General features: G+C 34.8%; 8 protein-coding genes across 9 annotated transcripts; 6 read left to right on the top strand and 2 right to left on the bottom strand.

The window, feature by feature from the left end:
* Positions 1 to 2,629: 2,629 nt before the first annotated feature.
* LOC112459991 lies at positions 2,630 to 6,097 on the top strand. The gene is made up of 6 exons (XM_025024393.1): positions 2,630 to 2,719; positions 4,571 to 4,828; positions 4,942 to 5,062; positions 5,164 to 5,626; positions 5,801 to 5,985; positions 6,093 to 6,097. The coding sequence occupies exons 2-6, from the start codon at positions 4,580 to 4,582 to the stop codon at positions 6,095 to 6,097; spliced, it is 1,023 nt and encodes a 340-aa protein (XP_024880161.1). The 5' UTR covers positions 2,630 to 2,719; positions 4,571 to 4,579.
* A 10,711-nt stretch (positions 6,098 to 16,808) lies between these two features.
* Positions 16,809 to 22,540, top strand: LOC112460001 (F-box/LRR-repeat protein 4-like). Its single transcript, XM_025024403.1, has 5 exons — positions 16,809 to 16,837; positions 16,926 to 17,274; positions 17,357 to 17,687; positions 17,855 to 18,008; positions 22,454 to 22,540. The coding sequence occupies exons 2-5, from the start codon at positions 16,965 to 16,967 to the stop codon at positions 22,457 to 22,459; spliced, it is 801 nt and encodes a 266-aa protein (XP_024880171.1). The 5' UTR covers positions 16,809 to 16,837; positions 16,926 to 16,964; the 3' UTR covers positions 22,460 to 22,540.
* A 529-nt stretch (positions 22,541 to 23,069) lies between these two features.
* On the top strand, positions 23,070 to 24,769 carry LOC112459990. The gene is made up of 3 exons (XM_025024392.1): positions 23,070 to 23,475; positions 23,560 to 23,737; positions 24,746 to 24,769. Exons 1-3 carry the CDS (start codon positions 23,219 to 23,221, stop codon positions 24,767 to 24,769), a joined length of 459 nt encoding a protein of 152 aa, XP_024880160.1. The 5' UTR covers positions 23,070 to 23,218.
* A 640-nt stretch (positions 24,770 to 25,409) lies between these two features.
* LOC112460009 lies at positions 25,410 to 42,341 on the bottom strand. The gene is made up of 19 exons (XM_025024415.1): positions 42,252 to 42,341; positions 33,241 to 33,393; positions 32,689 to 32,927; positions 32,371 to 32,480; positions 32,183 to 32,288; positions 31,681 to 31,910; positions 31,139 to 31,523; positions 30,621 to 31,062; positions 29,393 to 29,601; positions 29,077 to 29,325; positions 28,176 to 28,782; positions 27,433 to 27,562; positions 27,230 to 27,323; positions 27,005 to 27,125; positions 26,869 to 26,924; positions 26,171 to 26,369; positions 25,860 to 26,007; positions 25,575 to 25,677; positions 25,410 to 25,492 (listed from the first exon to the last, which is right to left on the bottom strand). Exons 2-19 carry the CDS (start codon positions 33,314 to 33,316, stop codon positions 25,439 to 25,441), a joined length of 3,558 nt encoding a protein of 1,185 aa, XP_024880183.1. The 5' UTR covers positions 33,317 to 33,393; positions 42,252 to 42,341; the 3' UTR covers positions 25,410 to 25,438.
* LOC112460007 (F-actin-capping protein subunit alpha) lies at positions 35,542 to 40,089 on the top strand. Its single transcript, XM_025024414.1, has 3 exons — positions 35,542 to 35,831; positions 36,674 to 36,923; positions 37,004 to 40,089. Exons 1-3 carry the CDS (start codon positions 35,631 to 35,633, stop codon positions 37,420 to 37,422), a joined length of 870 nt encoding a protein of 289 aa, XP_024880182.1. The 5' UTR covers positions 35,542 to 35,630; the 3' UTR covers positions 37,423 to 40,089.
* Positions 42,342 to 42,733: 392 nt separating the features above from the next.
* On the top strand, positions 42,734 to 48,572 carry LOC112460006 (ecto-NOX disulfide-thiol exchanger 2). Its single transcript, XM_025024413.1, has 10 exons — positions 42,734 to 43,038; positions 43,182 to 43,449; positions 43,576 to 44,168; positions 44,238 to 44,455; positions 44,551 to 44,745; positions 44,841 to 45,024; positions 46,375 to 46,481; positions 47,328 to 47,525; positions 47,608 to 47,917; positions 48,005 to 48,572. Exons 1-10 carry the CDS (start codon positions 42,990 to 42,992, stop codon positions 48,220 to 48,222), a joined length of 2,340 nt encoding a protein of 779 aa, XP_024880181.1. The 5' UTR covers positions 42,734 to 42,989; the 3' UTR covers positions 48,223 to 48,572.
* A 558-nt stretch (positions 48,573 to 49,130) lies between these two features.
* On the top strand, positions 49,131 to 51,161 carry LOC112459984 (dnaJ homolog subfamily C member 24-like). Of its 2 annotated transcripts, none has more exons than XM_025024380.1 (2): positions 49,131 to 49,548; positions 50,417 to 51,161. In XM_025024380.1, the coding sequence occupies exon 2, from the start codon at positions 50,435 to 50,437 to the stop codon at positions 50,849 to 50,851; it is 417 nt and encodes a 138-aa protein (XP_024880148.1). In that variant the 5' UTR covers positions 49,131 to 49,548; positions 50,417 to 50,434; the 3' UTR covers positions 50,852 to 51,161. The 2 variants fall into 2 exon arrangements, with proteins under 2 accessions (XP_024880148.1, XP_024880149.1); XM_025024381.1 differs by lacking the exon at positions 49,131 to 49,548 and adding an exon at positions 49,989 to 49,999.
* Positions 51,162 to 54,443, bottom strand: LOC112459980 (F-box/WD repeat-containing protein 7; the record flags this gene model as incomplete). The annotated part of the gene is made up of 5 exons (XM_025024372.1): positions 51,162 to 52,196; positions 52,721 to 52,875; positions 52,979 to 53,294; positions 53,389 to 53,796; positions 53,900 to 54,443. Coding segments are annotated over 5 exons (1,474 nt in total), but the record flags the coding sequence as incomplete, so codon positions are not given.
* Between the last annotated feature and the right edge of the window lie 351 nt (positions 54,444 to 54,794).

Raw genomic sequence — 54,794 nt, 5'->3', positions numbered from 1 at the left:
TCTATTCTAAACCCAAGTGATAATAGCTTCTTAAAGACGTTCTCTCGTCCTTATACTAGAGAAAATCGATTTTTTTAGGATTTTCTTGAAACTGTGAATATACGTTAATTTAGGTGTGCTTTATGCGTGGTATAAATTTCAGTACCTCTTCCGGTATAAAAAATAAAGATACTAAGCTTCAAAGTTTCAAAAAAAAATTTAATTTTTTTTAGTTTTGGCATTTTTTCCTTATAGAACTCGACAAGAGGAACAACTTTGGTCCTCTTAGCCAACCTCGTATCTCTTACCGTTTGGCCTGGAAAACTTTTTCATTAGTAAAAGTTGAAACTTTGAGGCTCAGTATCTTGATTTTTTATACCGGAAGAGGTACTGAAATTTATACCACGCATAAAGCACACCTAAATTAACATATATTCACAGTTTTAAGAAAATCCTAAGAAAATCGATTTTCTCTAGTATAAGGACGAGAGAACATCCTTAATTCTCTTTAACAAATTTTTAATATTACAAAGAATCATTTTAATTACAAAGAATTAAAGAAGTAACAGTACAAAATAAAAATATTTAATTAAAACAAAATAAATACATTTTTCTTGTAAAAAAACTTGGCGCTGCTTTTTTACACCTGTCGCATTTTTCCCTAAATTATGTTTATTGTTTTTTATTCAATCAAAAATCTTAGTACTAATGTTTAAATTTCAAAGTCTAGCAGCGACAAGTTTTTTTACAAGAAAAATTTATTTATTTTGTTTTAATTAAATATTTTTATTTTGTACTGTTACTTCTTTAATTCTTTGTAATTAAAATGATTCTTTGTAACATTAAAAATTTGTTAAAAAGGATTAAGAAGCTATTATCACTAGGGTTTAGAATAGGAAGACCCTTGAATAGGAATACGAAGATACCACTTGGGTTTTATTTCTTTAAAGTAGTTGATAACAATTATCTTTCAAAGCAATATACATATTCTCTTTACAATTGGCGCAATTTAATTTAAAGATTTCACATCCTTTTTGAAATATTATGTACACGTACAATTTACGTACTATATTTATTCTTCGCCTACTATATGTGTGTATTAAGCAGGGATGAACTGTAATATTGATTTTCAATAATCCGTACATAAAACGAATGATAAACAAAAATTTCAACGATTTTTTTCATTACGGATTACTTTTTAAATAATTAATGCGTGTTTTTTTTCATTACGCATTACTTTTCAAATAATCAATGCGATTTTTTTCATTACGGATTACTTTTTAAATAATTAATGCGATTTTTTTCATTACGCATTACTTTTTAAATAATCAATGCAATTTTGTTTATTACGCATTACTTTTTAAATAATCAATGCAATTTTTTTCATTACGCATTACTTTTTAAATAATTAATGCGACTTTTTTCATTACGCATTACTTTTTAAATAATCAATGCGATTTTTTTCATTACGCATAACTTTTTAAATAATTAATGCAATTATTTTCATTACGCATTACTTTTTAAATAATTAATCCGATTTTTTTCATTACGCATTACTTTTTAAATAATCAATCCGATTTTGTTTATCACGCATTACTTTTTAAATAATCAATGCGATTTTTTTCATTACGCATTACTTTTTAAATAATTAATGCGATTTTGTTTATTACGCATTACTTTTTAAATAATCAATGCGATTTTTTTTATTACGTATTATTTTTTAAATAATCAATGCGGTTTTTCCATTTCGGATTACTTTTTTAATAATTAATAAGTAAAGAAATAATTATTTTTTTTTTAATTAATAAGTAATGCATTATTTTTTAATTTGAATTTTCATTACTTTGATTGGTCCATATGCATTGTGTGCATAAAGAAATAGACCAATCCGTTTCTTTATGCATATGGTTATGCACCTATGCAAGTTTGTCTGGATAGACCTTAAAAGTGACTATAAGCATACTAAAGGTCTATCCAGACAAACTTGCATAGGTGCATAACCATATGCATAAAGAAACGGATTGGTCTATTTCCTTATGCACATGCATATGGACCAATCAATTCTCTTATGCTTATGTTTATGCGCTATGCAAGTTTGTCTGGATTGACCTTAACAGGCTACGAACGGATTATCCAACCAATGTACTTACTACATAAAACAGTTTTTACTTTTTTGATCGATATATTGAGTTTTGATGTTTAATATAAATGTAAAATAATAGCTATTTTTAATTGGTCGGAAAAATTTTTAACACTTCAACACTTTTAACACTTTTTCTAAACATCATAAAAGAAACAACAAAACGGTATTTTATTTATGATGACTTTTTCGATAAGATCAAAAAGTATCTTTTATACATATATATTTTTGCCTTGTCAAATAGATAACTTAAGAAAGACATCTTTCTCGTTATTTTTTGTGCTATATATTGTCTGGGTAATTTTCCCAGTAGAAAACGCTATCTGCATCTGCTTGCGTCCTTCCATATTCCCCCTCCCCTCTAGCTAGTCTTTTCCTTTGCTTTCCAGTAATTTACCTGAATCTCTAGGTTTGGATGTAACACTATTTCACATGTAGGTCCTTGTATTTCGTGGGAGTTGGCAATCTAGTATATAATATAGATGTGGACTCACATAGCCATAGAAGTGTGCGCTCACTAACCGCATGTTCCAACATTTTTTCTCTTTCATGATTTTTTGTGTTATACGGAAAAAATAAAATCTGCTTTCTTGATAAACAGTAAGTAGTATGAAAATCGACAGAAATTAGTTTTTCTGATTAATTTTTCGGTTCAGTTCCGAGTTAAATTTCCGCTAATTCTCTTTATTCTATGTGATCCTTAGTGTTAGTGTTAGATCGCTATATATCCTAGCTATCAAACAATGAGATATAAGATACATTAAATAAGTAAAAAAATACAATTTGAAAAATTTTAGTCAAAAGTGTAATTGTAAATGTAGCGAACGTAAGCAACTTAAATTTTGCAATTTTTTTTTGTATTGATGCACGTGCACGCGTGTATGTTCTACTACCACGAATGTTCTACTACCACGTGGTGGAAAACACTATGACGTGTATCGGAAAGTAAGATAAAAGATATTTTCAAAGAAAGATAAACACGATTCGGAAAATCTTAAGCCCGTTCTATAACAGCCGTAAGGCTATGCGGTAATAAGATGCAAGCAGTAAAAAATTGACCAACTACAATCGATTATTCTTGGATTGTAAGAATCTTATTAGTCAATAGCTTACTGCTTACGTCTTACATATACTCTTACGGTTATTGTAAAATGGACCTTAGCCATTTAGAATTAAGCGTTAAGTGTGGCAAATGTGAACAATCTAAATTTTGCAATTTTTTGTTTTTTTTCGTGCTCTTGTACGTGTGTGCCACGTGGTGGTAGAAGAACACAGAGCTCCCGGTACTTTAAATTTAAATAAAAACATTTTTCTATATTAACAAAATTTAAGAAAACGTTATTTTCTTTAAAATAATTAGTTATTAATAATAATATACAACACACATATGCAGACTATGTAATAATGTCAGTACTAGCAATATAAATGGAAGCAAGATAAACTTAGATTATGTAACCTTTACGCTATAATTATAAATATATTATATTATAATGTATTTTAGCATAGGGGAGACAGAAGCCAATTCGATTTTTTCAAAGGCAATTTTCAACAATTAATTAAAATTTTCAAGCAAATTCAATGGTACACATTTAAAGAGTGTTCCTTCAGGTACAAAATTGTTTAAGGAAGTTTTACTATATGTCACTTAGTTTTGCCCCCAGGAAAGAGAAAGTGATGCAAAGACAAATTTTTAAATTGAAAAATGCCGGAGCAAACTCGACACTTTGCCTGATCGACACAATTTGATCTGAAACTTATTTTTTATTGTCTAAAACTGAAAATACATTGCATGTTTATCATGTATTTGAAAAGTACAAAAATTCGGAATTAAGTAAAACAGTCATTGGGAATAATAAGAACAAAATTTGTTGAACTGTCATTATTTTCATCTAAACTCATGTCTGAAAAACAATTTATGCAAGTAAATTCGCGATCGGACGTGCACACACATTTGTCATGAGCCATATGGCTGCATGACAAGCATCGTTTGTTATTGGGAGCCAATAAAACGGCATGGTGTCGACTTTACCCCGAACCTCGTTTTTCACTTTTGTCACTCCAAAAACATGAAGATTTTGAAAATATGCAAAAACTATTATCGGATTCGTATAGAGCATCAAATTTCTCATCAAAATCACTTACATATAGGTTCGCAAGAGTAAGCTTCGATAAAAAAGTAGAAATTTTAGAAAGATCAGAAAAATTACTTTTCACCATCAAAAACGCTTATATCGCGCTAAAAATTACACCATAACTCAGAATTTCACCAAATTCTATTGATAATACTGGCACATAAAGACGCATTTAGAGTAAGAAAGGCAAGTTTCTACGATAGATTTAAATAGGCAAAAAGCCTATAGTGTCAAGTTTACCTTGGTGTCGAGTTTACCCCGGTCTCCCCTATACTAAAAAAAAAAATTATTATTCTCTATATATCTGGTCTCCTTTTAGAGAGAAAATATGACAACCCACAATCAATCTTCATATTGCGAAAGTTGTAGTCGATATCCCTATGTCGGCAGAGTATCCATAGGAGAAAAGGAAAGTGTTGACTTCATCTATCAATTTGTGACGAAAAGATTTGTTACCACGAACTACCGGAATCTTAGCGTATTCCATACTGCCCCTGACATAATTGGGCCACCAAAATTTTTAAACTATGGAGAACTGTTTCATCCATCATGTTCTTTTGGAGGAAAATATGTCGAAGTATGTGTATTTCCTGGTATTAACTATTATTGTCCTGCACAAAATAATCGCTATCTACAAATTTATGTTACAAGATTTTCTGCTATTTGACACATTTCGATTTTCTATTATAGAGGAAAGATGGTATCGATATTTCAATATCTCCGTGGCAATACATAGATTCCGTGAGAAGTGTTATTAATCGTTATGCCGCATCCTGTTATTCAAGGCAGGGGAATGATGATGAGTATATTGGTATATAATACTTTTGAATTGACAAATACCTCTATAAGATATTGTTAAAGAAGTTATATATCTGTTGAAAAGAGAGTATAATTATATTTTATATTTTGAAGATATCGAGTTTCATGAAGCCGTATATCCAATCAGAGTCTGTATTTCCGAAATATATAATCCTGGAGGAGTAACTGAAATTTGGGCTCAAGATTCTATAAATAATCAGTGGTTTCAATTGTGGGAAAAGTCGCCTCAGATTGTACCCCCGACAGCAAGATTATTCTCTCCGCCCTTATCACACCCATGTAACTTTAAAACCAAAATGCTCAGGCTAATATTTAAACAGTGTAGTTCACCTGCCTCTTATTCAAAGCTAGATGCTGTGTTGCTTATTGGTTCATCAGATTTGATCCTTTCTAAAAATCCTAACGAGAGTTTAAGTAATCTGTTAAAAAGAATTAACAGCATGTACACTCCACAATATAAGGAAGTTTATAATTTAACAGCAGATTTAAAAAGTGCACACTTGGATATAGTTCATCTGCAAAGAAATTTTTCTGAATATTGTGTTATTTATAAAAGGTATAATAATCGTTGATGTTAAGTATAATATTTAATATTTATTTTTTTAATAGTAAAAATTAATTTGTTCTGATGTTATTTATAAAAGGTATTACTATCGTACATTTTAGGGTATATTTAAATTCTTTTTTTCTGTTAATAATAAAAATCAATTTGTTCCGATGATATTTGTAGCGAAATAAGAAGGATTAATTATAAAAGTAATTTGAAGCACAAAAAGGCATCTCAGGAGGTAATCCCAGGTTATGTGCAACTTTTTGGACAGAAATACTCGCGTCATATTTTACTAAAAAGTTATTCAAATTATGCCAAGCGTATGAAACTTTTTTCGGATGAACCCAAGGAGCTATCACGTTGCAGTTTGTCTGTTCTTCCTGTAAAGTATTATAATAAAAGTCTATTTTTCATAATAATATTTATTGTGATATCATTTCGTGTATTAAAGTTTTATATTTTGTCTTTGCAGAATGAAATACTACTAAAGATATTAAAAAACATGGATTTGATGACGTTATGCTTCATGAAATATGTAAATAAACGCTTCAATAATTTAATACAAGACCCTGAACTCTATACGTGTTTAAACATGCAACTTATAACTCGCAACGAGAGTATGCACACTATATTTCGTTACTTTTCAACTAAATGTAATTATTTGCGACAGTTAGATCTTACAGAATGCAACTTTCGTGTGCATGATTTCATAAACTTTCTTGATAATTGCGGCAGACGTTTAACGCACTTGAGATTAAGTAACTGCAAATCTGTTAACAGTCCTGTTTTATTTAAAATTTCAGAGATATGCAAAAATTTAAAAGGTATATATCTATATGTATGTATACTATATATGTATAATTGTCAAAATTACGGGTATAAATTGCATATATCAAAACATATTTTTTTTTTTTTTTTAGAATTGGATCTAAGTCGTTGTTCTCGTATAGACGACAAAGCATTTTCGTATCTTGAGAGACTAAATGGTTTGGAGCATTTAAGGCTTTGTAAAACACATATAAAAACTCAATATCTTTGCAAAATACTGCAAAAAAATCAACGGATGCGTGAATTACATTTCTCAACTAGAGGTGCGCTTATAAACATAGACACAGTTTTAATGGAGTTAAGAAATTCGTGTCACAACTTAGAAGTAATATTTTTACCGGCTCTTTATCATCTTACATCGCAGGGTTTGAACGCCCTCGCTGACTGTAAAAATTTACGAAAAGTGACATTTCCCCAGTAAGTATGTCTTTTAATTTTCTTGTAAAATACATGTTACTGTTATTTTTATCGAAATTTGTGTGTTTGCTTTTCTTGCATCTCAAATATCTTGAAAAAGTTGCATTAATTTTCTCTTTGCGATTGAAATATTGTGATAATTATATGATTTTTGTTGCAGATTCCCACGCTCAATCACTGATAATAGCTTGGACAGATTACTTTCTTCCTGTCAATGTCTGGAAGAAATTTGTCTGCAGATTATTGTCCTTACTGACCGCATTTTGAAATTGCTAGCGCAGTGCAAAAATTTGAAAAAGTTATATTTTTTAAAGGTAAATTATGAAGAACCTGACAAATATTCCGTCATTTTCGAACAATGTCCTAAACTGCAAGAATTTTACTTTGTATTGTGTAAAATTAGCGATGACTTAGTTAATGAATGGAAGGAAAGATATCCGCATGTGTCCGTCTATACGTATTATTAAGATCACTCGTTATTGAGATCTCAAAATCTCGGGTACTCGCAACTCGTGCGTTCGCATAAATGAGTCACGGTGCGTCTCGCTCTGCGCGTATACTTGGCGCGAGACACTGCCGTGTCTCTTGATCTCAAAATTTCAGGTACTTATATATATATATTATTATACAACTCGTCCGTTCGCGTAAAGATACACGGGGCGGTCTCGCGCTGCGCCTGTACTTGGTGCGAGACACTACCGTGTCACTTAATATTAAAAAATATTAAAACAATTTTGAACAAAATTTTATATATAAAAAAACAAAGCTCAAAGGATTAAAAATTAATTAAAATATTAGGAGCGTAAAGTCATAACAAGATGTCCGTGTTAATAGTTATATATTATAGTTAAAATTTACAGACGTTTCAATCCTTTATGGGACCATCTTCAGTGTTTAATACATTTTTGGTAAATTCGATTGCAGAGTTACAATATTAACGTATAAGTTATGTTGTGAGTGTACGGCACTGTAAAAAGTATATAAAAATTTTGGGCCTATTTATAGTCAAACAAAGTAAAAATATATAAAGGTATAAAAATATATAAAAATTTTAAGTCTATTTATTATAGTCAAACAAAGATATAAATCTATATCTATAAAGGAAGATGTCCTGACTTATTCACTCACTGACTCATCAACGCCCAGCCCAAACCCCTGAACCGAATTTTTACCAAAAGTATATGAAATAGGGGTAGAATTTTCCGGGGAGTGCCACTATGTGTATAGTTTTTTGTTACCGATTTTCTGGAAACCGATTTTTTTAATTATTCCTATTTTTCGGGAAATAATTGATTAAATCTCAAAGAATTATAGATCAAACAGGGGTAGAATTTTCCGAGGAGTGCTATAAAATGTATAAATTTTCGTTACCGATCTTTTTGGAAGCTGGTACCGAAATTTTTTTAATTTTTCGGGAATTTATTGACCGAATTTTAAAAAATTGTACATGAAGTAGGGGTAGAATATATTTTACGGGGAGCGCTATGATGTGTATAGTTTTTGTTACCAATCTTTTTGGAAACCGGTTTTTTTAATTTTTCTAATTTTTCGGGACATAATTGATTTAATCTCAAAGAATTATACATGAAGTAGGGGTAGAATTTCCCGGGAAATGCTATAAAGTGTACTATTTTTTGTTACCAATTTGTTTGGAAACCGGTTCCGAATGATCGCATCTCAAAGAATTGTACATACAAAGTAGGGGTAGAATTTCCCGGGGAGTGCTATAAAGTACATAATTTTTCGTTACCGATCTTTTTGGGAATCGGTATCAGAAGTTTTTCGAATTTTTCGGAAAATAATTGATCGAATTATAAAGAATTGTATATAAAACAGGGGTAGAATTTTCCGGGAAGTGCTTAAACTGTATAGTTTTTCGTTACCGATCTTTTTGGGAACCGGTATCTTTTTGGAAATTGGTTACGAAATTTTTCCAATTTTTTAGGAAATAATTGAGTGAATCTCAAATTGTATGCGACAGAATTGAACTTCAGTCGATAAAAAAGTAATATTTTTCAATTTATAGTATTTGAGAAAGAGAGAGAGAGACTATTTGCGTGTCTTATTACATATGTCCTCCGGGTAACCAGCTAGTATATATATATAAAGATTTTAAGTCTATTTATAGTCAAACGAAGCAAGAGATCAACCTAAGTACGTACGTGTATGTATTTTTCTTATGCCGTGAGCCATAGCAAACATTTATAGATAAAATATGTGACAAACTATTCAACCACGAGAGCACGTTACCACATATTATATAGACAGAAGGGAAATGAAAGGGGGAATGGAGAAAGGTGGGGACAAAATAGAACTAAAGGGGAGGGAACAAATTCAGGACAATCTCTCATGTAACGAGTTAAATACATCTAAGATAAGATCGACATTCTGGTGGAGCGGGCATGATAAAGGTACATGGAATGGTAATATTTGGATCGCTTTTTTTTTCGATGTCATGCAACGTCACGTCGGCAATGATTAGTGATGGGGGAGATCTACACCTTTCTTCATTCCCCCTTTCATTTCCCTTCTATCTATACAATATACGGTACCGTTCTCTCGTGGTCGAACAGAGTGTCATATATTTTATCTATAAATGTTCGCTATGGCTCACGGCATAATTAAGAAAAATACATATACGTACGTACTTAGGTTAATCGCTTACTTCGTCTAACTATAAATAGATTTAAAATCTTTATATATTTTTTTATATCTTTGTTTGACTATAAATAGACTTAAAATATTTATATACTTTTTACAGTGCCGTCCACTCACAACATAACTTATGCGTTAATATTGTAACTCTGCGATCGAATTTACCGACAAATGTATTAGACACTGAATGGTCCCATAAAGAACTGAAACGTCTGTAGATTTTAACTATAATATATTAATACGGACATTATGTTATTGCTCTACGCTCCTAATATTTTAATTGAAAATTTTATATATAATTAAAAGTTTAATTTTCTTTTTGATTCAGAGCATTGATCTGTCGACTTCTATTCGATCATCTTCTAATATAATCTAAATGCTCATGTAACATTTACCTCACACATTGCTATCATCTATCGCAATTCATCTATCTTAATCCCGATAAACATTGTCGAATGGCATTCAAATCGGACACAGCAATCTACAGTTAAATTTAATAATCAACACAAATTTTTTTTTAATTTTAATGAAAAGATTAATTATATGTATATATATGTATATATATATATACATATATATATATATATACATATAATATATATGGGGCATTCCACGCCAATTCGCAAGGAGTCAAACTTCGACCTTTTTATTTTTGATGGCCGCTCGTTTTTTAACAGGTCTTTACGAGTGTTAGACCCCTGTTAAATCGTTTCTATAATAAATGTAGCGTTTCCGAAATAGAGCCTGCGCAAAATGAGGACTGCAAAATTTTCAATGAATTTTTTCGCCTATTAGACAACGTCTAAGAAAAAAATTCATTGAACATAAAATACGCTATTTAGATCATAGTTTAAAAAAAAAATTATCCCAAATTTTTATAATAATGATGTTAAACTAATAAAGTAAAAAAACACACAAAAATTTGAATATCTCAAAAACCCCATTTTTTATTTTTTTGAAATTTATAGGGAATATTCTAGGGAGTATTAGAAGAATTTTAAGACTAGTTGGAAGTTGCGCAGAATTTTTGGGATTTTTAAATAAATTTTTTTGTGAGGCAGTAGTAATATTTGACTCACAAAAGTGTAGTTAAAAACGCGTTTCAGACAATTCTGAATCAATTTAGATATACTTTTTTACTAAAGCATGATGAAGATCTCGGCATAGCACACGACAATTGCGATGAACAGTGTGGGAAAGACGAAAAAAATAGATTTATGAGGAAGTTTAATTCAATAAGTACATTTGTTTAAGAACATTTGTTTATTATTTTGTGCTCAGTATAATCATTCGAAAAGGAGTAATCTTTAACAATTAATTTATAATTTTTGGTATGACTTGGTATGACGCAGTGGACACATTGAGTCTGAGGTATTCTTTTTGTTTGATCGTACCGACCTGTCAAAAATTCGCGGCGATTTCAAGTATTGGGACAAAAAAAATTATGGAATTGCCGTCGAATATTATATCTCAAAAAAAGATCTTACAAAATCATAAAATTAAAGATTATTTATCGTATTCAAAGAGAAAATTCGAATAAGTAATATTGATTTTTATATAATTGCTATAACGTTGTAAAAATTTAAAATAAAATAGGTCGTTATACTCACCCGACCTCCTCGCACTTTTTAACTTCCCTTTCCTCGGGTAATGGTTCGCTAAGAACAGTAAAATTGATGTTTGGACTCATAGTTTCAGCCAACATGGAGCGCAAATTATCTCTTTGTAGGAGATGTGTCACTTCATTAATCCAAAATTCTAAAATTACGAAACTATTTTGTACTTATTTATGCTGCACGATTTCTAAATAATATACAATTTTTCTCGTTTATTATAATTGATATCATATTTGAAAACGCGTCTTTTTATTAGCGGTCAAGAAAATATTTACTTTTTACATAAAAAAAGAGATATACTTTTCTTATAATTGGGTAGATCATTTCTTGACCGCCCGTTTTTTGGTTTCTCCACAGAGACAGTCTCCATATCTTCGCCGCGATTCCCGAGGAAAGAATATTCTACGTAAAACAAATGTATCTCATTATCCTGCATGACGCCACTCTCGTCCAAAAACTGCATGCTCACTATTTCTATAATTATTGCATCCTTTTCGTGGCGCTGAAAAGGACGTGTACAAATCAAAACTGCGTTAAATTACTTTACGAACAATATCATGTACATTATAAAGTTATTTTTAGTGAAAATTATAATTAATATTTCTAGATATACTTCTCTATCAGAAACGTGCTGATGTACAATGCGTTAACTCATATACATATTATTAAGACGCTGCTGATCGTAAAGTACGACGGTTTTCTTCATTCTTGATCAGGATTGGCTTGCAAAATATTGGGTAACTACTCAGGGTGGAGTGCGAATCGACATGAAACTTATTAATCGCACCGTAAACGTGACTCTCACGAAATTGTCGCCTCTTTCCGCTCATAAAGGTTTGCTGGATCCCGTTTGGAACCTGACCGGATACGCGCCGTTCGCAATGGGTCGACCGTTTTCCTTGCTCGTCATATTATTGACAATCGCACGAAGTCTCTAGCGATGTTTACAGGTAGGATACGCGACCGAGTAAATTAATTCCTTTTGAGAGATGTTACACGCGAAGAACTGGTCAAAAATTAAAAAAAAAAAGATCTACGATGATGGGTGCGTGCAGAGTGTGCCAGGGTATCGACACAATAGTAGGTGTTTGGTCGATCGCTTGATCATCACCCGCAGGATTGCAGAGAGTTTCAGATAGCTACAAATATCTATAATGATATATTTCGCCGGACTAGATTGTCGTCAGAAATGAAAAAGCAACACCGAGAGATCGTGCGATTGTTTCAGAAAGGTAATAGGGACAACAGAAACGCCACCGAGATCTTGACGAATAATTCAGTACAACAAAATAGCACGCTGCAATAGCAAAATAACACACTGCATCAATATAAAGTAGAAAAGAAAAAGATTTAGATCAACACAATCGAAAAATTCAGCGCTTCTTGCCGAAAATATAAAATCTCTTGCAGCAATAATATATATAATGTCAAGAAAATGCGAACTTTGTGTTTCTTTAAAGATTAATAAATATGTATTAATATATATGACATTATAACGTAATTTAATATTCTGCAAAAAAAGATATTTTAAACGAACAAAAAAGATATGTGTCTCCTTATTTTATGTGCATACATACATTTATGTAAAAGAAGTTTCAACCGATTTAAAAAATACGAGGTCATTTCTCGTCCGATTTGACGTGGAATTGCTTACGTACAATGGAGGACTAAAAAGTTGTTGAGTTTCGGAGATTCCATTTATATTTAATAACTAGTTATTATGTCGGCAATTAATTTAACAATTTTTTTAACATTTTAATATATTTGACATCTCGTTTGTCTGCTCTTATAATAAATCACTGCGTAAGCCGTTTGCATTGGCTCATTGACTTCAAATGACATGCGTTCCAAAACTGACTACTAACGGGCTACGAGCGGATTATCTTACAAGCGCCACTATAAAACTAAATAAAACCGTTTTTACTTCTTCAATGGATATATTGAATTCCGATGTTTGATGTTTAAAATATAAAATAATAATGTAAAATTAATAAGTATCTTTGATTAGCCGGAAAGATATTTTTAACACGTTTTTTTGTTTTTATTGAAAAACACCATTAAAGAGACGGCGAAACGGTATCTTTTTTTTTATGATGACTTTCTCAATAAAAGTGAAATTTCATGGGCAGCAGATCGTACTGATTCGCTACAAAATAGAGAAGTTCTAAAAACTCGAGAACTTCTCTATTTTGCAGCCAATCAGTACGATCTGCTGTTGCTGTTCACTGCCCATGAAATTTCACCTTAAGACTTTCACACATCTTAAACATATTTTTCTTATTGTTAGTGTTATATGTTGTCTGTGTAGTTTTTCCAGTAGAAAACGCTATACGTAACTATATATACCTGCTTGCATCCTTCAAAATCCCCACCCTTTAGCTAGTCTTTCTTTTGCTTTCCAGTAATTTACCTGAATTCTATGGGGTTTGGACTTAACACTTTTTAGGTCCATGTATTTCGTGAGAGTTGGCAGTCTAGTATATAATATAGCTGTAGACTCATATAGAAGTGGTGTGCGCCACAGAACATATACTAAGGTGTGCGCTCACTAACCACGTGTTCCAACATTTTTTCTCTTTTGTGATTTTTTCAATTTATACAGAAAATTTTAAATCTGCCTAGCTGATAAACAGTAAGTAGTATAAAAATCGACAGAAATAAGTTTTTCTGATTAATTTTTTGGTTCAGTTCCGAGTTAAATTTCCGGATAATTTTCTTTATTTACTGTGTGATCCTTAATTAGTTCAACTTATTGTTAGATCGCTATATAACCTAGCTGTATCGAACAATGAGATATAAGATATATTAAATAAATAAGAAAATACATTTTAAAAAATTTTAGTCACTTATTAGAAGCGTGAGCGTGAATGTAGCGAACGTAAGCAATTAAAATTTTGCACTTTTCTTTTATTGGTGCTCGTGCACGCGGTGCGTGTATGCCGTACATATGTTCTACTACAGTATAGTGTTCCACATGATGGAACACTACCACGTGGTGGAATACACTGTAACGTATATCGGAAAATGAGATAAAAGATACCTTTTTTTTAACCCTCCGTGCGCCTGGTTTGGTCTGAGAGACCCACTAAATGTGCTTTTAAAAAAATAACTTCGTAATCGGGAACGTTGACGGCCTAAATGCTGCACTGTTTACATGTCGTGCTCGGACCATTTTTATAATTTTATGAAAACATAAACTAAATAATACACATACTTTCGATAAAAATTTGATATTATGATTATACCAAGATATACTTATTTTCAAACTTTTGAGTTTGTCAGACCCACCAGGCGTACGGAAGGTTAATTAAGTAAGATAAAAAATACATTTCGGAAAATCCTAAACCCATTTTACAATAGCTATAAGAGCTCTAAATCTGACTAACTGCATTCGATTATTATTAAATTGTAAGAGTCTTATTAGTCAATAATTTACTGCTTACGTCTTATTAGGGGAGACCGGGGCTAGAAGTCACGTGAATAAGTTGTCACAATATATCTCACTTAATAGATTGAGTAGAATATTCTTCTTTATAGTGTAGGTTGCTTCTATCGTGTTAGTCGGGTGTACAAAATAGCTCGTTTCAAAAACATCGCATGTGATATTTACGAGCACTTTTAAAAAATTGGAGGTTGTGAGTAAATTTTTCTTGTCTCTATTTTTATTGTTCCGTTGGTTTTTGGAATTACTAGTCGTAATTTCTTTTTGGTCATAAGAAATATTATAGTTTTAGATAAGTTTTCCTGTATTTAGCTAACCGTCATTGCAACATAGTTTATAAATATAATCTTTTTTGTTCAAAATGACCGTTCAGGGTAAGTTGTCTCAAATAAGATGGGATTCAAAGTTTATGAGAATTATTATTCTTTTATTTACTCAAAGTTTATGAAAGTATTACAAAGTTTATTGAGAATTATATTACAAAGTTTATGAAAATTATTAAATTTTCATTTAATTCACACTGCAATATATTATTAAGACCAAACACTGGTACTAACTTTAATAAAATATTAAAACAGAAAATATTTGTCGTATATTTCCTCTGATACATGTTTCCTCTGACATGAAAGATACATGACAATCAATCCAGAGTCATGTGACAACCAACCCTGGGTATGGGATAAGTTGTCACATTTGCGCGGTTTTGCTTAGAATTAAATAACTTTTTTGTGTATATAAGTATATATAAGTTTAATTTTTTTTCTTACACCTAAAGGATGTAGCCACTATAAAGTAGTATATAATATTATAAAATATTGCTAATATTTTCTTAAAATTCAGTATTTCAAAAATGTGACAACTAGCCCCGGTCTCTCCTATACTAAAAAAGAAAAGATTATAATTATCCCTATTTTTTGTCTCCTTTTAGAGAGAAAATATGACAACCCACAATCAATCTTTATATTGCGAGAGTTGTAGTCAATATCCTTATGTCGGCAGAGTATCCGTAGGAGAAGAGGATAAGGTTGACTTCATCAATCAATTTGTAAAGAAAAGATTTGTTACCATGAACCACTGGAATCTTAGCGTATTCTATACTGCCCCTGACATAATAGGGCCACCCAAATTTCAAAACTATGGAGAACTGTTTTATCCATCATGTTCTTTTGAAGGAAAATATGTCGAAGTATGTGTATTTCCTGATATTATCTGTTATTGTCCTCTATACATGGTAATCGCTATCTTTTGTGCTACAAGATTACCTATTATTTAATACATTTTAACCTTTTAATACAGAGAATTGATGGTATCAACATTTCAATATCTCCATGGCAAATATCTCCATGGCAAAACAAAGATTTCATTATTAATGTTGTTAATTTACATACATGGTCGAAAACGACGAGCTATATTGGTATGTAATACTTGAATTGATAAATATAAGATTTTGTTAGAAAAGATACGCTTTTGTTGAGAAGAGAGTATAATTATATTTTCTATTTTACAGATATTGAGTTTCACGAAGCTGTATATCCAGTCAGAGTCTGTATTTACGAAATATATAATCCTGGAAGCATAATTCAAATTTGTGCTCAAGATTCTGATAACAAGGAATGGATTCAGTTGTGGAATGAATCGTCTCAGATTGTGCCGTCGAAATCAAGATTATTTTCTCCACCCTTATCGCATCCGTGCTACTTTAAAACCAAAATGCTCAGACTAGTATTTAAGAAGAGTTCACCTGAATATTACACAAAGATAGATGCTGTAATGCTTATGGGTACATCAGAATTGATCATTTCTAGAAATTCTAACGAGAGTTTAACTAATCTGTTAAAAAGAATTAACTGCATGTACTCTCCACACCATGATGATGTTCATAATTTAACAGCAGATTTGAAAAGTGCACACTTGGATATAGTTCATCTGCAACAGAATTTTCCTGATCATTGCATTATTTGTAAAAGGTATAATAATCGTTGATGTGTTAAGTATAATATTCAATATTTTTTTTTATTTTTTTAATAAAAATTAATTTGTTCTGATGTTATTTGTAGTAATATAAAAAGGATTACTTATAAGAGAAATTTGAAGCACAAAAAGGTATCTCAAGAGGTAATCCCTGGTTATGTGCAACCTCTTGGACAGAAATACTCGCGTCGTATTTTATTAAAAAGTTATTCAAATTATGCCAAGCGTATGAAACTCTCTTCGGATGAACCCAAGGAGCTATCACGTTGCAGTTTGTCTGAGCTTCCTGTAAAGTATTATAAGAAGTTTATTTTTCATAATAATATTTATTGCAATGTCATATCGTGTATTAAAGTTTTATATTTTACTTTTACAGGATGAAATATTACTAATAATATTGAAAAACTTGGATTTTATGACGTTATGCCGCATGAGTTATGTAGATAAGCGCTTCAATAATTTAATACGGGACCCTGAACTCTATACACGTTTAAACATGAAAATTAAGTTTCGCAAAAATATGCGCAATATATTTTGTTGGTTTACAGCTAGATGTAAACATTTGCGACAGTTAGATCTTACAGAAAGCGTATTTGGTGTTAAGGATTTCGTAAACTTTCTTGAGAATTGCGGCAGGAATTTAACGCACTTAAGATTAAGTGACTGCAAATCTGTTAACAGTTATGTTCTACTTAAAATTTCAGAGATATGCAAAAATTTAAAAGGTATTTACGTATACTGTATATGAAGATTGTCAAGATTACGAGTAAATTGCATATATTCAAAACATAGGTATTTTATTTTCAGAATTGGATCTAAGTGGTTGTGAACGTATAAATGACGAAGGATTTTCGTATCTTGAGAGGCTAAATGGTTTGGGAAATTTAAACCTTTGGAATACTTATATAAAAACTCAACGCCTTTGCAAAATACTGCGAAAAAATCCACGGATGCGTGAGTTACATTTGTTGTCTATGAACGGTTTCAACGGTTTAAACATAGACGCAATTGTAATAGAGTTAAGAAATTCGTGTCACAACTTGGAAGTAATATATTTACCGCATAGTTGTAATCTTACATCGCAGGGTTTGTACGCCCTCGCTGACTGTAAGAATTTACGAAAAGTGACATTTCCCCAGTAAGTATGTCTTTTAATTTTCTTGTAAAATACATGTTACCGTTATTTTTATCGAAATTTGTGTGTTTGCTCTTGCATCTCAAATATCTTGAAAAAGTTGCATTAATTTTCTCTTTGCGTTTTCTCTTTGTATTGTGATAATGATAATTGTATGATTTTTGTTGCAGCTTTACACGCCTAATCACTGATGATAGCTTGGACAGATTTCTTTCTTCCATTCAACGTCTGGAAGAAATTTGTTTGCGCTTTGTTGACCTTACTGATCGCAATTTGGAATTGCTAGCGCAGTGCAAAAATTTGAAAATGTTATATTTTTTAAAGGTGGATTATGAAGAACCTGATAAATATTCCGTCATTTTCGAACAATGTCTTAAACTGCAAGAATTTTACTTTCTATGGTGTAAGATTAGCGATGACTTAGTTAATGAATGGAAGGAAAGATATCCGCATGTGTCCGTCTATACGTATTATTAAGATCTCAAAATTTCGGGTACTTAGTTGCAACTCGTCCGTTCGCGTAAAGATACACGGGGCGGTCTCGCGCTGTGCTTGTACTTGGTGCGAGACACTACCGTGTCACTCCCAGTAAGCAAGAAACGTCAAGAAACGTCAAGAAACATTTCAACTACATTGCATTAATGTTAAAACGTTGCTGTAATGTAGTTAAAATGTTTCTTGGTGTTTCTTGCTTACTGGGCTTGATATTAAAAAATATTAAGACAATTTTGAACAAAATTTTATATATAAAAAAAACAAGGCTTAAAGGATTAAAAATCAATTAAAATATTAGGAGCGTAGAGCCATAACAAGATGTCCGTGTTAATAGTTATATATTATAGTTAAAATCTACAGACGTTTTAATCCTTTATGGGACCATCTTCAGTGTCTAATACATTTTTGGTAAATTCGATTGCAGAGTTACAATATTAACGTATAAGTTATGTTGTGAGTACGGCACTGTAAAGAATATAAAAATTTTAAGTCTATTTATAGTCAAACAAAGTAAAAATATATAAAGGTATAAAAATATATCAAGATTTTAAGTCTATTTAAAGTCAAACGAAGTAAGAACGTACATGTATGTATTTTTCTTATGCCGTGAGCCATAATAAACATTTATAGATAAAATATGTGACAAACTGTTCGACCACGAGAGCACGGTACAGCGCATATTATATAGACAGAAGGGAAATGGAAGGGGGAATGAAGAAAGGTGTGGATCTCCCCTATTACCAATTATTGCCGACGTGACGTTGCATGACATCGAGGAAAAGAGCGATTCAAAAGTTACCATTCCATGTGTACCTTTCTTTGGTAGATATGTGGACGATATTATCATGCCCGCTCTACCAGAATGTTTCGATCTTATCTTACATGTATTTAACTCGTTAAATGAGAGATTACAGTTTACGATGGAAATTGGAGAGGGTGATAAGCTTAACTTCCTCGATGTCACACCGTAATGTTAAGGGACGATTTACTGTTAAGGGAATTTACCGACAAATGTATTAGACACTGAAGATGGTCCCATAAAGAACTGAAACGTCTGTAGATTTTAACTATAATATATAACTACTAACACGGACATTTTGTTATGGCTCTACGCTCCTAATATTTTAATTGAAAATTTTACATATAATTAAAAGTTTAATTCTTCTTTTTGATTCAGAGCATTGATCTGTCGACTTCTATTCGATCACCTTCTAATATAATCTAAATGCTCATGTAACATTTACCTCACACATTGCTATCATCTATCGCAATTCATCTATCTTAATCTTGGTAAACATTGTCGAATGGCATTCAAACCGGACAGAACAATCTATAAAAATTTAAATTTAATAATCAATATGTATTTATTTAACTTTAATAAAAGATAAATTATGTACATGAATTACCTTCAGCGTCCCAATTTGTCTGTTTCGATTATTCTTAATCGGCAATAATACATATTTGCACTCATCACCAAGCGCGTATTATTTTATATTGCATGAAAGTTGCATAACTAGAAGGAAAAAGTAGAAACCTAGTTATCAAATATTATATCTCAAAAAAGAAATCTTATAAAAATATGAAATTAAAGATTATATTTATCGCATTCAAAGGGAAAACATAAAATATAAATATAATATTGATTTTTATATAATTCCAATAAAACTGTGAAATTTTGAAATAAAATAGGTCGTTATACTCACCCGACCTTGTCGCACTCTTTAACTTCCCTTTCCTCGAGTAATGGCTCGCTAAGAACAGTAAAAATGATGTTTGGACTTATCGTTTCGGCCAACATGTCGCGCAAACTATCTCTTTGTACGGGATGTGTCACTTATCCAAAATTCTAAAATTACTAAACTGTTGTACTTATTTATGCTGCACGATTTCTAAGTAATATACATTTTTTCTCGTTTATTATAATTTATATCATATTTGAAAACGCGACTTTTTATTGGCGGTCAAGAGAATATTTGCTTCTTACATACATATAACAAAGAGATATATTTTTCTTATAATTGTAGATTATTTCTTGAACCCCTGTTTATATTTTTTTTACATTGCATTTAATATTCTGCAAAAGAAAATATTTTGAAGAAACAAAAAATACGTATCTCCTTATTTTATGTATAGGTATTTCATATAAAAAACAGTTTCAACTGATTTAAAAAGTATACGAGGTCATTCCTCGTCCGATTAACATGGAATTGCCCATGTATAATCGAGGACCAAACGGTTGTCCGGTTAAGTTTTGGAGATACTATTTATATTTAATATCTAGCTATTATGTCAGCAATTACCAATTTCTTTAACATTTCAATATATTTGACATCTCGTTTGTCTGCTTTTATAATAAATCGCTGCGTAAGCCCCGTGCATTATATTATAGTGCTCATCCACTTCCAAATGGGATGCGTTCCAAAACTCAACCGGACAACTTTTTAGTCGACTGTAGGTATATGTACATCCATAATAGACGTACGATTTGTTAATAGGAAAGTTAAAAAAGTAATTTTAGTGACAAATTAATGTTCCTAAAAATAGACATCTTATACATTATTTCCTATAGAACAAAACTTATTTTGTACTCCCAAAAATTGTCTAAAACTTAATTATTTGAAATTATCTAATATTTAGAGGTGCTAATAAAACTTAAATATTAAAACATTTTAGAAACATTAGGTATATGTACAAAATTGAAAGAAATTAAAAATGGCTGCGTTCAGCAGAGAAAGCTGCTTTGCAACTGTTGTAAAATTCGTGAATTTGATTGGTGTATTATACTTTTAGTTCGGTATACTCCGGTAGAAATTAAAAAAATCATACATCAATCAGATTCCTATGCAACAGTTACAAAGCAGCTTTCTCTGCTGAACGCAGCCAGTAACTATAGTAAACGGACTACAAGCGGATTATCTTGCAAGCACAATAAAACTGAATAAAACAGTTTTTACTTTTTCGATCGTTATATTGAGTTTTAATATTTACTACAAATATAAAATAATAATATAAAATAATAACTGTTTTTAATTGGCTGGGAAGATATTTTTAATACGTTTTTTGTCCTTATTGAAATACATTATAAAAAAGATAACGAAACGGTATCTTTTATATAATAACTTTTTCAATAAAATAAAAAGATATCCTTCACACACCTTTTTGCTTTGTCAAAAAGATAACTTAAGAAAGACATCTCTTTTTCGTTATCTTTTAATGTTATGTGCTGTCTGTGTAGTTTTCGCGATAGACGTTATATGTAGGTACCTATATCCGTAATTTGCTTACGTCCTTTTATAGAAGATATCCCATCCTCTAGCTAGTCTTTTCTTCGCTTTTCTGTAATTTACCTGAATTCTCAGATTTGGACGTAAAGCTTAATGCTGCAGCACTGATATACTGCTTCCGATAGGTTGAAAATCTATTGCCTGTGTTATTCCCTGTTCCTATTGGCTGTGTTTTTCATCGTGCAACCAGCTTATTAACACTTTTCAGATCTATATATGTGTTGCAGTTAGGGAGTTAGCAGTCTAGTTGTATAGTATATGATATAGATGTAGATCCAAATAGAAGTAGCGTTCGCTGTTGTGCGTTTACTAACCGCATGTTCCAACATTTCTTCTCTTTCATGATTTTTTCATTTTACACGGAAAAGAACATATCTGCGTTGCTGATAACAGTAAGTAGTATAAAAATCGATAGAAATTAGTTTTTTTATTAACTTTTCGATTCAGTTCCGAGTTCAATTTCCGGTAATTCTCATTATTCACTGGATATATTTGTTCGACTCATTATTAGATTGCTATAATATGCGTATCAAACAATGAAATAAAAGATACATTAAATACTCTTATAGCTATTGTGTATAGACCTCAGTCACTTAGAAATTAAGTGTAAGTGTGGCGAATGTGAACAACGTAAATTTTGCAAATTTTTTGTTTTTTTTTTGTGCTCGAGCACGTGGTTCCACGTGGTGGTAGAAGCAGAACACAGAGTTCGCGACATTTCAGTCTCATAAAAAAAAATTTTTTTTATATTAACAAAATTAAAAAAAAACTGTTATTTTCTTTAAAATAATTAATTACTCAATAATGATATACAACACACACATGCAGACTATGTAATAATGTCAGTACTAGCAATGTAAATAAAAGCAAGATAAACTTAGATTATGTAATCTTTACGCTATAATTATAAATATATGTTATTATAATGCATTTTAGAATATTCTAAAAAAGAAAGAATTATTATCCTCCATATTTTTTGTCTTCTTTTAGAGATAAAATATGACAACCCACAATCAATTTATATATTGCGAGAGTTGTAGTCGATATCCCTATGTCGGCAGAGTATCCGTAGGAGAAGAGGATAGGGTTGACTTCATCTATCAATTTGTGAAGAAAAGATTTCTTACTTCCGCGAACAGCCGGAATGTTAGCATATTCCGTACTGCCCCTGACATAATTGGGCCACCCAAATTTCAAAATTACGGACAACTATTTCATTTACCAATCTTTTTTGGAGGTTGCTTGGTATGTGTATTTTCTTGTACTATTTCTGTTATAGTCCTGTAATCGCTATATATGTTACAAGATTTTCTACTATTTGACAATTTTGATTTTCTAATATAGAGGAAGGATGATGCCGATATTTCAATATCTCAGTGGCAAAACAAAGATTCCATAAGAACCATTACTGATCTTATTGCAATCAATTTATGTCAAACGACGAGCGAAAATAAATATATTGGTATGTAATACCTGAATTGATAAATATAAAATATTGTTAGAAAAGATACGCTTTTGTTGAGAAGAGAGCATAATTATATTTTCTATTTTGAAGATATTGAGTTTCATGAAGCTGTATATCCAATCAGAGTCTGTATTTACGAATTATATAATCCAGGAAGCGTAATTCAAATTTGCGCTCAAGATTCTAATAATCAGTGGATTCAGTTGTGGGATGGATCGTCTCAGATTGTACCCCCGAAATCAAGATTATTTTCTCCACCCTTATCGCATCCGTGCTACTTTAAAACCAAAATGCTCAGACTATTTTTTAAAGACAATTCACCTGTCTCTTACACACAGCTAGATGCTGTGATGTTTATCGGAACATCAGAATTGATCTTTTCTAGAAATCCTAACGAGAATTTAACTAATCTGTTAAAAAGAATAAACAGCATGTACTCTCCTCACCATGACGATGTTCATAATTTAACAGCAGATTTGAAAAGTGCACACTTGGATATAGTTCATCTGCAAAGAAATTTACCTGAATATTGTGTTATTTCTAACAGGTATTACTATCGTACATCAGGGAATATTTAAATCCTTTTTTTCTGTTAATAATGAAAATCAATTTGTTTCAATGACATTTGTAGCAAAATAAACAAGATTACTTATAAAAGTAATTTGAAGCGCAAAAGGGCATCTCAAGAATTAAATAATCATTCCAATTGTGTAAACAGTATGAAACTCTCTTCGGACGAATCCAAAGAGTTATCACCTTGCAGTTTATCGGCGCATGTTGCAAGTAGTTGCAGCTTATCGGCGCTTCCTGTAAAATATTATAACAAATCTATTTTTTTATAATAATATTTATTGTAATGTTATTTCGTGTATTAAAGTTTTATATTTTATTTTTGTAAGATGAAGTACTACTAATAATATTAAAAAATTTAGATCTGACAACGTTATGCAGCATGAGTCATGTAGATGAACGCTTCAAAAATTTAACACAGGACCCTGAACTCTATACACGTTTGAATATGCGATGTGTAACTGACAAAATTACAAGCATTGAATTTCATGGCTTGACAGCTATATTTAAATATTTACGACAGTTAGATCTTACAGCAAGCAACTTTGATGTTACGGATTTTATAAACTTTCTTCATAATTGCGGCAGGCGTTTAACGCACTTAAGATTAAATGACTGCAAATCTGTTAATAGTCGTGCTCTACTTGAAATTTCAGAGATATGCAAAAATTTAAAAGGTATGCATGTATGTATATATATGTATATTGTATATGTAGATTGTCATGATTACGGGTAAATTGCATATATTCAAACATATTTTATTTTTAGAATTGGATCTATGTCGTTGTTATCGCGTAAACAACAAAGGATTTTCATATCTCGAGAGGCTAAATGGTTTGGAACATTTAGACCTTTGTGGTACATTTATAAAAACTAAACATCTTTGCAAAATACTGCAAAAAAATCAAGAGATGCGTGAATTACACTTGGTACATACGAGCGGTTTAAACATAAACGCAGTTGTAATAGAGTTAAGAAATTCGTGTCACAACTTGGAAGTAATAAGTTTATTAAGAGGTCTTACATCGCAGGGTTTAAACGCTCTCGCTGACTGTAAGAATTTACGAAAAGTGACATTTGGCCTTTACAAGTATGTCTTTTAATTTTCTTTTAAAATACATTTACCGTATTTTTTTCCAAATTTGTATATGTTTGCTTCTCTTGCATCGCAAGTATCTTGAAAAAGTTGCATTAATTTCCTCTTTGCGATTAAAGTATTGTGATAATTATATAATTTTTTGTTACAGATCAAAGAAAACCCTAATCACTGATAGCTTGAACAGATTACTTTCTTCCTGTGAACGTCTGGAAGAACTTTTTTTTTTATGTGGTGTCCTTACTGATCGCAATTTGGAATTGCTAGCGCAGTGCAAAAATTTAAAAAAGTTATATCTTGCAAATGTGGTTTATGGTAGACCTGATAAATTTTCCATCATTTTCGAACAATGTCCTAAACTGCAAGAGTTTTATCTCGACATAATGTGTAAAATTAACGATGGCTTATTTCATGATTGGAAAAAAAGATATCCACATGTGACGGTCTATACGTGTTATTGAGATGAATTTGGAATTGACAACACGATGCTTTTAAAATCTTGGATTAATGTGCATACTTTTTTACATTGTGCCAGTTAGTCGAGAAATAAAATAATATTTTGGTGTTATTGAGCTCTCTAAATCTCGGGTACTCGCAATTTGTCCGTTCGCGTGAAGGTATCAAGTGACACGGCGCTCGCGCTGCGCGTGTACTTGGCGCGAGACACTACAGTGTCACTTGATATTAGAAAATATATAGATAATTTTGAATAAAATTTTATATATAATTAGTATAGCATTCAAAGCATATTGATCTGCCGACTTCAATTCGATCATCTTCATATATAATCTAAATGCTCATGTAACATTTGTCTCCCACATTGCTATTATCTACCGCAATTGATCTATTTTGATCTTGGTAAACATTGTCGAATGGCATTCAAACCGGACACAGCAATCTACGATAAATTTAAATTTAATAATCAATACAAATTTTTTTTAATTTTAATGAAAAGATAAATTATTTAATATTTGTATTACCTTCAGCGTTCCAATTTGTCTGTTTCGATTATCCTTAATCGGCAATAATACATGTTTACATTCATCACCAAGCGCGTATTTTTTTATATTGAAAATTGCATAACTAGAAGGACAAAGTAAAAAGCCAGTTATCAAATATTATATCTCAAAAAAAAATCTTATAAAATCATTAAATTAAAGATTATTTATCGTATTCAAAGGAAAAATACGAATTAGTAATATTGATTTTTATATAATTGCTATAACGTTGTAAAAATTTAAAATAAAATAAGTCGTTATACTCACCCGACCTCCTCGCACTCTTTAACTTCTCTTTCCTCGGGTAATGGTTCGCTAAGAACAGTAAAATTGATGTTTGGACTTATAGTTTCAGCCAACATGGCGCGCAAATTATCTCTTTGTAGGGGATGTGTCACTTCATTAATCCAAAATTCTAAAATAACGAAACTATTTTGTACTTATTTATGCTGCACGATTTCTAAATAATATACAATTTTTCTCGTTTATTATAATTTACATCATATTTAAAAACGTGTCTTTTTATTAGCGGTCAAGAAAATATTTGCTGTTTACATACATATAAAAAAGAAATATACTTTTCTTATAATTGTAGATCATTTCTTGACCGCCCGTTTTTGATTTCTCCACAGAGACAGTCTCCATATCTTCGCCGCGATTCCCGAGGAAAGAATATTCTACGTAAAGCAAATGTATCTCATCATCCTGCATAACGCAACTCTCGTCCAAAAGCTGCATGCTCACTATTTCTATAATTATTGCATCCTTTTCGTGGCGCTGAAAAAGACGTGTACGAATCAGAACTGCATTAAATTACTTTATGAACAATATCACGTACATTATAAAGTTTCTTTTAGTAAAAATTATAATTAATATTTTTAGATATACTTCTCCATCTCAGAAACGTGCTGGTGTACAATGGGCTAACTCATATATATTATTAAGACGCTGCTGATCGTAAAGTACGACGGTTTAATGTAATAACAATATATTTTTCCATAAATTTATGAATAATCTCCCTTTAACAAAAATTCCATTAACTTATTTTTTACATTTTAATTTTTTGCATTAAACAATAAAATCGGAAATTTGTATATTTAATCGGATGTTAAAAATATTAAAGTTTGAAGCTTAATTTGTTGTAACCATTTAGCTTTCGTCGTTAAGTAGACAATATAAAATATATTCGGTATAGCATTATCACGGGAAATTTATGTTTGTAATCCAGCACTCTTCGTGGAGGATCTTAAGTATAACTAATGGAGCAATCTCGTACGCAAGTAAAGATGTCATTTCGGTAATCCTGCGCTTCCACGTTTAACGAATTAGCTCCTGCAAGTGTTTTTGGACGACTAAATTCAGTACCGAGCTATTCAATCAACATATATAAATGCAGACGTATAATTAATTACTAAGTGTACTGGCAAAAGCAGTCAGCAGACTCTTCTGCTTGTATCTCTCCCAATTTCTGTCCGAAAGAACCTCGTTCATGTCGCAGATTGTGTTGCTTGATCCTTCGGACAACGAAATGCCCTGAACATGTCCGCAATCTCGATAATTTCCAGATAAAACTAGAGCTTTCGCTATTTCTCATACAATCGCGAGAGTTTTCCGTAACATTGCTAAATGTATCTTACATTCGCGATTAATGTCCTGAACTCCGCCATGCTCGACGAATCCCTCAAATCGTTATTTTCCTTTTTCTCGTTATTATTCGCTTCGGAATCTGGACTGATTAAAATTATTTATAAAATTTTTTTTAAGTTGCAAAATTAGGTTCTGCAAGCAGTTTAGATAGCGTGAGAAAGCACGACATTATAGTGTGAGGAAGAAATCTTACCTTCTTGCTGTAATCGTTCTATCGTCTTTAGATATTTTACTCGTCTTGTTGGTAGGCGAAAATGATTCTTCATTATTCGAGTTAACGTAATAATTGTCGTCATCCGAGTTTTCAGTCTCGTATTGAAAATCTGTGGTTTTGACAACGTAACGTTGATTAAGAGTTCTTTCAATAGGTGCAATCAATACGTCTTAATTAGTGAATTAAATTGGACGTAGAGAATATTCATACGATTGATTATATAAAATAACACACACGATCCCAATCGATTTAATCATGTACAAAAAAATACAATCTGATAAATCTCAATCAAATTCTAATCAAGTATTTTAATTACGATCATATAATCCCTCGTGATAAAATTTCTCATATTTTCTCAGAAATTTTTTAAGAATTTCTCATATTTTGGATTTATGAAAAATTCTGAAAAAATATGTCAACTCTTTCGCAGATACTTTCAGAAATAATTGGATAAAAGTTTTTGCAATATTTCATTATCCATGTATGAAAATTTCTGATAAATTGCACGGATTTTTTCATATTTATTCAGATTTCTACAAAGATATGTTAGCGGAAAAAATCTGAAATATATGATTATATTTTGTCTGAGTTTTTCCGAAAAATATTCCAATTCGTATAAAAAATTTGAGAAAATCTTAAAATTCTGAGAAAGTTTTAAAACTTTTATAAAAATTCTGATTAATAATATGAAAAATTCTGAGACATTTTTCCAGGGATGTTACTTGAATCTAATGGCGGTTGGATATCTTGATCCGTTGAATCTTCGGACACCGAATTATCCCTTTGTTCCTGATCCTTGAACGACACCACGTCAACGACGTGTCTCGTGGGGCGTCGAGGAAGTGGTTTCTGAGGTATATCTTCTTCCTCCTTTTTTACTGACGGCGTATAAAGAGTATCTTTTAACGAGCTTATGCCGCATTGTTTTTTAAAATCTTCGACCATGTCGACGTTGCAGCTCAACCGGACCCACAACGACAGTTGGCCGAAATTGACGCCGAAGAAGGAAGAAATGACACTGTTCACAGGAACGATATAATGCAACTTGTTCTGCGGATAATCTAAGATGTCCTTGATGGAGACCTTTGCTCGGGCGAGCGTGTAACTGGTACCGTCTTGGCGAACAATGTTCACTCGGAATATGAGATACTCCGACAGCACGTTCTTGAAGAAGGAGAAGAGATCCGTTATGCGATACACGGAGGATGAGTTGAAGATCAAATTGGGGCACTTCATTCTCGGTGTGTAAGCTGTCTTCTCGCCCCAAATGTCCCAGCTTACGTAAATGTGAAGACTACATATATCTTCTTCGTCCGGTATTTTCGCGACCTAATGATCTCAAGTACAACAAAATCATGTTCTTCACTTGAAAAAATAAATGGGAGATTGTACTATTATATATTTCAATATATATAATCGATGAAAAATAATCTGGTTTTTAATTTCTTCGTGGAGATATCGAAACATAATTTGTTTCATAGGAAAGAGCAGTTAACGTCAGATAATTAATAAATATCCACATAAATTGAAATTTTAGAATAGGAAATAAAATAATTAACTATATAAGAGTTTATTATTTTATTTTGTATACATGTATATGCGAAATGTATGCAATATACTAACCGATGTAGAAAGTTGCAATCGCGAAATGTGAATCTCAATGAGACCTTGCCTGTCAGTAATCAATAAAGGAAAGGACTCTGTTGAGCACACCGGTAACTTCTCGCTGTCGGTCAAACATTTGATTCTGCAAGGCAACTTAAGCTTCTCTTGCACAAAGAGTGGATCTTTCGTTTTGCGCAAGTGACACATTAAATTACACCTGGGATAACGCGGCGATTTTAATCTTTTCAGCTTTATCATCTTTTCTGCCTAAATAAAAATCATTGGCGTTACGCTACAGTTTAATGTCTCATGAGAAATTATGATAGTTGCTTACGCAGAAATCTTTACTAATGTCTCGATAAGATGATTTTCTGTACTTCTCGTGAGTCACAGGAAAGGAAGTAGCATCGAATGTGTCTTTCATCGAGATACCGTCATCTCTCGTTAAAATGGTTGCAGATTTCTTTTTGCATGTAAAATCGCAATTCTTGGAGAAACTGGCGGTTGATTGGAGGGAACAGTTCATACAACAATAATCGGATTCTAAATTCGCATAACAATTTATTAAAAACAAAATTATTACGGGTATAATCGCTCGTTTTCGTACTTTTGCCGATGCATTTATTCGTGTTTGTAAAAAGATGTCAGATCGCCGTTATATGATTATCATTACCGAGATCATTCGTTGTTCCTGCACTAAAATCACGTTGCTTAATATCGCGAGTAGTTATTGTAGGAAAATCGTTGTTGTTGTTGTTGATATCAATTAACGAATCCCCGATCGCAGATGCTTGATGACTCGGAGATAGTTTTTCATCGACATCAGTAAACAATAAAAGTTCTTGCAAAACGTCGAATAAAACCAGAAACATTTGACCTAGTGTTATATTCGAATTCTTCAAATATGCAAGTCTTTTCTGTGAATTCTTCTGTACAGAGTTTGACGCATCACGTTGAGATATTTCCCGATCGCTGTAATAGATACTAGTGATGATATTGTGACACTCTAAATCTTTTAATTTTTAATAGTGTTGAAAGATATATAAGACAAAATAAGATTGAGTACAAAATCGTGGTAGAATATCACATGTACATATACAAAAAGTTGTTACAACCATATGCTTATTTAAATAAATAGAATATATAAAATATATATACATATATATATATATATATATATATATATATTATATATATATGTCTTATAATATCGAGAAATTCGTAGATTTTTGAACACACAAGGTTTTTCATTATGCACAAGTTATTGATTTAATCTGCGACACAAGGAATACAAAATATAAAATACTAATTACAATCATTGAATTAAGGGAATATGTAAAAAGTCCCTGATTAAAAAACAAACATATGCTCACAATATACGCACACATACATATGTACACAAGAGCATTGACACAATATTTAATCAATTTTCTTACTAGACATTTGTACTGTATAAGAATATAAATGCTATATAAAATATATAGCATTATAATAATGCTTTATAAAATATATATTTATTGTTAATACCGAACGGTAGAATCTTTGTCAACAATTAGAATCACCGAACAGTAGCTTCTCGAGAGGTACGACTTGCCTGTGCCTCTGAGCTACGTCCAAAATGCCTGCGTATTCTTCTTTCGGCGTGATCCTCGACGCATCCAGAGGAGTGTTAATTTGTGCCTGATCCAATAGCTTTAGTATTTTTTCTCGGGATAAAACACTCGTGCCGTTTGCTTCCTGATTCGTCTTCCATTCCTTCAATGGTGACTGCAATCTCGCCTTGTCTTCATTATTCGAAATTATCATTGTACCCTGCTCCCTTGTGCTAGTAATGACAATGGTCTGTACTGATTTATCCGCCGATTGCCAATCTTCTCGAGTGTTGCCAACAGTTTTCTCTAACTGCACAATTTTATCGTACATTTCGCAACATTTTCTGCATTGTTCCGTGTATGATGGTACTATTATTGTAGAATCGCGCTTTTTAACTTGCGTATGTAAAAACTGAAAATATTACAAAACTGAGAATTAGTCCAGCGTTAAACAATTTCTAAAATATATACAACAAATATGTACTAACCGCTAGTTGTACCGTCAAGGTATCAATGTTAGTCTGCAATTCTTGTAGTTTCGCGAGCAATCGCTCATTAGTAGCCTTTAATGCCACAATGTTAGTTTGCTCGTTGTTGAATGCAGTCTTCAAGGTCTGTTGCTCTTGAGCGTCGTCGCAAAGCTTTTTTTTCAATTCCATATTCTCCAATTCGACTTGTCCGTATTTCGAGGTGAGCGAAATAAGTTCGTTATTATGTTGTTGCAATATTTTAATTTCATTCGTAAGATCTCGTATCTGCTCGTCCTTTTCGCGTAACGTGAACTGTGAATTCTTTGCCTTCAACATCTGGTCGTCAATCTCGGCTATGCGCGTTCTCTCTGAGGAAAGAACGGCTGCGATTTCCTGACTGTTTCTAATAAAATAATACATTTTTAAATTAGAAACACACTATATTGAATAATTCTTATAATAACTAAATTATAAATATATATTAAACAATTTATATCTATAAAAATAAAATGTTATATATGTATATAAAGATCAGAAATCTTGACCAATAATAAGTATACCTCGTCGTTTGTTCGAGGGTCGTCTTCAAGTCATTAATTTCGGTGGTCAGTGTGGCGTTTTTCTCCTGAGTCGTCATTAATTTATCGTTCAGCTGCTTCATTTGTCGCCACACTCGTATATATTCTACATTTTCCGCCACCTTCTCCTTTTGATTATTGGTCAAATGTGCCAGCTCTTTTTCCAGTTCCATTATACGACACGCCATATCTTTCTTCTGCGCCTCCAGTTTCTGCGAACAAAAGTTGAACGCTAAGTAGAGATTATGGCTAATATTAGTAACGAACAAGCCTGCATATTTGTGAAGTTGTGTGATCGCCCACTCGTGATATAAAATCGTGCAAAGGAGCTTATGCAATAATATTTTACATCATCCTGCAAACTTTATTTTGCTCCGTCACACACGAAATATAACATCGATTGTGCTGTGCGAATGAAATGGATAGGATACAATATAGAGTTGAACGTGTGCAAATATCTGAAATTTATTCGAGCTGATTTTACCTCGATTTTAACGAGGTAATTTCGCATGTCGTTATCATCGTCCCCTGCCCCGACGATGCACTGACAGGACGGTGCTCTCACGCGGTTATTCTCGCTTCGACACGTCCTAAAGGGAGCCGATTCAGTATTTCAATGCGCCGCGACGTAATGAGTCATAGTGCATACGTGTAGCACACATATATACTTACACAAGCCCGGAAGACGATGGTCTAACGAGATTACGGCTGCGCGACGACGACCTGCCGCTCATCGTGTGACTCAACAATTGATTTCTCATCACGGCGATTTTCTCCTTCAGCTGAAACGTTTAACAATATTTAACAATATCTCGGAATATCTATTTTAAAATTAAATTTATGATCACATAATCTTCTGCATGCATTAATAATATCTACGTTAGAAATAATACGATGAAATATAAAAAAACGTCGTTCTTCCGAATTCAAGATCCTGCGTTATCATATCGTGATACGAGGAAGAAAGAATCGCTGTTACTCGAGATCTACCTTGATATTTTCAAGCTCCAGGGCGGCCGTTCTATTTCTATCGTCGGCAATATCTAATGCTACTCCACACGATCTTGGATTACTAGCCAGCCTAATCAGCTTCGTCCCGAGCCGCTTGATCTTATCCTCCTGGCAGTTGGACAATTTCTTCAGATTGCTCGCCTCCTCGAGTAAACGCAGATACTTGTCTTCCAGCTGATAGCGATCAAGCTTACAAACGAGATGACGTTCCCTAGGGTCTGCCGATATTTAAAATGTTATTCACACATGCATTTTTGCACATCATTGCACGCGAAAGTAAATAGGAAATTTGTGCAATAATGTTAATTGTTTATCGATTTCAATTTTCTAGAATATCATGCTAGGAGAAATTTATATGTTTTTGCGTTTGAAGCATAGAAAATGTAGCTGCAAATTATAGAGGAGCGTCTAATAGTTGGCCGTAAATTAATAAATAATAAATTAATTTAATTAATTAATTATTAATTAATTTAGTTAATTTATTAAATATCCAACTGCAGCTACAGCAGATACAAATGAATGGATACAAACCTATGGCACTGACGATTGTGTCCACGCAGGAGCCTTCTCTTACGGGCAAAATGTCACGATTTGGATCGTCTGCCATTTTCAATCGAAATTCCGACGTCTTAGACCTGACGAAGAGTAGTCTCTAAAACCTTCGAGACGATTAGCACGCGAACGCTGAAAATTCGACACGTAATTAACGCTATTTGTTCGCGAGCTGCGACAAACGAATCAAAGGGATATAATTATGGCAAGAGACAGCGCGAAACAAATAGAAGAGCGATCCTTTTATTAGATGATCCGCCATTGCCTCTTAATTACGCGATCCGCGTTACATTTATAAAAGTAATATCCTTCAAGCTGCTTTCGCCGGGACAACGATTATTCCAATTATCTCCAATCATTTGCACGAGAGTAATTAAACATATCTGTCGATTTTGTTCCATTACTGATTTACGGACGAGAGAGTTCGAGTGATCGACAACGCACCGCGATTCCACGCTAATTTCGGTTCATAATAAACGATTTGTCAGCGATATCAAAAAAATGTTGTCGTTGTCAAAAAAAATCACGTGCCGTTGATATTCTCTTTCGTGCGAAAAGATTTTGACGGGAATATACCAGGTGGCGTTCGCATAAGTTACATGCAAATCGCAGAAATAAATGGTAATTATAGAAACCCTACGTCTTGCAGTTATTGTGTGTTATTTTTTCTTATTTTTTTTCATTATTATTGTGCGTGCCAATTTTTCTCAAACCTCACTTTTTTATTAAAAAAAAAAGCAAAAATGATCCTTTTAATTATTTTTTAATACTTCTCATTGTTTTTCTTGTATGTATATTGTAAGAATGATATACCTACCTCAAAAAGCAAAGTTTTCCAGAAAAATGAGTTTGAATGTTTTAAATCATAAAAATTTTGTAATATTATTTTTAAATTTAATTTTTCGTGTAATAAATTGATTGTACAGGAATAAGAGTATCTATAGCATATATATCGGCTCTTCGTTCAGTGTATTAAATTGTTATCATTCCTTTGCAAGCAACTCAAAAATCGCAGTTTTTGAGTTGTGTCGTTATTGCAGCAATTATTTTTAGAAATGACGTTACATTATTTTTATTATGTTACTCCGTTTCCTGCATCTACAAATGACAAGATAATGAGCGATTCTTATGAGAAGAACTATACCGGGCGTAACGCGAGTGACAATAATTTATATATCGCCGGTTATCGCTCCCGCTGCCAGATTTAAGATTAAACGTTGCGCACTATCTGCGACGGAACTGCGTATGTTTCGCCCCGTCTCCGCGTACGAGGAACTTTTCCAAAGCTGTGATTCATCCTCGCTCGATATGAATCATCTCCGCACACGGAGCTTCGAAAGTAGCGGAGAAGATACAAAAAAAATAACAGAAGAATAAGGATTTAGCTTTACGATAGGGGAGAAAGTTAGGAAAGAACGCGCAGCTTATTCCGAGGGAAGGGGAGGATTATACCTAGGAAAAAATTTCATACATATTAGAATATGTCTATATATTTTTTTTTTCTTTCTCTTGTACAATCTCTGTTTATATATGTAAGAAAAATAAAAAGAAGAATAATTGAAAAATAATTAGAAAAATAACTTGGATTTTTTACAAAAAATCAAAGTTGCAATTAGATATTAGACAATATTCTACATATGTAATTATATACAATCGTATTTCATATTATACGATTATTTTACATAAATATATATATGTGTGTGTGTGTGTGTGTATGTACAGGCAATTTTTCTCATTTTTCAAAATCTCACTTTTTTGTAAAAAAAAAAAAAAACCAATGGAGTTTTAAATTTAGCCTTCTAATTTAGCCTTTTAAATTAAATTCTCAGTCTTAAATTTAATTGATTTTTTAGCGTAACGCCGTTCAAAAACCATCTATTAATCTCGGCGGGACACTTTTCGAAAAAGCATAGCGTCATTTCCATGAGGAAACGCGAACGAGCGGACGGACGTCGACGTCGCAAACGTCAAACGAAGAAAGAGTATATTACATATATCGAAACGTATGACAGAAAAAATCGAATTTGCGGAAACTGCTGTGAGAAAAAAAAAGAGGGGAAAAATGAAGAAGGGAAGCCATTGCACAGATACGCGCGCTACGGCAATTTGGTCGACTCGTGCCACCCGGTACATCGGCATCTTCGCGAGCGGCGCGGCGCCACGAGGTGCGGTGTCAAAATCCGGAGAGACCAAGCATAACCTAACCTGACCCCGTCCGTGACCACCGCACCGTACCCTCGCTTTTGACATCGGCGGCGGCGGCGGCGGAGGAAGCGGCGGTGGCGGTGGCGAGTGGCGACTGGCGACGGCGGAGTGGCGGAGTGCGCGACCGTGCGCTCAGCGCTGTGCGTGCCAGTGGCAAAGGTAAGATGGCGGCGGACGGAGATGCGGTGATTCCGGACCAGGAAAAAGTGCGAATAGTCTCGGATTTTATATTGCACTCGCCGCCGGGCGAGTTCAACGAGGTGTTCAACGACGTGAGAGTCCTGCTGAACAACGACAATCTGTTGAAGGAGGGCGCGTCCGGCGCTTTCGCTCAGTACAACAAGGACCAGCTCACGCCTGTTAAGGTACAAACATCATCATCATTATCCGTCATCGTCGTGCTCGTCGTCGTCACCACAGGCGGCCGCCGACGGTGCCGCCGATACCGTTTCCCCGCGCGGGGCTTCCTTGAATTCCTTTTCTCGCCCGGACTCGCAGTGAACGCACCTCGCGGTCCTTGGCGCCCTTTCACGCGTTCGCCCCCTTTTCATTTTCAATTGTGTGTGTATCGATTCCGAGGGCCCGCGAGGTGCGATCACGGTGACCTTACACGCTCTATCTCTGAGCCGGCTCACGTTATCGGACCCTCTCCCCTCTCTGAGAATCCGGGTGACGTCCCCGGCGTTCTCGCACCGGCTCGAGAATGCCCGACACCCTCGCGGCAGGTTATAGCAATTTTGCCCTAGCTGGAAACCGCGTGCTTGCACCGCTGTCTATTTCCTAATAATGAGCGAAGACCGTCTCCTCTCGTTTCTATTTTACGGTGGAACGCTACCTTGATCATCTGTTTATTTTGGAAACTGTTATCATTCAGTCGAAGTTAGGCATTGCTTATGCTAGGATGCCATTCGCAGTGTCTTTTTTTACCTCGTACTGCGAATAACTTATTTTACACTAGAGAAAATTTTAGATTTATGTATCTGTATTATGATATCTGTCTCTTCTTCTATCTAGTTGTGATAAATGTGTGCAAAATTATAGATCCTAGTATAATATATTAAGTAGCATAAGAAACCATAGGAAATTTTGCATATTAGCTAATTAGCAGAGAAAAGATAGGTGTGTAAGATAAACAATTAAAAGTAAAGTAATTAAAGTAAGTACTAAAGTAACAATTAAAACCCTGTCCTTTTCGCTTCATCGGCAGATAGAGGGAAGTGAGCACCCAGCGCTTATAACGGAACACAATGACTTGGGTTCTCAGAGGTTTTACGACGGACGGAGTAAGCAAAGTTTTAAATATGATCATCTGAGGAAGGAGGCGCAAGACTATGAACCTTATGAGCCAGATCCCATAGCGGAGCCCTGGAGGTCAGCCCTTCAAGAAGAGATAACGAATTATACTCAAAGTCATTACAGACATGGCGCTTGCTCAGTTTTTGGAAAATCCTTTGGAGGTAATTGTTTACGATCGATCGATTGTGTTAAAATAAATCGGAGGACATATCGAGTAACAATTGATTTTTCTGTCGTGTAGGACACGTAACGTTAACGGCGTGCATAGAGGATCATCAGTTTCAACCTAAAAACTTCTGGAACGGGCGCTGGCGTTCAGTGTGGACCGTCAGTTTCACCCCGAATTTGGGTAACGCCGAAATGAGGGGTAGCCTCAAAGTACAAGTACATTATTACGAGGACGGGAATGTACAATTGGTCAGTAGCAAGGACGTGAAGGAGAGCCTGCCGATCTCGAACGAGAAGCAAACGGCGAAGGATTTGATACGGTTTGTCGAAGAATCCGAAAACGATTATCAAACGGCAATTTCTGAGAACTATCAAACGATGTCGGACACCACCTTTAAGGCGCTGCGAAGGCAATTGCCGGTAATGCGAACAAAAATCGACTGGAACAAAATCGTGTCGTACAGTATTGGCAAAGAGCTTAAAAGTCAATAGAAATAGATTTTTTTATATTAAAAGAAATAATTAACAAAAAAAGCGCATTTTGCTGCATGAGTGAAGTCTGGAGGTGTGATGTGCATGGGAGCAAATTATAACATTATTAAATAACGTTTGATCAGAGATATTCGACTCATGCATGCCACTCAAGATTCTTCTCGACTCCGTACTGTATGTTGTTACAAAAAGCAATAAAATAAGGAGGTTAACACTTTTGGCGTTGTCAATTGTCTCAAAAAAATTAATTGTGAAAACATAACTTCTCCAAATAATTCTAAATAAGTTTGTCATAAAGTAACGTAATGTATGGCTTGATTATTTCTACAAACGTGCTAATTATTGTAAAATTGAGAATCAACATCCGACAGTGGAACTTTTGTACAATCATGCTATTTCTTCACTTTAATTTTTTTTCAACCATTTTCCTTAAAACTATATCCGTGATATTCGCATTGTGCAGCATAGTGCAAGATATAATCTTTAACTTTGAATGGACTTGAAAATGATAATAACTATCAAAGTAAAAGATCTATTCACTATTTATAAAAAAAAGGCCCGGTTTTTCATTCTCTGGTTAATTTGTAGTTTAGGCTTAACCTAAAGTTTAAAATAAAAATTGCGTTTTTCAATTCATGGTTGATCATTAAACTAATAGTTTTGTAGTGCTAACTTTTACTATCAGAAAACTTTACTGGTTAACTTCTGGTTTTACTAGAAGATCTTAACCGATCTTATAGCTTTTTTATGCTGAGGTAAACAGAATTTGAGTTTTGTGCATATTATTAACAATATTAACCCTTCGTGGTCACACTATCTACAGTGCCATATAACCTATAAAAAGACCCTTAATGGTCTATAAAGGTTGACGGCACGTTAAATATCCCAAAGAAAAAAACTACTGTTTCAATGGCCACACCGGGGTCAAAACGACCCCAGCGACTTTAATCGGCTGCCGTATTTACAATTTTCATTATTTTGACTTGAGAAAATTACTGAACCTTCTTTAAATGTTGTAAAATCTGTCGCAATATTAATTTTGTTAATGAATTTAATATTAAATATTGAAAAAAATCGTAAAAATTAAGCTTGGAGTTAGTATAATTTTTCTTTGAAAAATTTTTGGAGTCATGCTGACCCCATAGTGACCACAAAGGGTTAATCAACATGGATTTCAACAATTTTGATGTAAACGTTTATAGCAGTAATGAAGAACTTATAAGAGACCTAAAATATTTCGGTGTAAATCGAATTATTTTGATGAATTAGATGATCTCGATTTCTTTTCTAAATTTCAACTATCAAAGCCGACAGTCGAAGGACAGAACAATGTATATAAATTAATATTAATATTTTCTTGTTAATCGCAGTAGCTAGTTTGAGAACTGATATTTCAAGATAAATCCATTGTTATACGTTATAATTATATTTGTTATTATATGTTATAATTCTAATTGTTATTATATATTATAATTGTACTTGTTAACATTATAATTCTCTACAGCAAAAGAATATAATACCTCCGTTATCCATTACTTGCATTTTCGTGGCCAAACTTGCATTTTTTCTTGCTCGCATAGGCTGCGTTCGCTTTGGAAAGCATTACTCTATCTTCTTTCAATATGTAATGAGCAATAAAGATAGACTGACGCTTCAGCACAAAAGCACCCAAAGCAAACGCAGCCATAATAACTATCATTAGCTTATGTGTAACAAATCCTCTGTAATTATTTATGATATTCAATTTATATTCTTTTGTATCGTCTCGATTTCTGCTTTCACAGTTATATAATAGCACTAAAACTTAACTAAAACTTTTATTTTCAACATTATTCTTGATTTATTGTATTTATCTATAGTAAATGTTGCATGAACTATAGATACCTACTATTACATGAACTATAGTTTTGTTTGATTTGTAATACCAACATCAGAAATTTTTTGATGGGCAAAGTTTACCGAAAGTTGATTAACCGATGACAAACAATACATTGAAAAACGCAATATAACAGCTCACCTGAAAGTTAATCTTCAAGTAAAAGCAACCTGACTAGATAAAACCTTCAAATGAAAAACCGGGCCAATGGTAATGGGGATCCTTGTTCTTATGTTAAGTGATTGAACTGAAGTTGAATTCAATGTATTGAATAGCTTGAGATTGTGAGACATAAATAGCGAAAAATAAATTTAAACTATAATCATGTAGTTGTGAAGTAATGAGCAGATAGAGGCAGTTTTTCACAATTGACAAAATTTATAAATCCTTACGAACTTTATCAAAAATATAGTAACATCAGTGATGTCTCATAATTATTTATACAATTTATATAATATATAATTATATTTTACTTATATAACGCTTTTTTTCTCTGGAGGAAATTGTATCTTGTATATTATTATAATATATAAATGAAATTAATACACGATATATTATTCACTGAGGTTATTATCTTATTGATAATCTTGTCATTACAACTACATCAATCTGCTCTAGCACAATTTATCTGTCACTCGATGGTTCACCCTGACTCAAAGCAAAATAATTTTAATTATTTTATTATAGACATATTTCTATCTGAAATATTAAAGACTATGATATGTTGTTTACGTTTTATTGATATAAATTGTATAATTGTGGAACGTGAATAGAACCTGTAAAAAAAAAAACGAAAAATACTACATGATGAAAAAAAAGCATTTTTTTACGGATGTGATGATGTGCGAATAAAGTAGCGAAATTGATAGTTCATGTCAGGTATAAGAAAGACCTTTAGACTGACTCTCATTTTGAAAGGAAGACAAATCTGTAACGCTTAAGTCCTTAGATCACTTAAAGCGACTCGATGACACATCTCGTGCATTTAAAAATTCGGTTTGAATGATATATACGTACATATATCATTTTTATCCGAATTTTATTATATATATATATATATATATATATATATATATATATATATATATATACATATTCTCTGATTATGTTACTTATCGATACAACATGCTGGGGCCATGGGTGATATCAAACGCATAATATATCAAATGTAATACGAAGACATTGGATGTGTCTATCCATGATTTGTCAGCCCGGTACCGAACACCGTTAAGTGTTCATTACCGCATTCAATACATGAAGTACGAGAAAACGAGGAAACATAAACTCTTAACAGATATTGGTGGGCAAGGCCTACTATTTTTATCCAACTTTACATTTCATAAAGGTATAAGTCTATATACATTTTTTGTTAAAATGTATTGTTTTATAATAAGTATGTCTATTATATAATGGATACGTTGCAAAGTTTAATGAACTACCGAATAAAATAAATGTTAATCATTGCGCAACTTGGTTTCCAAATTGAATCGCATTATAGTATAGCCATCGCAAAAAGGATCCGTTTGAGTTCGAAAGCAGAAATGGGAAAAAAAAATCTCTTGGTGCTATTCACCTTACTACACATTACACAGCCAGACATTGTACGCGGAAAACGGAAACTAACAAAGTACATAATATATTGTACATTGTAGAACGTAGCCTATAGCCTGCTGGAGCCTTAATCTATTCACTTTACGTTGGGGAATTTGGGGGTGGGTATATATGGAAATTGGGTCTCGGGGAATATATACGAAGTACGTATGGATAAAAGTACGTCAAATTACCTGTTAGAACGCGAGGCGCGATAACGAAGTTACTCATGTAAATACAATCGCACATATGCTACTTGGAGTCGTTGTTTGTATTACGTATGTAAATTACAAAATGGAGCGTTTTTTGAGGTGTTTCGAATCTTGTCAAAAAATTCTACACGACATAGTTGCCTACGATATTGAGAAAAAAAAAACAACTAGATATTACCTACAATCGAGTGTATCGTAACATAACAAAACGCATGTCCGTATGTAAAAATTTAAACACAAAATACATTTATCAGTTAAATTATGTATTATTGAATGTTATGATTGATTAAATAAAGTGATATGACACTTTATACATGTGCTCTCGAGTCTAAAAATAATTTTTTTTTTTTAGTGGAAATGTATTTTGCATGTAAATTAATTTGGCCATGTATATGCGGATGTACATATTTTCTCGATGAAAAATTAACGGTGTAATATTAGCTTTAGTCTTACATAAAACAAGCAAAGGGTTTACTTAATTATTATAATAGCTACCATTTATATTGTTTATACATATAACATAAATGATTATCATTTTCCTTTTTTTTTTTAGTAAGTTTGTATACAAAGTTCCTGTCAGTATATCAGATTCGTACAGAACACCAAGCTAAAACTAAATTAATGAAATATGTGTATGAAAATGTACATATTTATTAAGATTTAGAGATTTATAAATGTATACTTTACTTATATAACTTTTTCTGTATATCAAGTAAAAGATATGCACATACTATTAGAAGAAAAAAGATACGAATGTCTTCATATTTTAAACTGTCACTACAAATGTGTCACGATGACTAAAATCTAACAGACAATCTCTATATTGTGGCAAATTGATTGTAGTATGTACATACGTAACAATCAATTTCAACATTCTTTTATTGCATATATATATATATATATATATATATATATATATATATATATATCTTCACATACAACCGCCATATCGAGTCATAATTAAACAAGTTTAATTGATGAAGCTGCGTTTCTTTGATACATGGTTTTGTTTGAGAGATATGTGGTTGTTGTTATTATCGCACATAGATTGTTTTTGTAGGTCTACTCACGTAAACAAACGTACTACTGCGAGACGCGTCGGCGTACGATACGAACGTCGCAATCTAAGGAACTTCAACAGAAATACGTACCTCGGTCAAATCGCAATTATTATACTTGGTGAGAGATGCAAAAGGTAAGTATCCTCGGGCACATGATCACACGAGAAGGCGTTGCGAGGCTGCCTCGAGGTAATTTGACGTTTGCGAGCAGCCATCTATGTTTATACACCGGCCGTTGCTTATTCTTCTTTTTATACCACGGCACCTGTCTTCTCTGTGGAGTCCATCAACATACAAGCCCGTATTCATAGTCCGACTGTTACCCTTAGGTCCTGCGCACAATAGAGCACATATTAGGAATAAGAAAAAATATTAAATATTAGGAAATGAAATTGGAAATAATAATTAAACGTAACGCACAATGGAAAAGAATAAAATCTAAGCTGTAAATATGGGAATATTTCTAAATATCCTTAAATATCCCAATATTTAACATTTATCGTAGGAATATTCCTATATTTATATATCCTAATAATATTTAATATTTATTCTTAATTCTTAATATGTGCTTTATTGTGCGCAGGGCCATAGCCTATCAAGTCAATCAAAAATTGGACAAGACTTATCTCTAGGGACTCTACTATCTCTGCTCCGCCGGCTCCGCGCCGTATAATCACCTCAGATTCATTATGACCACCCTATATATTCACCGCCGCCATCTCTGTCTCCGCGACTTCGACGACGAGCGGGATATCTCGCGGAGCGGTGTGTTTACTTCCGTTGGCTCTCGCCTCCTGTGAATGGAACTCGGAGGTTATCGCGCGAGAGATGGCTTACAACTTCCCCGGAGTACCGGCGACCGCTATGCCGCCCATGGGTGAGCGACAACTGATTACTCTAATCGTTTACTCCGTTTACTCCTCCGTTTTTCGCCTCCAAATCGATCTCCTGCATCCCCGTCGTCCTGCATCCCAACGCTGTTTCTTTTTTTCTCTTCCACCAATGATGTGCAATTTGCAGGCATGGGACCAATGGGTCCGTTGGGCCCTATAGCCGGACCACAGAGCTTCATGGAGTTAGCGGGTCAAGGTTTCCCACCGCTGCCACCACCGCCCATACCACTGCCCGGCATGAACGACTCGCCCCTGGAGTTCAGTACGAATAAGAATCAGCCCCCGGTAGTGCGGGAAACGTCGGATGACAGCAGCGACAGAAGGAGCGACAAGAATGACAGTAGAAGGGATCGGGAGAACAGGGACAGTCGTGAGGCGCGAGACAACAACAGAAGGTGACACACCTCCGTTTGTCCTGACCATGCATAAGAAAAGATGACGAATCGCACGAGTAACAATTACAACTTTGTAAAAATCTATCTGCAATTCAAGTTATAGCTTGTGCATTATCTTGCTGAAAGGTCGAGGGGAGAGCGCAGCGACAGACGTGACAGAGACCGGGACAGGCGAGAGGAGAGGAACGACCGAGATCGAAGGGACGATCGAAGAGTCGAGGAGAGAAACAACGGGAATTCCTCTAAGAACAATAGCAATCACGTGAACAACTCCAACAACAACGAAGTTTTGTCTTCGACGAATGCGAGCAACGCTCCGAGCATAGGCACGCAGCAAATGGAACCTGCCGCCGGTGTCTGGGGGATGGGAGTGGGCTATCCCATGATGGGCATGGGTCCCATGGGACCGATGGGGCCCATGATGGGCGAGATGGCACTGGGTCCGCACATGAGTCACACGCACGGTTACAATCCGATGGGCATGGGTATGATGTCGCACGACGGCAGTATGATAGGGGCGCAGATATTGGGCGCCGAGCAGATCATGACGGACGCGGCGCAAATAATGACCGCGAGCTTACCGCCGCCGCCGATGATGCCTCAGGGTACCAAAGAGATCATACACTGTAAGAGTTGCGTGTTGTTTCCACCGAATCCGAACGCCCCACCGCCTACTACGCGAGAGAGACCACCGGGATGTCGAACAATTTTCGTGGGAGGTAAGCATTGCGCCGAATGATACTCGAGAATGTATGTACGTCTTTACGTAATCGCACTTACCTGCGCAGGGTTGCCGGAGAATATTACCGAAGCCATAATACAGGAAATATTCGAACGGTGTGGGGAGATAACTACTTTGCGTCTTTCCAAGAAGAATTTCTGCCATATACGTTTCGTCTTGGAAGCTAGCGTCGATGCAGCAATCTATTTATCGGGTTATAGAGTAAGAATAGGATCCAGTGGGGAACCTGCGAATACCGGTAGACTCCATGTAGATTTCGCTCAGGTTTGTATAATTAATATTATATATAATCCAGTTCTATATATATATATATATATAGAACATACATATATATATGTAATCATTAATAATGATTTTAGGCTAGAGACGATCAATATGAATGGGAGTGCAGACAACGACAATTGCAAAGGGAACAACGTCATAGGGAAAGAGTAGAGAAGGAGAGACAAAGGCCGCCGTCAAGTCCGCCTCCGGTAGTGCATTACACGGACCACGAGGCATCGAATATCTGCGAAAAGATTAAACAAGATGATACGTTTATGAAAGCAGTACAAGTGAGCAATCAATTCTAATAAACAATGACACTTTCCAGTTTACTTTCTAATTTCTCTGTATTTCCATAATCCCGTTTTCATAATGTGTATTGTAGATTGTTGTAACGTGGTTGGAACGAGGAGATTGCATCAAACGTAACGCCAATATCTTCTACTCCATGATACAATCGACTAACTCTCACGTTCGACGACTGCTGACGGAGAAGGCCGCTTACGAGGAGGAGTTGCAAAAGGCCAAAGAATTAATGAAAGGAAGAATGCAGGGACTCCTCATACAATGTACGTTTACGCGCTTTCTTATTTTTCTATCTCTTAAGATAGCTCCATACTATCGTACATATTTCGTGTGCGCTAAGAAAATCCGCATTGGCTGGTAAGTTCATTCTCTAGCATAAATAGGCCCAACAACCAATAGAGGAAATCCTTATTTGGATATAGTAAAACGCAACAAAAATCGTGATTATCCCGTTTTTAATCTTAAAGTAACAACAGCGGTATTCGCTGCGTTCTTCACACTGTGTGTATGACGAATCCTTGTACCCACGTATTGAGTTCCGATAAAAAGCAGAGATTTTTCTTATACCAGTTACGAAGGTACGTTACATCGTTACGTGATAATTAAGAATAACGATTCATGACATTAAGGTACACGACAACCGATTGTAATCAGGTATACAAAGCCAAATTCGAATGTTAAGCTTGTCAGTCTCTCGACATATGATATTCCGAAAACCGGCTTTTTTGCATATCAAGTGATACGCTTGATGTAAAACCTACTCTTGATACATATACGACGAAGTATTTCTATCTCGTCACTAACTTTAGCAATCTCTCAAGTGTATCATGGCGAATCCGTCTATGAATTCTGTTTGTGGTCAATGCACGATTGGAGGCGGCTCGGTAGGAAGGATCAGTGATAGTAGGCGAGGATAAGGTGGGTGAAAAAATCCTATCTTCTCTCGGACATAGGATCCAACAAAACCGATGAACGAAGGCGATCTTGTCGCAAATTCTATCTCATAGAGTCATAGTGTACTTGAAAGTTGCATGCTTGGCAATGCTACCGGAGTAAGGGTGATGGGCTCTGGGCATCCAATGTTAAAAGATTATTTTGAACTACGGATCGAAACCTTTATGTAATTCTCTTTATCTCAATGTTCATGTATATGTATTGCATCATACGACGTATTTCAACAATGTACAAGATTGTATTGCTGCTGTTCAAAATAGTCCTTGACATAGGAAGTCCGCGGATTGCAAGTCTTCGGGGTTTACATTATCCGCAGTATGGTGGAAAGGCGAACAATGAGAGCGGAATGTTTGGCGAAACCAACTTTACGTTTAGATTAGATGCGCTCCAACACACTCGGCACAATCTACGTGAGACTCCGTAACTGTATATACGTGCGAAAAACACGCTCCGATTTTATTAAAGGAGGAGATCGAGATACCATTCCCGTTCGAGGAATATCACGATAATAACTAAACGTTAAGCATAACGAGTATATGTAATGAGTTCTAAAAGCATAGACCGAAACTACCGAGCTTAGAGTTTCAAGCAAAAGGTATACCAACGGAGGATTTGTTGTGTTTTTTTGTATGCAACATGCGACCACATGTCATCAACAGTCAGTCAGATCGAACGAGTCTTTACTGCGGCCAGCCACAAGAAGGTCTGGGATCACTTCACTAAGGCGCAGCGGAAGAACATCGAGATGTGGAAGAAACAATCCTCGGTATGTATGTAAATGCACTCTCTCACATGCTGGTAGCGTGTATCTTCTGTATACTTCCTCTTTCTCTTGCGTATAACTTAAAAGCAAATCTCAAAATCTTCTCTCTGTCGCAATATGCTCCTCTGCGCGTTTGCACGATACCTCCGAAACACGCTCGTTTTGCAAATAGTATTTCTAAGGTAACCACAGGTAAGTGACAAATTGAGGAAAGAGTCGAGTCGCCTGCTATATAAAAAAGAAATCGGTCAGACACACGCTTCTCTTCGTGCGTTACAATTCGATACTTTGTCGTGGAATGCCAGTAACAGTATGGCAGATAAATCCTGTCGGCAACACGCACAACATTAAGAACAACATATGGAACAGAAGGTAATAGGAGACTAGCACTTTCGGATCGAAAACCAACTACAGACTATTCAGCATGGATTTGCCTCACTTCTTTTTTGAACAGCGTTATTCGATATATACAATACTTGTTATTTCTGTACTTCAGAGCTGCATCTGCTTCTTATCAATCAGGTAAGCCCAAATCGTTCTGAAAAGACAAACAAAAATCCCAGAAACACTTCCATAAACGAAAACTGAGACGAAATATGTGGTAACGCGCCTAAACTCTGAATTACAGAAATGTACGAAGCTACGTGTACATAAAAAATAAAATTAATACTGTATTAATACATCAACAAGAAAAGGAAAAAACAATTAAACCAGTCATATTTAGGGATGTATTTAAATACTGTTGTTTGAACGGCAAATAGGAAATTACATACTTTGCATGCATTTGTGTGAGAAAGCGACGGCCACAGTTTGGAGCACTTTATAATTTTTACCATTCATAATAAACAGGAAATAAAAGCGGTACAGCTGGAAGACAGTTTGATTGAAGGCGAGGGTGAGATGGATGTGTCGGACTCGGAGGAGGAACCTCAACGTAAGAAAACGCGCAATCAATTAGATGGTAATCAAGAGGACGTCGAAAGACTGCAAAGTCTCAAAGAGGAGAACGACAGTCTGAGATGCCAGTTGGAAGCGTACAAGAACGAAGTATGTATTAAAGCGAATTGATTTGATAATTGCCTCGAGAAATCTCTTTTCGAGAAAAATTTTAATTTACAAATTTTCACAGGTGGATCTCTTGAAATCGGAAACGAAAATCGAGTTGGAGGGGAAGGATAAACAAATGAAGATGCTGCAGCAAACGCTAAAGGGTATGCAGGAACAGCTAATGCAATCACGTAAACAGCAGGCGCAGGACGATCAGAAGATCAAGGATTTGACCGTCAAGCTGAACGCCACGAAGAAGGAAGAGCCTAGGGAGAGTGAGATTATCACGCTCGACAAGGACGACGATATCAGCGAAGAGCCACGCACACCGAAGCAACACATTCTTACCTCTAGTTTTGTGCAAGTGACCCAGAAGGATGCCAAGCTTATTGGTAATTAAAAATTTAAGAAACAATTCAGAGAATGACTTTAAAGACAATTTTATAATATTAACTTTATAATACAATAACATGTTGCAGGACTTATAGCGACGTTTCTGCACATCCACCCGTTCGGTGCAAGCGTGGATTATTTATGGTCCTACTTGCAGAAAATGGAGCCTGGCATTAAACCGAACGAAGTTGAAGTTTTAATGCAGCGTTTTCCACAGGTCTTCAAACAGGAATTGTTCGGCATCGGCGCGAATATGGAGAGACGGTGGCAGTTTTCAGGTTTTAACGTTTATCGCAATCATTGAATCTAGACGCCTGAATGTAAAAAAAGAAACTGAAAGTACATTTGTCTCGTTGTCTCTCTCTCTCTTTTTCTCAGCGTTATTGTCCGTGAGTGCGAATCGAGATTTATCCGTGACAAGCGTATTGAAACGATAAAATCTGATGTTGTGAATTAATAAAATATCTCTATCGATTCATAGATATCAATTCACTGCGTTTCAATATTCACTGCCAGTGTATGTGACGTAAACTATAGATTTTCAGTACTGGCAATGAATATCGCAGCCTTAATTTTAAACGATATGAGTATCTTGAAGCTTCTGTTCACTCACTGCAGCCATCTTGGATCAATCTTGGATTGATGACGTCAGAAGCGAGAAAAATATAAAAATTCTTGCAACATACATTAAAATAAAAATGTTTTTCAATAAGATAGCGTTTGTAATTGATAAAATAGACTTGTAAAATACATCGAAAACTCCCCTTTTGTTTGGGTAATCTACATATGTCAAATTGAATTATGCCTAATCAAAGGCAAAAACAAGCCGACAGTTGCCGAATTGAAATAAATATTTCCTTTCATATATAAAATTATAACAAAATGGGAGTCTTCGGTATATTTTAATACGACAATTATTGTAAATATAAAAACTGTACTAGAACGAAAAATAATGTTGTCACAAATTGTATGACAGAGACAACCTGCCCTGATATTTGTTTCTCTCTGCTCGCGCCAACCCAAAACCCAGCCGAGTCAGTACCCTCTCTATACTCCGTCCAACGAGAGAATGGCTGCGTTCAACAGAAAGTTTATTTTGCAACTGTTGGAAGTCTTCTGAGCTCAGATTGGATTATTCTTTTAGATCTAAAAAAATAATCCAATCTGAGCTCAGAAAACTTCCAACAGTTGCAAAATAAACGTTCTGCTGAACGTGGCCATTGAGAGTGGTTCTGCGTATAGGTGGGCAAAGGCAAAGTGGGGAGAGCGTAGCAGCGTAGCGCGCTCGTTATGGGTACGGCACGGCAGCATGGAGGAGGGCTTGATAGGGTCACGTTCTGTTAACGCGCATATGCGCGCATTTTCTATAGTAAACGTTACGTATACCATAGATAAATGCGCGCATATGCGCGTTACGGAACGCAGGGTAGAGGCCTTATGTGAGGGGAGACCTGCGCGAGACGGACGAGTTTTCGTGGGGGCCGGAGGCCGGAGCCATATAAAAAGAAAAGAAAAAAAAGACGAGCTTTCGTTGTTTCATCTGATCTACTCTCAATAGTCTCAATCCCAATCTCTCGTGATCTCTCGCAATCTCTCGTTGGACGGAGTATAGTATACTTATATCTCAGAGGTAACAGCTTGCTTTGCGTACAATAGAGCACATATTAGGAATATGAATAAATATTAAATATGGGATGTATAAATATAGGAATATTCCTGTATTAAATATTAGAGGATAAATGTAGGAACATTCCTATGTTTGTATGTTATAGCGTTTTCGACGGCCGGGTTTCAACCCAACCCGAGTTGGGTTATGACGTCACATGCTTTTCTAGTTGGACGATTCCAGAATGTGACGTCATAACCCAACTCGGGTTGGGTTGAAACTCGGCCCGCTCAAAAACGCTATTAATCTTTACAATTGTGCATTACGTTTAATTATATATATTATTTCTAATTCCGATTCCCTAATATTTAATATGTATTCTTAGGGTCGGTCTCACAGTCTCCGATTAACGTGATTCTCCGATTAAACTCACTCTTCGTCTCTTTCTAGGGGGATAGTTAGAAAGAGATGCAGAGTGAGTTTAATCGGAGAATCACGTTAATCGGAGACTGTGAGACCGGCCCTTATTCCTATTATGTGCACAGAGCCTAAAGGGTATCTATATCCAGACAAATTTGCATAGCGCATAAACATTATGCATAAGAACATTGATTGGTTTTTAAACCAATAAATGTGCAGTGTTCATAAAGAAATGGACTAGTCCATTTCCTTAATGCATCTATACCAAGTTTGTATGAGCATAGGCTCTCTCGCTCTCCTATTTTAAAACTAAAAATTTTCCTAGTAGCTGGTAACTCGCTAGTAACTCGCTTTGTAAATCGATAGTCCTGCTTAAAACTCGGCATAAAGCTGAGAACATGTGATGTGAACAGTCACATGTAGAGCAATATAGAGGTTAGCCGCTGAAGAGTGATACTCTATGATGCTCTAGCTCGGGACGTTCGTGAAGATGCCGTTAAATTACTACGAGGTGCTCGGCTGCAGCGAGGAGTCCACTCAGGAAGAGGTCAAGCGCGCTTACCATCGACGCTTACTGCAGTTTCATCCTGATAAGAACAGCGCCGCGGACGTTCAGGAGTTTCACGACGTCAGGGAAGCCTGGCAGATACTCCGACATCGAGAGTCCAGGAGGAAGTACGATGCAACCTGCAAGCAGGAGCAGTTAGAGGAAGAAGAGGAAGACGGTCCCGTGTACGCGCGTCTCTCACTGGACGACATGGAGGAGTCCGTTTTCGAAGATATGTGGTTCTACCGTTGTCGGTGCGGCGATAAATACTTTGTCGACCGAGATACTCTTCCTGAGAAGGACAGTTTACTTCAAGTGAAGTGCAACGGCTGTACGCTTATCATCATTGTCGAAGTATAGCACGCCGATATTTATATTGGCCACGAAGTTCAACCTTTGATGGCATCTGTAGGCCTTTTTCTTTTTCTTGTTTTTCTTTTCTTTTTTTTTACTGTAAAACACGACTGAACTTCACTTATTTGATCGAATGCAAGCGAGATGATGAGGAGAATGCGTTTTCTACGTTTGATTGTATAGTATGGCGAGATAACACTTACAGCTGTGTAGAAAGAGGTCGAAATCGAATATTTATTTTGTACAAAATATGTTTCTCAGCACAAGAACATGTGTACACTTATAATAAATTTTAAAAAAAGAAAAACATCTAAAATATGCAGCAACATCTTTTTTTCTATTTCTTATTTTAAAAAAATGATACAACAGGTAACACATTCTTATAACATAAACTATTGAGCAATATACAAATAAACACGACACCTAGTCTAACCTAGGTCCAATAATAAAGATGCATTTGCACAGATTGCATTATCCGATAATGTCATTCATGACATGATTCAGTAGAATCCATATAAAATTCATCAGTGACAACTGATGTAATAATCTAAGTCTTCATCGTACGATTCCGCACTAAATGTAAAGATCTGGCTAATACAAATATTCTTCCGTTAGCAAGTCCACTCAATATTGACGAGATCAAAACATTTAATCATAGAAAAACAAAGGCGTATTGTTCTGTTCTGTGTAAGCTTGTATTGGTTCATCGTTCTGTAAAATCTTTGTATTGCACGTGACAAGTGCGCTATATTTGTGCAGACCTGTTCTTTTTAGCTAAACTTCTTGCATGGTTCATCTTTCCTCTTTTTCTTTTCATGTTGGAGAAAAAAAAGGAAAGATTAACACTGTACAAGAGAAGTTTCGCTAAAAAGAACAGGCCTTATATTGCACCAATGGAGTGAAACACGCGACATTGAAGTAGATTTTTTACTGCAAGAAGAAAATATTCTTAACCAAATTTTTTTAGTTTTAATAATTTTGCTTCAATTGCCGAAAAAAACCTTATTCTCCTTCAATAAACGTCAATCGTATGGAAATATTAGCTTATAAATGTTTATAAAAATATTTGTTTTTAACCAGATCGATGTTTATATAGGCAAATAAAGTCTGAAATCATATGATCAGGAAAATATCGAAGCTGACAGTTTGATAAAATCAGTTTGACGGTAATCGGCCGGTTACACAAATGTTCGAAATTTCTCGTAAAAAGATCTGTATGATCCGAATGACGTGTCGTTTTTTCTCGTTTGCCCCAGGAGGTATTGAGATTCTTCGATTAATGTCATTCTGCCTCGCAGTTTCAGTACGTCTCAGTCGCCTCGTTTTCGTCTGCCATCGTTGACAAATGCTCCTAAATGCCCACATAATAAACCTGTTATACTTACAATGAATCTCTCGTTAGGGATGTTTGCTACTTTTGCATCGTCGATGATTCCACTGAATCGTTATAACAGCGAAAATTCAGAAGTACACTGATAAGCTCCTAGTTTTTCGCCCCCTCCCCTCCCACCCTTCCTCCCTCCCTCCTTCCCGTAAGTTTACGAGTCTTATAAATCTTACGTTTGTACACAACGCGCGTGCGCTCCGACAAAAAACGATATAAATGTAATTTTTCGACGGGCACTTTAATCCACCTGGATCATTCGCTACATCTCTCATTTCCTTTTTAGTTTTTTTCCCCTCCCTCCCCCTTCTTTCCCCCTGTAAGAACTTTGCCCGATTTTTACGGCACGTACACAGTCTTATCACAATCACACTATGTAATACATAAATCATTGTACAGCGTAGATTAGTTTTTTAGACTAATTGAAAATATGTACAGAAGTCGTACAAAGAGGGCGATTGGGTCCACGTGGGTGGATCTCACTATTTTACCTCAACGTCGAAGTCGAGGACAAGCAGTTTCGTCTCCTCGGTACCGTTACGACTACCTACTGCACATACTAGTTTCGTATCACTCGCTCGAATCCTCCACACAACACCGCCGCTACCTCCACTTTCCAGAGCAACTAGATTCCTAATGAAATCACCTGCGAACACAACACACAAGTTGGTCTTCGACGATCGACACGCATCGATTTCCGATCAGAAAATTATAGATAAGCGGCGATAAAAAAAAGCACATATACAAACCAGTATTAACATCCCAGAGTTTTACTGTACCATCATCAGAGGACGTAATCACAAAATGGCTATTGAACTGAAGGCAAGTGACCGCTGATTGATGTTTGTTCGGACCGGAGAGAGTTTGAAGGCAGTGACCGCTAACAATGTCCCATACTTTAACGGTGGAATCAGCGTTACCCGATACTAAGATATTATTGCGCAACTCCATCCCCGAAGTGAGAGATTGATGACCCATCAGAGTATGTCTACAAGCACCTGTCTCTACCTCCCACACTCTTATACTCGTGTCCAATGATCCGCTAACAACGTGTACACCATCGAACTAACGGAGAGGAAACGGCAAACGGACACTCGTCAATGTCGAGAGAGAAAGAGAGAGAGATCAAAAGCGATCTAAACAGTACGGTGGCACTTACCTGGAGGGAATAAACGCGATTAGTATGTCCTTGTAAGGTATGAAGGCACTCCTCACGTTCCGGATTCCAAACTTTGACCATATAGTCATAGGCACCACTGACCACCAACTTTCCGTCATATTGCACACATCTGACCGCCGCTAAATGCCCCACGAGCACATGTAAGCACTCCCCTGTGTCCACCTGCCACACTCTTAGTGTCGCGTCTCTACTACCACTGACGACCTTGTTACCGTGCAGATGCATACACCTAACCGTCGACGTGTGACCGTATAATGTATGAATACACTGGCCAGTTTCCGCGTTCCACACTTTCAAAGTACGATCCGTACTACCACTGATAACAATCGTACCGGACATCTGCGAAGACCACACGCCCCCGGTGTGCCCAACCAATGTCCGTAAGCACTGAAACATTGAGAGAAAAAAAAAACACAGGATATACATCATCTCCTCCCTCGTTCATAACTGCCAAATCCCATTATCTTTACGCATTTGCGATTTAGTTTACCTTGCCCGTGACGGCGGACCATACTTTGAGAGTATTGTCATCAGAACCACTAACTATCCGATTACCGGAGAACTGGAGGCATGTAATAACATGGTCGTCGTGACCTTTCAACACTTTCGGAGTGCGGATCGGCTTTGTTCTCCAATTCATTTTAATATTGTGCTGCCGCATGTAAGCCTGCTTCCATGGCGACGAGTTATGGTTCCCGCTCCGACAGTTCTTTCGTTTCGGCGGTGGTAGATCTTTCAAGTCCTCTATACCAGCTGCCTTGCACTTCTCTTTCCAGAGCAGATTGTCATCGGCTAGAAATCGCCAGTTCCGGCAGGTCTGTGCCGCCCTTAGGAGATCCTTCGGCTCCAGGAAGGCCAGTACCGACAACGCCAACTCTTTCGGCAGCAGGGATATGAAGTCTCGCTGAAACTGCGGCTCTATCACCTGCATCATGTGACGCACCTGCGTGGGCTCGCATCTCTCTATTAGTTCGTCTATCGCTAACATCCTTTCTGCGTTTGACCATCTCTGCAACAAATATCGTTTTTTATTGCTTTTTAAAAAGCTCTGAATATAATTGATTATACATTTAATTTTCTCTAATTCTGTCAACATGATTTTTTTGTTACTATTATTTACTATTAGTATTTGGCTTAGGGTCAAAGCACATAACATGGCGTAGCAATATACGACGGTCGTAGTCCCCGATCTGACAGATCAGGATACAAGCTTGTGCGTTACTTACGTCCACGACTACGACTGTCATATGTGCTTTGGCCCTTAGGGCCAAAGCACATAACATGGCGTAGCGATATACGACGGTCGTAGACCCCGACCTGACAGATCAGGATACGCCAAAGCTTGTGCGTTACTTACGTCCACGACTACGACTGTCATATGTGCT

Source organism: Temnothorax curvispinosus, unplaced genomic scaffold (genome assembly GCF_003070985.1).
Source record: "Temnothorax curvispinosus isolate PA1 unplaced genomic scaffold, ASM307098v1 QBEX01010285.1, whole genome shotgun sequence".
NCBI classification, from domain to species: Eukaryota; Metazoa; Arthropoda; class Insecta; order Hymenoptera; family Formicidae; genus Temnothorax; species Temnothorax curvispinosus.
Note: the sequence above shows the minus strand (reverse complement) of the source record. Positions and strands in the feature narration are given on the sequence as shown.

What these genes read in the sequence shown, in the direction of transcription:
- LOC112459991 (XM_025024393.1), top strand. Translation starts at nt 4,580, where the DNA reads ATGACAACCCACAATCAATCTTCATATTGCGAAAGTTGTAGTCGATAT. An exon ending in TTGGAGGAAAATATGTCGAA is followed by an intron (nt 4,829 to 4,941) that starts GTATGTGTATTT and finishes TTTCTATTATAG; the next exon opens with AGGAAAGATGGTATCGATAT. An exon ending in TATTGTGTTATTTATAAAAG is followed by an intron (nt 5,627 to 5,800) that starts GTATAATAATCG and finishes TGATATTTGTAG; the next exon opens with CGAAATAAGAAGGATTAATT.
- LOC112459984 (XM_025024380.1), top strand. Translation starts at nt 50,435, where the DNA reads ATGCCGTTAAATTACTACGAGGTGCTCGGCTGCAGCGAGGAGTCCACT.
- LOC112460009 (XM_025024415.1), bottom strand. Translation starts at nt 33,316, where the DNA reads ATGGCAGACGATCCAAATCGTGACATTTTGCCCGTAAGAGAAGGCTCC. An exon ending in ATTACCTCGTTAAAATCGAG is followed by an intron (nt 31,911 to 32,182) that starts GTAAAATCAGCT and finishes TTTTGTTCGCAG; the next exon opens with AAACTGGAGGCGCAGAAGAA. An exon ending in TCAGGACATTAATCGCGAAT is followed by an intron (nt 27,126 to 27,229) that starts GTAAGATACATT and finishes GGACATGTTCAG; the next exon opens with GGCATTTCGTTGTCCGAAGG.
- LOC112460006 (XM_025024413.1), top strand. Translation starts at nt 42,990, where the DNA reads ATGGCTTACAACTTCCCCGGAGTACCGGCGACCGCTATGCCGCCCATG. An exon ending in GACCGCTATGCCGCCCATGG is followed by an intron (nt 43,039 to 43,181) that starts GTGAGCGACAAC and finishes TGCAATTTGCAG; the next exon opens with GCATGGGACCAATGGGTCCG. An exon ending in TCCATGTAGATTTCGCTCAG is followed by an intron (nt 44,456 to 44,550) that starts GTTTGTATAATT and finishes TAATGATTTTAG; the next exon opens with GCTAGAGACGATCAATATGA.
- LOC112460007 (XM_025024414.1), top strand. Translation starts at nt 35,631, where the DNA reads ATGGCGGCGGACGGAGATGCGGTGATTCCGGACCAGGAAAAAGTGCGA. An exon ending in ACCAGCTCACGCCTGTTAAG is followed by an intron (nt 35,832 to 36,673) that starts GTACAAACATCA and finishes CTTCATCGGCAG; the next exon opens with ATAGAGGGAAGTGAGCACCC. An exon ending in TTTTGGAAAATCCTTTGGAG is followed by an intron (nt 36,924 to 37,003) that starts GTAATTGTTTAC and finishes TCTGTCGTGTAG; the next exon opens with GACACGTAACGTTAACGGCG.
- LOC112460001 (XM_025024403.1), top strand. Translation starts at nt 16,965, where the DNA reads ATGACGTTATGCCGCATGAGTTATGTAGATAAGCGCTTCAATAATTTA. An exon ending in GATATGCAAAAATTTAAAAG is followed by an intron (nt 17,275 to 17,356) that starts GTATTTACGTAT and finishes TTTTATTTTCAG; the next exon opens with AATTGGATCTAAGTGGTTGT. An exon ending in CGAAAAGTGACATTTCCCCA is followed by an intron (nt 17,688 to 17,854) that starts GTAAGTATGTCT and finishes TTTTTGTTGCAG; the next exon opens with CTTTACACGCCTAATCACTG.
- LOC112459990 (XM_025024392.1), top strand. Translation starts at nt 23,219, where the DNA reads ATGCTCAGACTATTTTTTAAAGACAATTCACCTGTCTCTTACACACAG. An exon ending in TATTGTGTTATTTCTAACAG is followed by an intron (nt 23,476 to 23,559) that starts GTATTACTATCG and finishes TGACATTTGTAG; the next exon opens with CAAAATAAACAAGATTACTT. An exon ending in GCAGCTTATCGGCGCTTCCT is followed by an intron (nt 23,738 to 24,745) that starts GTAAAATATTAT and finishes TTTTTGTTACAG; the next exon opens with ATCAAAGAAAACCCTAATCA.